General features: G+C 50.2%; 1 protein-coding gene across 4 annotated transcripts; it reads left to right on the top strand.

Annotated features, from left to right (window-relative positions):
- Window positions 1-18795: 18795 nt before the first annotated feature.
- On the top strand, window positions 18796-60257 carry STARD8 (StAR related lipid transfer domain containing 8). Of its 4 annotated transcripts, none has more exons than XM_058658544.1 (14): window positions 18796-19007; window positions 46794-46865; window positions 49465-49546; window positions 50554-50617; window positions 51839-53265; window positions 53843-53998; window positions 54854-55013; window positions 55507-55705; window positions 56076-56286; window positions 56540-56654; window positions 56883-57107; window positions 58097-58314; window positions 58403-58579; window positions 58734-60257. In XM_058658544.1, exons 1-14 carry the CDS (start codon window positions 18905-18907, stop codon window positions 58849-58851), a joined length of 3327 nt encoding a protein of 1108 aa, XP_058514527.1. In that variant the 5' UTR covers window positions 18796-18904; the 3' UTR covers window positions 58852-60257. The 4 variants fall into 4 exon arrangements, with proteins under 4 accessions (XP_058514527.1, XP_058514526.1, XP_058514529.1 ...); XM_058658543.1 differs by having other exon boundaries at window positions 53825-53998; XM_004595208.2 differs by lacking the exon at window positions 18796-19007 and adding an exon at window positions 26408-26556 and having other exon boundaries at window positions 53825-53998.
- Window positions 60258-70398: the final 10141 nt, after the last annotated feature.

Raw genomic sequence — 70398 nt, 5'->3', positions numbered from 1 at the left:
ACAGAGAGACAGAGAGACAGAGAGAGAGAGAGAGAGAGAGAAAGAGAGAGAGAGAGAGAAAGAGAGAGAGAGAGAGAGCTATGCTAGACAGGGTTATTAATGAAGGCCGTGAAGAGAGTGCGCAGGCGCAAGTGTGTGTAGGGCAGGATAGTGAGCACTCATTGGAGATGCAGCCTTGACTGTGATGCTCACGGTGCAATGCTCCAAAAAGGCTTTGCCTGTTTGAGCCTCAGCATTCCCATCTGTTCACTGAGCCTGCTGTGTTCACCAATGCCGTTCTGCTAAGCCACCAGAGCAGAACAGAACAGAACAGGAAAGGACCAGCCTGGGACTTTCAAGAGCTGGAAAAATGAAATACTGAGTTGAAGCAGAGAGGTGTCTACCATGTGTACGCACAATCTTCCTGCTATTAAGAGCTGTCAAAGAGTCTTCTGATACTCTGGTGCTTTGGTCCTGCTGTTCTCACTGACAGAGGAAACTTTGGCTGGGGTTTTCATAGCACCCCAAGCACTGACTTACGGGAGAGCATTGGGAGTGCCCAACTAGCTTGCATACATGTGGTGCTGCCCAGGCCCAAGAGGATGAACGGAAGGACCTTAGAAGGTTGCGCTTTCAAGATTCCAATGGTTCACAACTCTACCAGCACTGTGCTTCCCAAACTTCATTTATTTATGAGCCAGTTTTATAATTTTACTATAATGTATTTAGTTAATATAGTTACTTCAATCAACCCAGCTTTAAACAATGACCTCACTTTAACCCATAATATGTGTGACAGTAGGTTTTGAGGTATTAGTTATAGACTTCCTGCGAGGTTTACATTAAATATCTATTTCCATAATGATTCAAGGTACCAATATAGTCTCCAGGCTGTCCCATGCCAATATGCAGCTAATATTGGACAATACAGAACTAGTGGTAATGCTAACTACAGGTTAGAAGTAGGCTCTGGCCTTAGGGACTCCCTTCCAACTCACTCTGTGCTCCTTCTGTCACTTCTTGCTTCTCTCAAGTCCTCGTACCTTGTTCTTGAGTGTGAATTGCTCCCAAAAGGAATCACCTTTGTTCACATAAAACCTGCACTTGGAAAATGCCTCTTAGATTCCGCAGTGAGAGCACGTGCGGGAGGGCAGCTGGGAGCTCTGGACTCCAGCTTTGGCTCTGCCTTCTGCCAGCTGTGTGACCTTAGGCCTGTCCCTGTCCTTCTCTTCGCCTTAGTGTCCCCACACAGAATGGCCATTTTCTTGAAACGACCTCCAGCTATCTTTCTAGTCCTTTCTGCACTGAAATTCAGTGACTCCTTAACTTTCAGGTCCTACCGTTGCCCCAGCCTGCCAGCTTTCCTTCCTTGCAGCCTCCCGAGATGAGGGGGCTTCCGACCCTCCAGCCCATTAGCCTTGTACCAAAACCCCTCCCAGTGCACAAGGCTCCTTTTGTTGCCCAGAGGCATCTGCGGCTCCTCTGCAGGGTCCTGTTGAAATGACTCAAGGCGACCTGGAGGGTCGTAGTCTGCTTGTAACAAGAGCTCCCTGCTCCCAACGCAACTGGCTCCAGTCTGGCTACAGGCTTGGTATCCACCAGACTCCATCTATCAGCTGCCCCAGACCCCTCCCTCCAACCTTGAGGGGGAGGGAAGACCAATTTAAAAGGTTGAAAATAGAAACAAATACATTTATTTATTTATAGACATTTATTTAAGATGCTAACGGGTGCCACCACCAAAGCTCAGGAGGGCAGCAGACTAAAATACCAAGCATGCAAAAATTGTCTGCAGGACAATAATTCAATCTATTTCTTTTGTTTTGGAGTGACTGAATCTTCCTTTTAACTAACTTTTGACAAATCTGGTCATTTAACATTTAGCATTTTATGAAGACCATTTATTTGCAGGACATAGCTTATCTAATATTTGACAGATATTTTATCTAGTTACATGGAATAGCATAAAGATCTACTTCCTTAGTGGATATCTGGAATTGATTATCATTTGAGACAGGAATTTTTTTCAGCCATAAGCTACAGTGAATTCAGCCCAGGCAAAACAAAACAAAACAAAACAAAAAACACTGGGCTTTCAGTCGAAAGACCAAGCATCTAGTCCCATCTCTGCTGTCAACTCCTTCTGTGACTTTCAGCCAGTCTCCTCATCTCCTTGGACCTCAATTTCACTGTCCACACATTGAGAAGGCTGAGCTAGAAGGTCCCAAGGTCCTTTGTACTTTGACTGGGGGGTTGCCCCTGGCCCCTGCTAGAAGTCAGCCAAAAAGGAGGGGGAGGTACGGGTAGGGTCAGGGGAAAGGGCAATTTCAAGATGTTCTTTGGAATGGGGGAAGGGTTGGCAGGATTGTGGAGAAGTAGAGCAGCTTCCCTTTGAGACCAAAGAGGCTGGAAAGCCCAAGTTCCCAGTTCTTGTTTTCCAGCATGCAACAAGGAGTCAGGCCCAGGCTGATAGATGCAGGTCAGGCCAGTATCCCAGGACTCAGCCTAGGTAGCCCTTTTCAAAGCCTGAGCCAATGCTCAAGATAAGGGCTGGAGTGTGAATTGGAATTAGAAATGAAACGGGAGTTCTGAAAAGGATCTGGCAAGTGCTATTGGTCACTTTACACTAGAAGTGTCTGAACCTTCCAGCTCAGCTCTAAACATCCCAGTTCTTTAATGCATCACCAACTGCCCACTCAAGCAACAACCAGGAGAATCACCTGAACTCCAGTGACTTTCTATTTGCTGTAATTCAGTCACTAAAACATGTGCACAAGACCTCTTGGTAATGTTTTTTCAATATGCACTTCCTTCTCCCACACTACCATACCTCCGTCTAGGTCCATAGCAGCTCTGGTCTACATGGTTGCTCCTGCCTGCTCACTGATCTCCCAGCCACTATGCCTCCTTTTCTAGTTCACCTTCTGTACTGCTGCCAGAATTCTCCGAAAGAATCTGATCATCCTTCAAAACTTTCTGATACTTCCCTATCTTTGGTCAAGGACAACCTCTTTGCATGGGCATCCCCAACCATATGCCCACATTTTTGAGCCTCATGGGATGACTCACCCATTCCCTGAACACACAGTAAACCCTCATCCTGGACACTGTTGGGTTTACCAGGTCCCCTTCTTGGCCTGTTAAGTCATCCTGTGGACTCCCTTTCCATGTTGTCTGTTGGTCTCTCATCTTTCCTGGCTCTCTTAAAACACCATGAGATCAGGCCGAGCATGGTAACCTAGTGGCTAAAGCCCTCATTTTGCAAGCCTGGGATCCTATGTGGGTGCCAGTATGGGTCCCAGCTGTTCCACTTCCCTATTCAGCTCCCTGCTTGTGGTCTGGGAAAGCAGTAGAAGATGGCCCAAAGCCTTGGGCCCCTGCACTCATGTGAGAGACCTGGAAGAAGCTTCTAGTTCCTGCCAGTGTGGACACTTGGGGAGTAAACCAGCGGATGGAAAACCTTTCTCTCTGCATCTCCTCCTCTCTGTAAATCTGACTTTCCAATAAAAGATAACTCAATCTCTTTTTAAAAATACCAGGAGATCTCAGTGTAAGATGACTACGTTTGCCTGTCTCCTGTATTCCCAGAATTAAGCACAGGGCTTCACATAAACAATGAATCTGCCGAGGACTGTCTTTTATTTTTGATGGCACAGCAAAAAGGACTTCTGGTAACCACACTGGTGACTTCTTCCTCTCGGCAGACATTCTTCCTTATCAGTTTGACTCTGAATCAGCTATTGCAAATTGACTCAGAGCTTCACAGTCTCCAGCTGACAAAACAGTTTGGAGTTTGAGGGTCCACCAAAGCCCTGAAGCTCAGAGATTGCCCCATATAAGCTGAAGGCAGGAAGGGCACTTGAGGACAGCATTTGCAAACTGCAGGCTGCGGGCTGCAAAGTTCCTGAGTCCCCTGGGATTTCCTGGGGGACGTGAGAGGATGACAGTGGATGAACATCTCATTCTTGTTCCATTCACCCACATCCATTTGACCTCTGAGAAGTTCCATGAAAATTCCTTTTGTGGCCCAGAGCCTGCCACATAAAAGTCAATGGTGGTGATCCTAGCTGGAATCTAGTGTTCAGTTGTTAACTGGCTCCCTTTCACACTATTCCACTTGAGCTCTGATTTAACTCTCCAGGTAAGGTGCAGTTTCCTTTCATTCCCTACTTGTTTAAAAGTTCTTTCTCCCGTACAAGAAACTGCCTTGCCACAAATTCTACCCAGGGGTCCTGTTTTCATTCTTTGGCGTCTCAGTGTAGTACTGTTCTCTTTCTTCTCTAAGGCCAAGTTGGCTGGCATTTAGAATTTCTGGAGCAGGTTGGGGATGATCTTTCAGCTCATACATGTGGATGCTTCTTTCACCTGCACGCAGCTGGCAAATCCGAAGCTCAGAGAAAATAAGGGAGTCACACAACACATCGGTTGCAAACCTGAGACTGGGACCCATTGTGCCATTATTCTTACAACGTCTTCCGCAGACTGTGCTTCCCCAGAGCAAACCTCTCTGGCTCCTAAACTCATCTCTCATGGTCCTGATGACTCTTCTCCAAACTTATTCCCAATTGACAGTAAGCAATGGCTGAAGACCAGCTTGTGCAAGCTGCACAGTGCCCATGTACTGGGGTATGCAGGGGGGAAAGGTCAAGGCAAAGGTGAGCAAATTGGCGTCGCGAGCAGAAGCGATCCCTCACCATGGCCCGAGAGTCATTCCTCACATCTTCCTCTTCTTTCCATGGGACTTAATTCCATTCCATCAGCCCTCCTCACATGGCTGGGAAGCAAAAGCCAGCTTTCAGAGGCCCCTTCTGATCTGGTTATTATAGGGGGTCTTGCCATGTGACCTTCCACATCCCAAACCCAGGAACAGGAAGACCCAGTTTGGTTTGGATTTTGAGATGAAAACATAGGAAATGGGACTTTTTTGAGGCCAGAGACTTCTAACTTCTGTGTCCATTTGTCCCTGGAGCGGGATATTTCGGGGAATACATTCCACAGGAGAAGGGACTGGCCTTCCTTATTAGAAACAAAACACCAGGCTCTTCAAGGTTCAGACAGAGAAAAAGGCCAAAAGGAGACTCTACAGGAGGTGAAGGGCAGTCATTTTGGAATGTGTAGCCCTTCCCCGCCCCCATCCCCAGCTCTTTGGAGCTGTCATACTTTGATCTTGCTGCTGTTATCATCACATCTGGTCCCCAGAGATGTTCTGCTGCCTTTAACCTTTTAGCCTAAGAGAAAGTCCAAACCCTTTGTTTCCCCCCAGCCCCAAGGATCACCAAAGTAGGCTAGTACACTGAATCTTCCCTTTCAAACCAAGAAAAAACAGACATAAATTAACTACAGAACACACAAACAGAGGAACATTAGCTTCCCATGCTGCTTCTTGTAAGAAACTAAGCGAGAGCAGGAAAATGCTTTCTCATTCCCCAACTGTCTCACAGGATATTGAGTTCATCACCCCAACGGACTGTTTTACGTTTGTCTGGCTTTCTCCCCTCGCAGTTCGCTGTCTCTGTGAGGTGAAGGCCACCTGGTTTCCCTACCACTGTTACTTAAAAGGGCCAATGTAAAAGGTCTTTGACTGGGTGTGGGGAGTCTTCCACAGTCTGTAGGGGCCTGTAGGGGCCTATAGGGTCCTTTTCACTTCTGTTTTCTGGACTGACCAACATGGCTAGTTCATAGCTAGTTGGACAAGCAACTCTTCTTTGAGTAGCAGGAACTCAGCTGTGCCCATCTCTGGAGCTTCTACAGGTACACATGACCATGTGCCCCATGTGTGCCCACCCCACTCAATCGCTCTCTCTCCCCAAAATATCTTATTTTTGTGGACTAACAAGGCCACCACACAAAAACATGCAATGATCTTCATGAAATGGTCTGTTTTTCCTAAAGGATCTGGGTTCAAAACATCATTCTAGCACTAACAAAAAAAGGGGGGGCATAGAACAGTTGTGCAACAGAGTACAAAATTCACATTAATTTGTAAGAAATAAGTTGGAGGCTTCAAAGAGAGTTCTCATTAGTGGCTAATTGTGTGGGATTCTCCTTCAGTTCTTACTGGGCAGTACGGGGGATGGGGTGGGATGAATTCACTGTCTTCAGCCATTTGGGAGTACTTTGATGCCAGAGTCTGAGAAGTGCTACCTGAAATGGTTGGTCCTTTAAGGGGAGAAACTTGTATTTCATCTCTCTCTCTGTTACCTCACACCAAACACATAGCTAGCCAGAGAGAAAGAGAGAGGGAGGGGGGAGGGGAGAGAGAGACAGAGCTTGGAAACTATTTGCTTGGTCTTTCCATCCAACTACCCGCCCACCTACCATCCATCCATCATCCATCTATCTACACATCCTTGCCAAGAAATAAGAAAAAAAAAGTAGTCTTAGGGTAGGAGAAGGAACTTAGTTACTGGAGAATTCAGACAGTCTTAGGCTTGAGTTCTGACTCTGTGAGTCTTAGTTTTTTTTTTTTTCAGTTTTACAATGAGAGGCCAAATAGACAACCTCTGTGTTGTGTGGCCTAAGCATGTTAATGGGAATAAGAGTCCTCTATAACAACAGGCATGGGGAGCCTTTTTTTTTTCTGCCAAGGGCTATTTGGATATTTTTAGTATCATTTGGGGACCATATAAAGATCATCAACTTGAAAATTCGCCTGCTATAGATTTATTGAATATTGAGTCCCACCTGTGGCTGCTTTGGCAGGGCCAGACCAAATGATTTCATAGGCTTTATATGACCCACAGGCTGGATGTTCCCCATCCCCGTTAAGCTCCCAGGCAATAAGCAAATTCGAAATATTAAATGATTCTAAAATGATCAGCAGCCCAGGCAGTGGAGCGGGAAGAGGGGAGAGGTTTTTCTCCAGGCCCCAAGTCTGACTTGAGATGAAGAAAGCAGAAGGCGAGAGCTCAGGAGTGAGCCGCTGGGTTCCTGGGATGGGGAAGGCAGATGCCGGGTCCTGGCTCCAGGAGGCAGTGCGCAGGCCAGAAGGGGAACTTTGGAGCCCAGTGATGCAAGGATCAGATGTGCCTCATCCACCACAGGTCCCCGAGGACCAGGTGTGCTTTCCTTCTAGTAGCTGCCAAAGAGTCCCTTGGGTCATTCATCACGGGGCTAAAGTACAACCAGGTGTGACATGTGGACCTTGCGCAAGGCCCTGGCTGTTTCCTTATTAAAAGGATAGGATTGGATCGGATGATCCCTAAGGCCCTTCAAGCTCCTACACACTATGTTTCCACACCCCTTTATTGGAAGGCGATTTCAACCCCCCACCCCCCAAAAATGTGATCCAGCTGGTCACTTGATAGTTTTGCCCTGAATCCTGGATCCTGGTGACAAAGAGCGAAAAGCAGCTAGGGAGAGCAATGCCTGGCTGGGTACCCCTTCTGATTATATGGCTCTTCGCCCCGTGGCTGCTTCTGTCCTTGTCTGGTTGAAGCTGCCCAGCTGGACATCACTAACGCACGCTGAGATCAGTACCTGTGCGGGATGTGTGGATAAAGCAGATGTTTCCCAAGCCCTGGGCTCTGGCCCAGGTACCTCACAATATAAAATGAGGAAAGGGAAGAAAACAGGAAATCCTACCCACCATGCGCACCCAATTGTTCAGGAAAAATGCCTTCTAGACAGGCCAGTCGTCTCCAAAGGCAGCGACAGCTGCTACCTTGGAATGGCTGACTCCGGCAGTCTCTGGGATTCTCGGATTCCCTCCCCGCCCCTTCCCAGCCTGTTGAGACCTTTGCCATTCTTCGGAGCTCAGCTCAAATGTTGTCCCCTCTTTCTTTCCAATCCCCGACATACTGTGTCTCTGTCTGCCTTGTGCTGGAGCTATTTCCTTTCACATGTGGATTCAAAATAAAGTACGTGCGTCGAGTGAAAAAAAAATTCAACCTGCCTGTTTGGATGTAATCCCAAGAACCAAAGTCCCATTACACTTCACTCCCATTTTCCAGTGTTAACCACTGTTCAGAAGTTATTTTTGTAACTTTCCAGAAAACTTCCATGGCTCAAGCTGTTCAAATGCGAAGAGTGTGATGCTTTGGACAGAGCAGGGGCTCCGGCGTCTAGACACTTGGCGTTGTCTCAGCTCCCAATGTGCTGCATAGATCAGCTTGGGTGAATTTTATCTCCTCTTTGACCCTCAGTCCTCTGCTCTGTGAATGAGTTAAGTCATCAGGTTCCACTGTCCCCCACTTCCCCTCCACTCTTGCAATATATGGCACAAGTTGTGAATGAACATACCTTGGAACCTGCAGGGGGCACCCGATTTATCTCCAGGTTTGCCTCTGTCCCTCTTGACTGTAAGTGGCTTGAAACACGAACCTCAACCCATCTGGTGCTATGTCTCTATTGCTCCTAGCTCTGGTGGCTTGTCTAGGGCAGGCAGGTACTGATGTTGGGTGACAGGGTACTAACTCCCTAAGACTGCATGACACCTATGGGGTGATGATGCTCTGCTCCTGCCTGGCTTTGAGGCACTTGACTTCCTGACCTTTCTTTGAAGCCAGACCCAGCTGAGCAAACCATTTTTCTAAAGTTACTTGGCTTGCAAAATGCTGTTCCTCTACCAAGTGGGCATTGGCCCAGCCTCCTAGCCCCAGTGCTCTTTTGTTACTTTGAAAATTCTTCAACCCTCACTTCCACCCTTTAACCCCTCAATTCCTAACATACTTATTTTTTTGAAAGACTTATTTATTTATGTGTATTGGAAAGGCATATTTACAAAAAGAAGGGGATACGGAAAGATCTCCCATCCATTGGTTCACTCCCTAAGTGGCTGCAATAGCTGGAGCTGAGTTGATCTTAAGATAGAAGTCAAGAGTTTCTTCTGGGTCTCCCATAGGGGTGCAGGGTTCTAAGGCTTTAGAGGCATCTTGCATATCTTTCCCAGGCCACAATCAGGGAGCTGGATGGGAAGCGGAGCAGCCACGACACAAAGGAGTGCCCATATGAGATCCTGGTGCTTGCAAGGTGAGGATTTAGCTACTAAGCCATTGCACCAGGTCCCAAAATACACTTCTATATGAAGTGGAAAGAAATGGACAAGACAATTCTGTTTTCGAAATGGACCAGATAGAAAACAATTGTGATTTAGAGCATGAGGGCTCCCCAGATATCGTTCAGTTCCCTCCATTGCTGTTCCCTTTAACTTTGGACAGACATGGATACTGAGACCCAGAAAAACTTAGGGGCTTGCCCAAGGAATTTGTGGCTCTGCCAGTCAAAGAAAAGGCAGAAGGGGCAGGCTTATAGGCTGAGGGGGTTAATACTGAGGAAACTGGGTTGGGGCATGTGGGTGGGGCCCCAGAAGAGATGACCAAGGCCAGAGAAGGGAAGATCACTCAGGAGAAGCAGTTGGGACCAGCTGCAAAATTTCCCTAAAAAGTGGAAATGGAATAAATATGAGGGTTGTGGTTTAGCAAGCTATTATGAGTCTTGCTGAGCAAGGAGAGAGGAGTAAGGAAGAGAAAGATCCAGGGGGCCAAGAAAGGGAAGGATGGCCCCAAGTCTGTGGTGATCAAGACTGACTAGATCAGTAGAGGCTGATCCAGAGCAAATCAGAAGCATCTTATCCTGTGTGGAGCTTCCAACCACCTTAGAAGTTCCCCTGAGAGCTGCTGCCTGATGTTTTCTGGGCTCTGCATGCGAGGCAGTGCTGATCTTCCGAGCAAACCAGCGTTTTCACTGCACTCTGTTTTGAGAATACCATGCACCTTGCCCCAGCTGCCAGGGCATTCCTACATCACCTCCTTTACAGCCATGGTCTGACTTTGGTCACAGCCACATTATGAGGTAGACTGGGGACCATTTTACAGATCACAGGACATCAAATAACTTCCTATTGAAAACAACTACAACAGCCAAAGTATCTTCATGTTGAGAAGCAAGACAGGTACTGAAAGAATGAGTGCCCTGGAGTGCATATGACTGTGCTCAAACTCCAACTGCAGCCTTCCTTAGCTATAATGGTTTTGGATAAGTTGCTGAGCTTCTTCATTCTTCAGTGTTTTTATTAATGAATTATGGTTAATGACAGTGCCTTTCTGAGAAGGTTGTGAAGGATCAAACAAGTTGTTTCAAGTATTGTCTTTGAACAAGGCCTAGCACATGGTGTATAACAAATGGTTACTATTACTGTTATGATTATTATGTGCTGAGTGCTATTCTAGGTACTTGCTCTGTGCCAAGTGATGATCTGAAGGTAACAGAGTTTCAGGTACAAGATGAACATTTCTAGTTTATTGACTTTTTATATTTTTTTACTTTAATTAAAGATTTATTTTATTTTTACTACAAAGTCAGACATACTGAGAGGAGGAGAGACAGAGAGGAAGTGGAGCTGCCGGGATCAGAACCAGCAGCCACATGGGATCAAGGCGAGGACCCCAGCCACCAGGCCACACCGCCGAGCCCAGTTTATTGACTTTTAAAAGAATTCTCAGATGCAGGGCTCGGTGGTGTGGCCTGGTGGCTAAGGTCCTCGCCTTGATCCCATATGGCCGCTGGTTCTAATCCCGGCACCTCCACTTCCTCTCTATCTCTCCTCCTCTCAGTATATCTGACTTTGTAATAAAAATAAAATAAATCTTTAAAAAAAAAAAAAAAAGAATTCTCAGATGCAAACCCCAGCCCTCCCTCCCAAACAGGAATCCTGTATAAATCCCCAATGCATAAAACAAAAACAGGGGCTGGTGCAATTGCTCAACTAATTAATCTTCCATCTCCCAGCACTGGGATCCCATATGGGCATTGGTTCATGACCCAGCTGTTCCACTTCCCATCCAGCTCCCTGACTGTGGCCTGGAAAAGATGTGCAAGATGCCCCCAAAGCCTTAGAACCCTTCATCTACATGGAAGACCCGGAAGAAGCTCCTGACTCCTGGCTTTGGATCAGTTTAGCTCTGTCTGTTGCAGCCACTTGGGGAGTAAATCAGCAGATGGAAGATATTTCTGTCTCTCCTTCTCTTTGTAAAAAAAAAAAAATCTGCTTTTCTAATAAAAACAAATGTTAAAAAAAAAAACAATGATAGCATGGCACTGATTGAAATGAAGTAGACTAGGAAGAGTGGCCTGGAGTCTCCTGGCTCAGTTTCCCTTATTCTCCTTATTCCCTTATTCTCTGCTTCCCCAATATCCCTATGGTAGACCTGGAGGTTCTTTGCAGACCACTGATCTAGCCCAGGTAAAACTTGTGTACTTTGATGAAGATACTGCAATTAACATGTCCAAAGTTCCACAGCAAGTCAAAGGCAGAGAAGGGGATGAGTGGCACTGCCAGGCAGGGATGATGAGAGCTTGGTCAAAGAGAGCACAGAATGTCCAAGGCTTGGAACCCAAGTAAGCTAACAAAGGAGGGCGAGTGAGTGGAAAGGGAGCTCTGACTGAGCATGCACCCTTGCTAGGGCCACTCCAGACCACAAGACAAGGACTCATCCATTTCTCACTGCCCAGGAGTTGGGGGTTCTGTTGTAGCAAAGGATGTAGTATCATCTCCCTTAGGAGACAAGTGTGCAGACACAGCTGAGCTGGGGCACCGTGTCACCATCTAGGCCTTCTGAATGGGCTTGTGGCCTGAGCTGGCATTTTCACAATGCTCCTTGTTTCTCCTGCAGGGTTCTGGGGTGGCAGCATGCCATTGTTGTCAGGGAAGTATGGCAGTGGGGGGAAGCCTGGCACTCCGCCTTTATCACAGCTTGTATGTGCACATGACCCTCTCTCTCTCTTCAAGGGCCGTCATCACTGCCAATGCAGTTTATCTAAGAACCTGAGTATGGCTCAACTTTTCGTTTCTAGGACTTTAGCTTGGAGTACCTGGGTAAGCCACACTGAAAAGAAATTACAGGAGTAAGTTCCCCAAGAGAACTCTGCTGGGAATCTGCAGGGTTATCCAACTCACAGGCAGAACCTGGGTATATAGAGCCCTGACCTGCCTGCCGCTCTCTGGCTGAGCCTCAGGCTCTCTGGCTAGTCCATGACAGGTAGACCAGATGTTCCCCGAGAGCCCACCTGCTCTAGATTAATATTGTGTGGTGGTCTTGACCATTCAGTGCTCCCCCAACAAAATCCCAAGGGAGTATCCTGAGTGATGGATGCACCAAGGCCCTCCTAGCAAGATTGAGAACACAAGGAGTACAGGCTGCCAGATGCCCCTCTGATATGAAAGCTGCTTTTGCTCTTAGCAAGGCCAGTTGCTCAAGGTGGAACGCGGAGGATGTGCTGCTGTGTGTTGGGGATGGGAAAAGAACAATGGGTTTCCACAAGCTCGGGCTGGGGTGAAGTCAGGGAATGGGGTGGCGTGGCTATGCATGGGCATGGATTTCTCAGATCAAGGCAGACAGAATCAAGGTGGATTGGAACAGAGCAGCTTAGTTGCTGCAAGGACAGGAAGAAAACAAGGAGACCAGCTTGAGCAGTCGAGACCATTCCCCTGACACACCCACCTTACGGATGGACATGTGTGCATTTTCATTGACAACACACTTCAGGGACACAGCCTATCTTGCTTCCATTCAACAAGTAAGAGAGCTGAGTGCCACAGAAGTGACAGGGCACATCATCTAGAAAGTGTGCTGAAGCTGCTGCTTATACCCATAGCTGCTTGAGAGTTCTTAGTGCTCCATTCTCTGGAGTTGCACACATACGTAGGTACTTCTTAGTGTAAAGATGGAATTAAAAGATAAGTTTATAGCAGCTCAATTCACAATCTCTAAGATATGGAATCAACCTAGATGTCGACCAGTTGACAATTGGATAAAGAAAATGGGGTCTACATACATGACAGAATGTTGCTCAGCTGTAAAGAATGAAATCCTACCTTTTTTTTGGTCAAAGATAATCCACAGGGAGATAACAGAGGAAGGCTCTGAGACCAGAATTGTGGCCACACTCCCGGTAACTTTCCCTTGAAGAGCACTTGGCCAATAGACACAGAATACAGCGAACTCACTGAAGCCTGATGCAATTTACCTGACAATGGAAGGCAGTACATCCCCTCCCACGGACATCTCCTATCGCCTCCCTTTTGCACATGAATTTTGCAGAGGCAGTTCAGGGAGCCTCTGAAGGGGAAACAGTGGTTTCGGCTTTCCAGAACAGACCCCAGCGCTGCCGGATTTCCTGGCTAATCAGATACCTTGTCAGGCTGAATGGCTTTGCGGTCAGGGTGCCAGGTTTGGTCTAGCCACACGAATGACAGCATAGCAAGGGACTTCTCTCTCCTCACCTCTCCCCTTCGCATGGTGTTTGCCTTTTTCATGTTGTCATTGAGTCATTTTGATGGTCTTCCACCTTAGGGACATTGAGAAGAGAAATCCCCAAATCTCCCAGTGTTTGCTTAGGTCAAGATTGGGGGGCTTTTCATGCCCCCATGCACTTATGATTCACCCAATCTTTTAACTAGTATTGTCTAAGTACTGATTATGTACTAACCGCCTTGCCCAGCAATGGAAAGGCCATCAACTAACGACATACAATCCTTGTCCTCAAATCCTTATTGAACAAGTAGACATTCAGATAACTAAATTCATCATGGACTGATCACTGAGATGGCTGAGCTGTAGAATCATCCAGAAAGGCAATGACTTATGCTATTGATAGGGGATGCTATCAGGATATGTGGGACTTTGCAAAGTGCAGCAGAGAGGGCCATTAAAAGCTCTTTGTCTCACATTCTCATCTGTGCAATGGGATAATAGTACTTGTGAGATTTCTGCAAGGACTTTGAAAACATGGAAAGACCGTAGAATAGTACCAGTCACATCAAAAGCACCATATAGGTATTCATGAAAAAAAATTAAGGAGGAGCATTCCTGGGAGAAAGAGACTGCATGTAGCACACTTGGTGAGTATAGTATGTTGTGGGGATGCCAGCTGACTTAGCTGAGGGAGCTGGTGCAGCAGTCTGAAGGCTAACTTGGAAGCACCGACCTGTCCCTCCAAGGTGACTGACAGCCATTGCTGAAGCTGGATCTTGGCCACAGAGTGGCAGAGGACTCCTTGGTGAAATGTTAGTGCTCTGTCTATGAACCCAACCGATACAAGGTCTGTCACCAGTCGCCAGTCACAGGGGAAAAAAAAAAAAACAGCAATCAAATAAATTGGAGAACCAGCCTGTGCTAGCCCTGGGCTTAGCTTTGATCTGGGGTGGGGAGAAGAAACCCCTGTTCTCAGAAACTGCTTATCTAGTTGGAATAAGGCCTGCTGCTGCCTGGAGTCAAATCAATCATCCTAGAGCTAGGTAAGTAAGAAGAACTCTGATGTAGGCAGAGAGACAATATGTTCACTGCTTAGCAGCTGAGGCTGACAGTTCAAACTGTGCAGGCTGTGGCAGATCACTTCTCCGAGTGCAGTTCCCCATTTGGAAATGTAGGCAGTGGTACACTTCAACTTTCCTGGAGCTGGTGTTGTGTGGTGCAGTGGATTAAGCTACCACTTGCAGTGCCGACATCCCCCAGAAACACTGTTTTGAGTCTGGGTTATTTCACTTCAATCCAGCTCCCCCGCTAATGTACCTTGTCAAGGCAGCAGAAGATGGCCAAGTGTTTGGATTCCTGCCACCCACGCGGGAGATCCAGGTGGAGTTCCAGGCTCCTGACTTCATCTCGGCTCAGCACCAGCTATGTGCAAGCATTTGTAGAGCGAGCCAATGGCTAGAAAACTCTTTCTCCCTCCCATCCCTTCGCTGTCCCTGTTTCCCTGACCTCTGTAATTCTGCTTTTCAAATAAATAAATCCTAAAATAAAAAGAGACAGGGTAAGCAAATGTCTAATGACAGAACAGTACAGCTTGTAACAGATGCCCCAAGAACACTGTCCACAAAATATTAATAATAATGATAATTCAGCCTCCCCACAGAGTTCTTGTGGTGATTATATCTGAAGCACAAAGCGTCGAGAACACGGGTGTACGTGGTGAGGGCTCCGTGAACCTCAGCTCTTCTCAGTGGTTAAGGGCTGATCTTGTGCCAGGTATGTGGAACCCCTGGGGTACAAGGCAGTAGGTCCAGAGGGATCTAAATCCACAGAAACCCTTGTGACCTCCTGGAACCAACCGACACCTTTTCTCAAAGCCTTCAAGAAGAAGAAGGGCGATTTGTGGGGGGAATTTAAGTGGAATCTAAGATAAGAGCAGGGACTTCAAAGACATTCCCTGCTAACATAAGATGCTTCAGGTTACATCTTTGGCCTGCCCCCACCCCAGACCTTCCACACATTCTCCCCCCCCCCTCACATTCTTAAAGCCTCAGGATATTTGAATACAAATGTTACAGCAACACAGACCTGTGAACTCCTGGAGTCCTCAGGATCTCACAATCATTCTATGGGCAGAAAACCCAGGTTCAGGATTCAAATTCTACCACTGGCATCTTGGAGCTCTGTGAATTTAGCAAGTCATGTTATCTCAATTTGTCCACCTATAGAATCAGGTGTCAGGTGGAGGGAAGAGGTGTAATCATGAAGACCACAGTAAGAGGGAACTTCAAAAAGTTCAAAGACAATAAGTTAGTTTGGATGTCCCCCAGTTTGGAGAGCCATGTATGTATACAATGACAGGTGGTCAAGAAGTTCAGGAAAATGTGGATCATGAGAAAACTATGAGTAGATATCAAAAACATTTGACACTGGAGTGCCGTGGTACAGCAAGTTAAGCTGCTGCTTGGGGCGCTTGCATCCTGGATGGGGGTGATACTTTGAGTTCTGGCTACAGCTGCTTCTAATCCAGCTTCCTGCTAATGAATCTTGGCTGGGGTGGGATTAGGGAGGGGGTGGGGAGACAGGCATCAGATAATGGTTCAAGTGCTTGGAACTTTGAATCGCACAGTAAAAACCTTCCATTTGCTGGTTCACTCCCCAAATAGGGCAAACGAAGCTGGATCAAAAATGGAGCAGCTGGGACTCAAACCTGATCACCCAGATGGGATTCTGGCACGACAGGTGGCACCGGCTTTACCCTCTATGCCACAACACTGACCCTGACAAACCTATCCTTTTTTTTAAATGATTTTTATTTATGTTTATGGGAAAGTCAGAAGGAGAAACAGAGAAGAAAATCTTCTGTCTGCTGGTTCACTCCCCCAAGTGGCCCCAATGGCTGGAGCTGAGCTGATCCGAAGCCAGGAGTCTCTTCCAGGTCTTCCACATGGGTGCTGGGTCCCAGGGCTTTGAGCCGTCCTCGACTGCTTTCCCAGGCCACAAGCAGGGAATCAGACGGGAGGCAGAGCCACCAGGATTAGAACCAGCACCCATATGGGATCCTGGCGCATGCAAGGCGAGGACTTTAGCCACTAGGCTACCATGCTGGGTCCCACAAACTTATCTTTCAATTCCATTTCCCACTGGCTTTATCAAAAGCCCTCCTATGCTTGCTTTACAGGACTGTGAGAAATAAAATAATCCCTGAAAAGCACTTAGAACAAAGCTGGTCATGAAAACACATTCTCAATATACCTCCGATGTTACCAAATCCATTCTTGCATCTCCCAGGGCAACACTGTCAGCCGAGCGCCACCCTGTCCATTTCATGGGGCAGGCTCTTCAAAGCTACTAGAAGGTAGGGAAGGAAGATCCCTGCTCTTAGCTGACAGCAGGCATCCTTGCCCCAGGGAGACTGTGGGAATTAGTGACCTCTAAGATCCTTTCCAGCTCCCAGGTTCAGCTATTGAGGTTCACTCTTGGAGCCTTTTCATCTCACCCTCATGGCTGGGCCTGAAGCAGCAGAACTCAGGAAACAGGGGGAGGGATGGACCAAGGAGAGAGATGCCTTAGCAGGGTAGGAAACGGCTGCGGCCGCCCTTCCTTCTAAGCCACTGCCGCTAAGGGGCTGTGTCCTGCACTCCAGCCCCAGCAGAGAGCAAAAGGGAAACGCCTGGGCTCACAGGAAGCTGACTGGGGCCTCCTTTCCCTAAAGGGGGAACTCGCCCCGGCGGGGGTGGGGGGCGGGGGGCGGGACTCAGAAGCCCAAGGCTCAGCAGGACCAAACTGGTTATAGAGAGAGGCGGGATGGGGATGGGGAGGGGGGCGGGAGAGCATGCCTCCCAGGGGTTTTTTGAACCAGCTGGCTTCTTAGTCCAAAAGGGTGATTACTGCTCAGCCAGAAGGTGCTGGCAGCGGAGAAGGGACTCTCCTTGATTTACGATATTGGAGGAGGAAGATGGGAACAGAAAGAAGTCCATAAACTGGAGTGGCTCAGCAGAAAGAACAGCAGGGTCAGCTCTGTCTTGGTTTTGAAAGGAGTCACTGTGTGACTTTGGGTACAAACTCCTCCCCGTATATGAAGGCTTCGGGCAATAAACATGAAGGTTCATCCAAAAGTTCCTGGAAAATATCTGCTAATTAAAAAAAAAAAGTATGCAGTGATTTCAAAAATTTGCCCCCCCCCCAAATACACTTATCTTTGAATTCCATTTCCCACCAACCACTTGAAGTCCCCTCCTATTCTGTCAGTATTTACTATCGGGCAGTGTTGCCCTGGGGACATGGGGTGAAGGGCATGGAGATGAAAATATTAACTTGGAATTCCTTTCCAGCTCTGCTGTGGAGTTTATGGACCATGGGTGCAAATTGTATGTCAATAAGCACAAGGCAACTGCTAAAGTCTTTTCCTTCCCCTAGCTGATCCTTTCACAAACAGGATTGTGAACCGGAGCCCCAGATTAGTGGTATAAGGTGTGGAGGAGCCAGTGGGTAGGGAAAGACCCCATGAGAATACTGAAAGGGTTTTTTAAGCACTGCTTTGTTGGGACCCTTTTCTTGCTTATAACACATTCATTATTCCCACTGAATCCTGAGTAACTCCTTAATTCCAACTCAGGTAATGCAGAATCGCACTTCCTTTACAGCCATCAAAACAGGAGTGGAGCAGAAATGGCTGGGTCTGGGAGCAGGGAACTTTCAGCCTTCCCTCTACAGTAAGCAAACTTAACCAGACCCTCTCGCCATCCCCAGGGCTGCTGATCCAAGTTTGCTGATTGCAGGGGGGCAGGCAGAGGTTAAGAGAAAGGGTTTAGGTAGCTCAGGGCCCTCGGTGAGGACATTTTGAGGGAGGACATTTTGGGGGTGGTCGACCCCCAAGCCAATCTTCCTATATGGAGTCCATGCTCCATGGCACTACTACCCTTGGCCCTTCAGATCCTCACAACCATTCCCATTTAAGTGGCACCCAAATCCTCAGCGTTCTCAGGCCCCAGTTTTCTGTCTGTAATGTAAAGGGGTCTATAAGGACTATCGGCACTGCAGGAGGTTCTTGGCACTTGCGGGAATCCCAAGGTGCACTTGTCATCAGGTTCCAGCAGGTGCCATAGATCCTCCCAGTCAGGCAGGAAATGGGGTGTGGAAAATATGGAGAACAAAATAGTGGGGCCTATCATCCAGGGTGGCAGAGTCATGACCTCCTCTCCATGTGCCAACTCCACCACAGTGGAGATTTGAGGGCACACAGTGGGTAGACATGCTGTCTCCCCCCAACCTGTCCCGCGGTGGAGTGGAGGTAGATGAGTGATGAGGCATCTTTTGAATAAGGGGCAAGGAGGAAAATAGGCAAGAAGATGACTTACACTTGTAAGAGAAGACCCAATGGCGAAGCGGGAGGCAGAGTGCTGGGGCAGGTGACTTGAGGCCCAGTCAAGAAAGAAAGAGACAAACCTATGTTTTAATTTCAATTTTCCACTTTTTTTTTTTTTTTTTGAAAATTCTCTTATGCTACCAAAGGAGGGCTGTTGCTGGTGGAATTTTCTAGTCGTTACGGAGGGGGCGGGATTACTACACCCGTCATCCACGAAGCTCCTCCCTCAGCCCCCGGGTCCCGGCTTTCCTCTCTGTGGTTCAGTCCCAGAGCAACTACCCGAAGCTGGCGCGCTAGGCTGTTGGTCTGCGGGCCCGGGAGCCGCCTGGTGCGGCGCTGCCCTGCGCCTCTCCTGGACCCCGGACGCATGGCTGAGGGCTGGGGGCCTGCCTTGCGGCTTTCAAAGCCTCGGACATGGACGCCCTGGGGTGTGAAGGGCCCCCGCTGGGACCCGCTGCGCTGGAGACCAGGTGAATAGCGCCCTGCAGAGCAGGCTTGGCTGTCTGAGCTGGGCTGGCCCATCACCATCACCGGCCACTGGCCCCGCGAAGCTCCTGGTCCTGTCGCCTCTGCCTCTTTGGTTTCAAGTCTCCTTTTCATCTACAAACCCACCTTTGGCTGTAGCACCCCGTGGTTAAGCTTTGCACCCTGCAAGCCTGCTTTCTTGTGACTCCTCAGCAACGTGTGCTGCACCCCACAGGTGCCAGTTCTTGTGGCTTCATCCCCGCCCGCCTCTGCCTTCAATTTCAGCTCAAAAAGAACACCAAAGTGCTCATTAACACGTAGTAGGGGTTTACAAAACAGGAGGGGCTTCACCCAGGATTCTTCCGGAGTTTTCTTTGTCTCTGCCTCTGGCGTCTGTGTGTCCACGGTCCTGCCTGTCTTCCTGTCCCGCCGAGTGTCTGATCCTCCTAGTTTTCCATCATCATACGTTGTTTTTTTGTCCTTTAGAATCGTGTGGCTCTCTCTATCCTTGAGTCTTACCACCGAGAAAGTAGCTCCTTCCTGCCGCGGTCAGAGGGTCCCTCACCCTGTCATTGTGCATGCTAGTTATACAGACAGCTCAGTCACTCTGGAGAGAGTTCCAGGACAGCCCTCCCCGCCCCTCCCCCAGCCTCCAGGCCAAGGAGGGTGGGGTCCGCCAAAGGAGATCCCAAAGTGTTTGATCTTGGGTTTTTTTTTTAATTTAGAAAGATATATAACTCTATAGATAACTAACACAATTTCCACATAGGCACCACAACTTCTGTTCAGCAGTTCTTTCTTGATCGCATTCCAAAATAGTAAGGAGGAAGTAACAAAGTGCTTGGGTTTCTCACCATAGATTTGTCATGGAACTTGAACATACCAAGAGACAAGGTCCTATGGGATCCTCAGGTCAGACACTGATTCATATGGCAACAATGTGGGTCAGAGAGGGCAAGACTTCCAGCTAGCTCACACAGTACCTCAGCCTATAAACCTGGAGGCAACTCTGGGAGGAAGGGGGAGTGACAAGCGTCAGTAGTGTCAGTCCTGTACATCCTGGGAGTCTTCAGCTCCTCCACCCGGTCTTCCAGGACCTGCCCTGCCTGCCAGGGAATGGGCATTCTCAGCCTGGGGTTGTCATTCCCCTGCCCACAGCGCAGGAGCTAGAGGGAGACAGGGGCCCCAGCTGTAAGCCACTTTGCCATACTCTCCACCCCTCTCCCTCCCGGTGCCTGGCGCAGACAACGTATGCATAGCCATGTGATCTGCATGGCCCATGCACACATGCAGAAAGTCCCACACCTGGTTGAGGGTGGCATCAGCACGGGGGCAAGCGTACTTTGTGTGTGTGTGTGTGTGTGTGTGTGTGTGTGTGTGTGTGTGCATGCGTGTGCGTGCACAGGGTGTGGGAGGGAGACCGTGCTTGGGGAAGGACCCTTGGGGACAGGGTGCCCAGATCCCTTTGCTGAGAGCTCCCTGAGCCGCACCAGCTGCCAAGCATCAGGAGGCCTCTGAGGGCTGCCCTCAGGGGTAGGGCAAGTGGATGCCTCAGCGAATGAGCTGGGGTGGCCTGACTGGTGATTCCTCAGCCCTGAGCGCCCAGTCACAGGGCAGGGCTGCAGCGCCTGGGGGAGGGCCTGCAGCAGCCCCTCCCCTGCTCCGCAGCCTTCCCCACTGCTGGGCACCAGGTCTGCTTGTAGCACAGGTGCTGGGTACACAGTGCAGCCTGTGGGAGCGATGGAGGGGGAGCCCTTCCTTTGTCATCCTGGGACCTCTCATCAGCCAACGTCCCGGGATTTCTGCTGAGGAAGGCCCTGGGGAGAGGGATCAGGCTCCTGAGTTAGTTGGGACCTCTGGATGCCAGGTCCTCAGAGTAAAGGGCCAGCCTGGGGTCAGAGATCAGGCCTGCAGCCTTCTGGGCTGGCTTGGCCTCATGTCTTCCCCTTGCCTACCATTCCCCTCCCTTTCCTCCTTGTCTGCTCTCTCTGGGCCACCCCTGGCCCTGGCCCTCCTCCAAGAAGACCCTGTGCCTCCTCCAGACCCTTCCTCCGCAGAAGTCCCAGGCATGTTGTCCATCTAGGAGCCCCAAACCCACGGGAGGACACAGACGCAGAGAAGGTTCTAGAAAGAGTGGAGCCTAGGAATCAGGCCAGCCCTTTTGCTGCTGCTGAGGAACCTGGGCCTAGCCAGGCAGGGCTGGGTGGAGTGCTGAGCCTCAGGCTGGCAGAGGAGAGGGTGGGGGCTGCTGGGAGTGTCCTTGGATGGGTCGGCAGTAAGGGGGTGCAGGGTTAGGTCAGGGGGCAGTGTGGCGGGTGGCCTTGCCCTGCTCATCTGCCCCCTGTGAAAATGCCCCACCTTGGAAGGATGGAGATGGGTGGGTGGGATGTTAGGGTGGACAGCCTGCTCCTGGAGTCTGTACCAAGCCCCCAGGTGCTCTGCCGGGCTCACCCCACAGCCTGGTGTGGGCGGGCAGGCTCCTGAGGGGTGGTGGAGTGGGTGCTTCCCCAGTCCATGGCAGCATGCTCTGGCCCTAGGAGAACCAGCAGGAAAGCCAGAGTTGGGAGGGCCCTCCTGGGTGTGCCATGCCAACATCCTGGCCCAGAGCTTTGCTGCACAAGTGCCAGGCGCCATGTGCTGGGCTTCTCCAGCCTGGCCCCTGAGCCTGCCATTTGCTGGGTGGTTGGCAGGCCAGGTTGCAGGTTCTTGGGTGTGTGGGAAAGAGCCTGGCCTGGGGTGTCTGCCTTCAGCAGCCCAGACCCATGCTTGTGGACAGCCAGGGGCTGCCCAGTGCTGGCATCCGGGGGGAGGAACGGCCTCTTGAGGGTCCTGGCTTGGGGAGGGCAGCCTGGGGAGGCTGAGGGAACCCTGAGAGCCCCTGGCCTGGGCCTGGCCTGCCCAGGGCTCGAGCTTCCCTGCTGGGCAACCCAGCACCCAGCTTCTTCTAGGGGTGCCCTGGCCTGGCATGGGTGTAGTCTTTGTGCTCCTCCATGGACGAGCTGTGGCCCTAGTCCTATTCACAGTGAGATGCTGGTGTCCCCTCTCCATTGCAGGCCCCTGCCCCTTCCTCGAGGATTCCTTTTTTTTTTTTTTTAATGACTCATGAGCACCTCATGTTGTAGTAGCCTGATCAATTGCACTCTTTCCTTAGGCTGGGTCTCGGACTCCAGTTCCTAGTCAGCCAAACCTTCCCCTGGCCTGCTTTGTGAGCTTTGATGAGGCGTGCAAGAATGTGTAGACAAGTGTGTGGGTGTGCATGTGGGCATTGGTGGTCACGTGCTGGGTGGCACTCATCTGCATGGATGTCGTCTTTTGCCCTCTGAGCTTCTATTTCCTCTCTTCGCACCTCCCAACCGGGTTCCCTGAAATGGCTTGCTGTGGTTCCCTTGGAGAAGGGTGGATTCCACTTGGCTCTTTCATGACTTGAGACTCAGCCTTCCAGCATGGGGCTCCGGGGCTGGCTTGTGACTGGCTGTGCAGCGTTTGTTCTCAGGGAGGGAGGGACTGTAGGAACCACTGCGGGGACTCACATAGGCTCTTATTTGGACCCAAGTGTCTGAGAGCAAGGCTAAAGGCAAAAGCCTATGGAGTTGGCTCTGGCTCAGCCTAGAGGCGAGGGGCTGATTGGCCTTGAGTCGACATTGGGCCCAGCCGCACCTTCTGCCTCTGCAGGCCCCGCCTTTGGCTACTGTCTTTTTCCTGCCCACCAGGTCTCAGGTTCCAGTACCCACTTTATTGGTGATGAAATGGATGGTAGAGTCATTCTGAGTGACATAGCCTGAAAGTGGTAATCCTGGAAACCAGCAATTTTCTTCTTTGCGGTCTTGGGCTTTTTTTTCGCCATTTTTCAGTATCTGAGTCACTCTAGGTGGCACTTCTGAGTACTGACTGTGTGCTAGCCGCCCTTCTAAAGGTTTGTTCAGCCCAGTGGGTCTGCTTACCAGCCAGGTGAGGTCAGTGGTATGACTAGCAGCAGCAATTTCTACATGAGGAAACTGAGGCACAGACTCCCACGGCTGGGAATCCCTTCTGGCTTGAGAGTCCTTGACCCTCCCTCTTGTGTGTGACAACTGAACCTGTGCTGCAGGCCTTGAAGCTCCCCCTTCCACCTGCTGCCTCCCAATTCCCCCCTCCCAACACACACACAGATCCTGTTTTGTGGCCCCTCAGCCACATCTCATGCCGTACATTTCACTGCCTAATGGCAGAGCTTGCATCCAGGGCAGCAATGGCAATGGACAGCGGTATGACAGGACATTCAGACGGGAGTGGGAGTAGAGGCTGGTGGGAAGAGGGAAGCCAAAGAAGTAAAGGCTCAAGATGAGCCACTCTGGGTGCAACTCACCAAGAAGCCTGTAGGAAAGCAGCACTTCCTCATGCCTTCTCTGCATGATGTGCCATGCTGAGTATCTGTTTGCAAACAGGCTGAAATGGTAAGCCGCGCACGGGGGTGGGGGGGGGCTTGGCATACTGTGATGGATGAACTATCAGCCTTTCAGAAGTTCATGGGATAAGGGAGAGAGATGAACCCAAAGGGCGGGGGGAAACAAAGGTAGACCCAAAGAAATAGTTCTGACATGGTTTGGGCCATTTCAAAATGTTACAGTGTATACAGAAAATATTAGAGTTATAACTTTCTGTGATGGTTGGGTTTCCTCTGTCAGTCAACAGATGTTTTTAGTGAGCACATATTCCGTGCTGGGCACTGTGAAATGCTTATTGTGGTTTCCAAAAGTAGTTCCTTTTTTGTAGTTTTTGTGCTTCTGTTTTGATTTTTTTTTTAAATTTTAAAATTTATTCGAAAGGCAGATTTACTGAGAGAGGAGAGGTAGAGAGAGATCTTCCATGCATTGAGTCACTCTCCAGATGACCATAAGGGCAGAAGCTGAGCTGATCTCAAGCCAGGAGCCAGGAGCTTCTTCTGGGTCTCCCATGTGGGTGCAAGGTCCTAAGGATTTGGTCCATGCACTGCTGCTTTCCCAGGTGCATTAACATGGAGCTGGATTAGAAGTTCAGCAGCCAGGACTCATACCACTGTCATGTAGGATTTCTAGCGCTGCAGGTGACAGCTTTACTTGCTATGCCACTGCTCTGGCCACTGATTAAAAAAAAAATGGGTGTCTCAGAACCTATCATATCTTACTTAGCCAGATATATCTGGTAAAAGGTAAATTGAGTTTTCTTGTTATTCTTGTGATTGAAGCCTCTTTGTCTCATATATCTCTTTCTTTTTTTTTTTTTTTTTTTTTTTTAGATTTTTTATTATTATTGGAAAGCCGGATATACAGAGAGGAGGAGAGACAGAGAGGAAGATCTTCCGTCCGATGTTTCACTCCCCAATTGAGCCGCAATGGGCCGGTACGCGCCAATCCGATGCCGGGACCAGGAACCTCTTCCGGGTCTCCCACACGGGTGCAGGGTCCCAAGGTTGGGGCCGTCCTCAACTGCTTTCCCAGGCCACAAGCAGGGAGCTGGATGGGAAGTGGAGCGTCCGGGATTAGAACCAGCGCCCATATGGGATCCCGGGGCTTTCAAGGCGAGGACTTTAGCCGCTAGGCCACGCCGCCGGGCCCTCATAGATCTCTTTCAGCATGTGTTCATTATTTATTGGTAAAGCTTAAAACGTCACTAAAAAACAATTGTAGGCACTGTTCTTGATGTCATGGAGCGGAGGGAATCGACTCTGACATGATTTCTTGCCCTTTGGAAAATGATGGGATCGTTGTGAGAACCCCATTTTTATGTGCTCTCTCGTGTGTTGTACACAAGCCAAGGTGCATTTGGCTTCAATCTGGAGCCTTTAAGGCTGCTGGCGAGGATTGCAGCCGAGCCTCAGGCAGGCCGCAGTATCCCTTCCCCTCCACCACAAGGATTCCTGTGCCTGGTAGGAATTTATATCTGGGAATGAGTTTGTCCATGCAAGCCTTATCCACGTGCAAGACCCTCAGGGACCGTCCTCCCTTAAACAAAATGCCAGGGGTTCCAGGCTGGAGGCTTACAATTGAGAAGATGGGAAAGCTTCACCCTGACCTTAACTTTTGCCACTTGCTGCACTTCGCTTTCTCATGAGAGGGGTGGGGGACAGCCGGGGAATGAAGGGGGTGGAATTGCAATTTAGCCTCATAGACTGAAGGTCGGACAGAGGGTGTGGAGTGATGAGGGGAGCCTCCCGGAAGGTAGGCTCAGTCTGGTTTTTGTCATTGCCTTGAATAGCCCTGAGAGAGTTTGTATCGGGAATAACAGGTACTTTTGCTCTCTGGTGTGTTGGATACTCTGGCTTGTTAGCGAAGCCCCCTTCCTGCATTCTAGGAACGTCCCACTTAAGTCTCCCATTGGTTCCGTATGGAGAATGTGGCTGGTGTGCTGGTATTGTCAATGGCATGGATTTGTTGAGTGGGAGCTTTGCAAAGAAAGACAAGAGAGAGGTCAACTTGTAACACCGTGTCTTACTGAACTTGAACGCTTTCCTGCGTGCTTGCTATGAAAGCAACTGTTGGAAGTCCTCTCCTGAGGTGATTATTGCCGGTTCCCCATGGTATAATACAGATGTGGAGGGCAGGGAGGCAAAGAGCAAGGGGTCCTGGGGAAAGTTAAAGAATGGAGGGGAGCGGCTTTGGTAGCCTAGTGGCTAAAGTACTCGCCTTGCACATGCCGGGATCCCATATGGGCACTGATTCTAATCCTGGCGGCCCCACTTCCCATCCAGCTCCCTGCTTGTGGCCCGGGAAAGCAGTCGAAGATGGCCCAAAACCTTGGGACCCTGCACCCACGTGAGAGACCCGGAAGAGGCTCCTGGCTCTTGGCTTTGGATCAGCTTAGTTCCTGCCGTTGTGGCCGCTTGGGGATGGAAGATCTTCCTCTGCTCCTCTGTGTATATCTGAGTTTCAAAAAAAAAAAAAATTAAAAAGTTAAAAATCTTAAAGAATTCTGAGGCCTAAACAAGTGCAAAATGATCAGTCAGACTGTCTATCATTTATAGGTATGTGTCTTCTGGACTCACCATAAATTATCCTGAGTCCTTGAGCCATCTCACGCATTTGGTAAATGGCACATGGTAAATGTATTTAAAGTCCCCGCAAGGTGCCAGACACATTCGAAACTCAATAAATATTACTAGTTCCTTCGCCCTCAGACATTGGTTTTGGTCTGGAGCTCCTCCCTTCCAGCAGCGTGACCTGAGGCAAAGGCAGCCCGCCGGGTGGGGAGGGTGACTGGAGGAGTTGGCAGGCAGAGCCCCACCCACTCCGACTCGGGCGGGTTTTTGGGGAGGCCAGTGGGCCGGACTGAGCCCTCATTGGCCGAGAGTCCTGTAGATGGGCGGGGCATCCTTACAGCCCAGCTTGTAGATGTTCCCTCCCCACCTGCCCGGCGAGCGGAGTCGGATTGACAACGGCTAAGCAGCAGCGGCAGCTGCTCTTCTAGCTGGCACCACTACCCTCGTCCGACCTCAGGCTCCGCGCGTGTCGCGGGCGGAGCAGTTCCGTCTGTGCTCGCCACCCTCTTGCTTGGTGCTCTGTCGTGGGCCGAACCCAAACGGGTGGACGCGGCCTCCAGGTAAGAGTTGTCGCAACAGCAAACGGAGATCCGAACGAACCAGGTTCCTGGGCTCCCTGGTCCCGTTTCGGCTCAGGCACACTCCGACCCGGCCCCTCTTGTAGCAGTTCCGCTGGGGCGACGGACTCAGGAGACTAAAAGGAAGCGATGCGGAGGCACCTGCGTCGCTCCAGAGCGCTGGCTGCATTTCTTACAGCGACACGCTTTGAGTGGGATGGTGGAAGACAGCGGGGGCAGGGGGGAGGTTTCGGGCTCTGTGGCCGGGTCACGCTGCTTCTCTTACCTCTCCTCCTTCCTGTGCTTTCGAAGGCATTTTCAGGAAGCCCCGTTCGGGTTGTCTGGGCTTTCCCGTTGGCCACTGACTGGCTCACTGCCTTACTGTCTTCCGTTCTGAGAAATGTCTATGACTTTCCTGGTAGTGAGGTACCTGTGGATTGAGGTACGATCGAAAATCTCCGAAGTCGCGAAGTTCAAGGGTTCCGTTTCCACATGAAGTCCAGTATGGGTTTCCGTTACAGAACCTCAGAAAAGAGGACTGGCCGGTGGGATTTTGCAGTTAGACGTTCTGGGGTGATCTCTTTGTCTCTTGCAACACTTGAGAGTGCCGCATTACAGCTTAGGGAACTGGGGTTCAGCCAGTTCATGTGTCCTGCAGTGGGTGGTACTAGTGTGCGCCACACTTCGTAATCGCAATGCATCGGGGTGCTAGCATTGCGTATCTGAAAGATCCTGTAGAATTCTTCTGCTCTACCATCTGGAGCCTTAGTGCCCCAGGGCAAGCTTCCTAACTGGCAGATAAAGGGTTGTCTCTGTGTGCCTTGGGGCGACAGGAGGAGGGTGTTGTGGTGATTATGCAGCTAAACCAGCTGGAAAACCAGTGTGTGGGGGTTTGGGGGATGGGGCGGACAAGACAGCGGCCAGACTGAAGGTGAGAAATTTTTTTTTTTAAGAGCCTGGGGCCCCCACAGATTGGAAACTCTAGACATTGGGCTGGCTTGGAACCCTGGCTCACCAAAGATCCTGGAATACTGCCTTGTTTGAGTCCCTCTCAGAGCACCCAAATGCTGACAGGGAAGAGACGGGGAGTGTGCGTGTGGGGGGTGATGAATCACACTCAGGGCTATTTTCAAACCCTGACTCTTCCTGGGCCACCAACTGGCACCCCCACTTGAGGGGCTGTTGTGCTCCCACCCCCACTCCCAGACTCTATCCTTACTGCTTTTCTTCTTCTTCTTCTTCTTTTTTTTTTTTTTTTTCGCAGTGAATGTAGGCCAACTCTTTGGGGCCAAGAGGATGTCCAAGGGCAGAGAGAAGGTGGTTCCCAGGTGGCTGGTGGAGTTGCAGGAGTGTGACGGAGTGTTTATCTGGACTGGGTCTTTCTGGTCCTTGTTGCAGAGATCTGGCCATTTGTCTGTGTTCTGGGTTTCTCTTGTGGAATTTCCGCTCCTTGAGCCTCCCTAGCTAGGGCTAGGAAACACCACAGTGGACAGAATCTGGCCTCGCCTGTTCTCCTGTCATCTTTCCACACCCTAAGCAACTCATGGAGAAGCATGCTGAACGTCTATATGCAGCTACAACTCCCCTCCCGCTTCTGGAGAGAGGAAACTGCCAGGAGATAATACCTGGGGGTGTTTAGACCCAGAAGAGGGATTAAAGGTGTGATGAGGGGCTGTGTGCCCAGTGTAAGTTGGGGGTTGATGGGGGAGTTGAGATAATGACAGGTGCAAGAAGGATAGGCAGTCTTCCTTATTAAAACCCCGGAGTTGGAACAGAGGAATGTAACTGACCAATTAGCACCAAGAGACCTGAACTTTGACCTATTTTGACCCGAAATGTTAAAATGCAGTTCCTAGTACTATGGATTGGACAGCAGGAGCAACCTGGGGCTAGGTATGAAATAAACAACAGGGACGCAGAAGCAGGAAGGTCACAGAGAGAAGAGAATGATTGCATCTAACTGGGATGCTGTTTCGGCAAGATCGTTTCTTCTAGGAGACTTCTGGCTCTCATTTTCCCAGCCATGGACAGTGTAGGTTCAGCACATAGCAGGTATCACAAAGGTAGGTTGTATGTTTGCCTCTTTGGAAAAGCTGGCGCAAGAGGACTCCAGCTGACGGAAGACCTGCCCTTGGCTGCAGCAGAAGAGAGAGAACCTTCTTGAATTCCCAGACTGGATAAGAGTCCAAGAGTCATAGCCCTTAGTCCTGGGAAGATTTTCCAGTCCATAAAACAAGGATTGGGGATGCAACGTCTGTAGCATGGGGCATTTGGGGTTTCAGTGAGTTTTCTCTTCTCTCCTCACCCCACAATTTTAAAGGGGGTAGACGATCACTGGGTTGCGAGCAAAGTTAGTAGAAAGTATCTGTTAAGGCTCTCATCATCTGTGACTCATGATGGTGGCATGTCTTTGTGTGTGTGTGTGCACCCATGAATACCTGTGCGTATTTACCGCAGGGAGTCCTAGTAGATCGAAATCACTGGATGGGAAGCTCTATAGTGCGATGTGTGGAGGTTAAGCTTCCTTTCGCCCATGGTTGGGAACTTGCATGTGGGACAGTTGTTGTTCCTGCTTACCACAACGACACGCAGGTATTGTAGGACAGTATGCTAAGACCCTCAGTGGCCCAGAGTGATGTGGAGCAAAAAGCAAGGCATTGGGAAGACCAGGTGGAGGTGTAAATTCTTGCTCTTACTGTGCTCAGTCTCTCAGACCTCGAGCTCCTCCCTGTCTCTTCCAATTCACTGGATTGAACAAGGGAGTTGACAACTAAGTATAAACTACCAGTTAGTGCAAAGTGTTAGTTACTATGGTAAAGTTTTAAGGCTGTGGAGGATTCAGAGTTAGAGCCATCACCTACAAGGACTCAACCACCTGGTTTGGAGGTTAGTGGTAGGAATTGTACACAACACAGCTTGATTCTACCACAGGGAGCGCTTTTAGAAAAAAAAAAAAAAAAGGAAGACTTTTGGACATACGTAAAACTACAGGTGTATTGTAGCCATCTCCCAACATCAGTAAGCATGAGCTCTTGGTCAATCCTGTCTTACCCAGGCTCCCAGGCACACTTTACCTGCTTTCTTGCTATTTTGAAACCAATCCCAGACACCTTATTAATTTACCAGTATATCTCTCTAAAGGATATCGATTTAAACAAGAACAACAACAACAAAATAGGCACACTACCGTTATCCTGCCTAAAACAGTCCTTTGATGTCATAAAATATCTGATCTCTGTCCATATTTCAAGTTGCTTCCCTGGGAATCCAGACCAGGGAGTGATTGCTTTAGATTGAGGGGAAGGTGACTGACTGTGGCGGTGACATTTGAGCTGAACCTTGGAAGAGAGTCCCACAAAAGGGATCCTTGCTAAAGGGATCATGGCACGCTAGTTCCTCCTTTCACAAATATTGTACTGCTAGCACAAGCCCCTCAACAACCAATATTAGCGCCTCTGGGTCCCTGAGATCCCAAGGCTGACAGGTTGGGGCGACCCTGTTGCCGAGATGCTGTGTCTTGGTTTCTTTTGGTGATAAATAAGAGCTCTCACTCGCTCCCTACCCCAACCCAGTTCCAGGGCCACCCAGGAGCTTGAGGTCAACAGGCCTGGTAGAACTCCTGGGAGGCCGCTCTCCACCCAGGCCCTTCCCGTGCCCCTGGCCCCTGAGGCCAGTTGGGAACAAAACAGGATGCATTCAGGATGAGCGTCTTTCCCAGCTTGTCATCTAATCACCACGGCCCAGCTTGGAGCTTCCTCTCTCATTCATGATAAAAACCCTCACTGTATCTTTTTTCCCTCCCTCGCCAATAAGGGTGTGCTGACTTCCTCCATTTCCGGGCCAGCCATCCTCCACCCCCCACCACCCCGCTGCATTGCCTCCCCCCCCCATGGGGCTGAGAGAGAGCTGCTCTGGGCACAGATATGTGCCCCCACCCATCCACCCCACTATAGCCAGTTGGAGAGGGGCGAAGGAGAGAGAGAAAGATCTCCCAGGAATGCTCTTCCTGGCTGCAACCTTCTGCTCTTGGGAGGTCGTTGGGACCAAGTGGCCCCTTTCCAACAAGCTTGGGGTCCTGCCACTGCTTGGTTAATGATTGAGTCACATAATAACCACTTGGGAAGGTCACCTCTAAGGGATGGTCATTAACTAGCTCCCTGTCCACCCCAGGTCTTAAAGGGACCCCAGCCTGAACCCTCACCTTTCCCCCACGGAACACTGACAAACATTCAGTCACGGCAACTGGAGCCAATTAAAATTCTGCCCCTCTGTCCTTTGCTTGGGCAAACAGAAGTGGTTACTCACCTTGTTTGAAGGACACACATTCAGCCTGCATGGTGTTGCAAAGGGCAGGGGAATTGAGTTGATAGGGATTTGGGTAAGCCTGGAGGTGAGGGTTTTGTTTTCAAGGCCTCAGAGTCTGGAAAGGGGATATGAGAATGTTTGACCATATCACCTCCGCCACCACTGAGAGGATGACCCTCTGATCACGATTTCAAAAGTTGCGAAGAATAACAAATGGACCAGCGAAAGAGGCTGCTGGGGTTGGGGGTGGCACGAGGTTGTGTGATTGTTAAGTGTCTGTTTGCAGCAGTTACTCTTCATCTTAGACTCTGCAGAGGGACAGAGGCTTGGTGAGGTGCGTGGCTGCAGCATGTGGCTCAGGGCCTCTGTAGTGCAGGCCGGCGCCATGTTCAGAGAGCTTGTACTGGAAAAGCAGTGCTGGGGCTGGGGGTGGGGACGGTGTGGAGAAGTGGGGGTGGGGAGGAAGCAAGCCAGGACCCAAACCCAGGTCCAATTTAGAATGCCGTAGACCACAAGCAGTTTTCTGAAGTTTCAGTGGGAAGAGAAGGAACTGACATTTGCTGAATCCTGTGAGGCCCCACTATAGGGTCAAGGAAGTGGCTCTTGGTTCTTTTGCCTTTCTGCGAGTAGTTTTACAAAAGACACTTATTTTTCTCTAAGTCTCCATTTCCATGGTTCTAAAGTGGGCAGAGGACTCTGGATTGCCCTCCAGCTGTGCAAGTAGGCAATTCCACTTTAGACCTTTTCCTTCTCCCTAAGGCAATGGAAAGCTGATTTCACACTCAGGCGCAGTTACTGGATTCGCTCAGATGCCTGGGTTGGTTTGGACTGGCTGAGTCCCGAACGCCCCACCATCTCGGTTCTTCTTGGGCATGGTTCACTTTCCCCTCTAACCTTCTCTCCTCATGCTTGCCTCTGTCCCCAGAGGCCACCCTCTGGCCCATTCAGCCACAAGTTAATGAGTGACCTGCTCCCTCTGTGTTGTACTAATGAAAGGTGCTCCTGAAATCCCATGCTAGTGTGGGAAAGAGTGAAGCACCTAGCTGGCGCTGCAGTGGCCTTTCTGTTCTCACCCTTGGTGAGTGTGCAGACAGCCCAGAGGAGAGGGGCCTGTCCAGGACACTAACCGAAGTCTACTTCTGAAGCTAGGGTCGTCTGGTCGGGGATTTGTGCAATTCCTGCTCACTAATTGTCAGTACCTGGGATCACATGTTTTGGGCAGTAGCTTTCATCCATGGCATGGATGAGAGCGTTATCTCATGTTGAATTTTCCTGTGTTTCTTCAGGGTCCCAGCTCTGCTTCCTGTAACCACCTAGACCCTGTCTGCTCTGTCTGGCCTTCAGAGGTCTGATAATGCAACCTGAGTGCATCTGTGTCTTCTGCAGGCCAAACAGCCTCAGATCCTGCAAGTGTTCCCCCTAAGACTTTGGATAACTCCCTTTCCAGCCTCATCCCTGTGCTCTCTATGGACTACTGTTTGTGGCCCCCTTAATGTGTGGGACAAGGAAATGGGGCAGTGGAAGCCCCTTATCCTTCTGATTATTGCTTGTCCAAACTTCTGCAAATATTTTCCATAATCCTTTTCTGATAACCATAGCAGATAGGTTCTGAACACCCAGGATCTTGGGTCCAGACACCTCACACAGGTCTCTGGGTCCAGCCAGTTTTTGTTGATTGGAAGGGAGGGTTGGCTCTTAGCAGACAGAACCTTCTTATGGCTGCCTCTGTGGCAGAGGCCAAGCCTGGTGAGCAGAGGCACTCACCTTGCCTAGCTGGCACAATGTAGTGTGTCGGCACTTCTGGTGGCTCCTGCTTTCCCCGGCCACTGGTGTTCATCTGTGGTGTCAGTACTTGGGGGAGGGGGATGGAGACAAGCAGATATTTAGGGAGTACTGAAGCCGGAAATGAGTATGAGCCATGCCCACAGGGAGGCCTATAAGAGTGAATCAGACAGGGGGAAACACCAGCTCAGCAAGTCCTTCCCCTGGCAGTTCATGACGAAGACAACAAGTTCCACCCATTTCTTTCATTTCCAAGGCACTTTCACTTCCATGCTCCCCATTCTGTTCGCAGGGCCACTCAGTAAAGTGAACAGTGGATGTCTATTTCCACAGCGATCTTTGCTCATCCAAGGCTGAGGTCCAGGGTAGGGAAGGCAACAGGCTTCACAGAGGGAGAATTTGGAGCTTGGGTCTCCTGGCGGCCACCCTTCCCCATATTTCCCACAATCATCTACGGCTCCCATATGTCCTCCTTCCACTACGGCTCCCCTCACCTCCTCTTCCTTCCCATCCCCTAAGAGGATGCCCCACCATGGGGGCTCTGTTCCCATGGTGGAGGGAGTGACTCCAGGTGTGGTGATCTAGAATTTCCTGCCCTTTATCTGGACTGGCCAAAGGCTGGCCTGTTGGAGGTGTGACCAACAGGCACCTGCAAGCAACTTTTCTGGCAGGCTGAGGCAGGGACAGGGAGCTTGGAGGAAAAAACCTCAAATATCTGGCCAGAGCAGCATCACTCCCCCTCTAGCCCTCTCTCCCCGCTCCCAACCCAACAGGGGTTTCTGAATGGGAAAAGCAAGGAGTAGAGTGTGGAGGAGTGGCCAGAGTTGCACCCAGGAGGTCTGGGACGGATGGGTGTCGTGGTGAAGGTCATGACTGGTCTACACAGCACCACTGGGTGACTTTGGGCAAATGATTTGATCTCTCTGAGCCTTCATTTTATCAGCTGTAAAATGGAGATGCATACCTACCTCCTAGGTTTGCTGAGTATTAAATTCAATAATAGAAAAAAAAATGCTGCCATTGCTGCTTACTGGTGTTTGTTGCAACCTGGTCACTTTGCTGTTTTTCACTGACCCAGGAATGTACAGTTCTCAAATCTGCCACCTTCTGAGCATTGGCTCTGGACTTCTGCCATTTCAGATTCCACCTCATCCAGAAAAGCTGTCCCTGGCCACGCCCACCTAGAGGCACCCCTCTTGATTTCTTTAGTGGCAGCTTTGACAGTGCAACAATGATAGCACCTATACTAATGCAAACTCTTTGGAATTCCTTGTTAAACACATTTCTTTATGCGTTTGGAAGGCAGAGTTAGGGAAAGCAAAGCAGGGAAACATTCAGAGACAGAGAGGTATTTTCCTTTCGCCGATTCACTCTCTAAATGCCTGCAGTAGCCAAGGCTAAGCTAAGCTGAAGCCAGGAACCTGAAACACCATACGGGTCTCCCACATGGTTGGCAGGGGCACCAAACACTTGGGCCACCTTCCATTGGTTTCTCAGGTGCATTAACAAGGCACTGAATTGGAAGCCAGGACCTGAACCGGAGCTCAAATGGGATGCTGGCATCACAGGCACATGTTTTACTCGCTGTGCAGGGATACCAGTCCTCTGAATTCCTGTTGTACTTTCATTTTCTTAGGCTGCTTTGTAAGGTACCTATTGGTGTCATCATCCACCACCTACCTCCGTTTTACCTGTAAAAGACACTGAAGAACTTGCCCAAATTCGCAATCTGGGAGTGATGGAGTGAGGAACCTAATGCTACTCCCTGTTTCTTTAATGGCTGGACCATCTCTCTCTCTCTCTCTCTCTCTCTCTCTCTCTCTCTCTCTCTCTCTCTCTCTCTCTCTCTCCAGCTGCCAGGCTAGGAGGCAAGAGGCAGGTTTGCGTCTCTGTCCGCCCCCATGTAGCCAGAAGGAATGCTCATTGCACCCACCAGTGGTCCATCACTCGCGTTCCTTGCCTGCCTCCTCTGTTCCCTCTCCACCAGTCAGGTAGACAGAAGGGAGGAAGGAGAGCATCACAGCGTGGGTAGGGATGCTTTAGAGCACAGCTCCTTAAGGTGGTGGGAAGGCATTCAGGAGGGATTTAGGGGGAGGAGGATGGTTGTGACATCAGTACCATGCCTACCTGATTAGCACTTTTCAGTGCTGGGGGTGGAGAGCTGGGGATCTGGGTGGTATGAGGGAAGAAAAGAGATGTTACTGTGCTGTCTTGACAACGAGGTTGCATTATTTAGAAGATGTGGGTGGATAGGGGCAGGCAAGAGGCTGGCAGGAGTAACTCGTGATAGCTCCAGCTCATGTGGCTCATGTGAGAACTGGATGTGGGTGGGTGGCTGGGTGGGAGGCTGTCCAGAAGAAGACCTTCCCAACAATGTCGCCATCTCAAGATCCTCAGGCTCTTCAAGCTTCCTTCCTTCCCACAGGCCGTACCAGCTGCCAGTTCCATGGTTTTGGAGTTGATTTTTTTTTTTTTTTTTTTTTTTTGCTATTTGACTTCAAAACGATTTCCAGGGGCTGTCCATCTTAGCCTCTGCGTCCCCGAGAAGGACAGACCTGGTGGCAACTCCAGTCAATCATCCTTAGCAGAGTTTTTAGCTTTGGTTCTGTTTCCAGACCTTGTTCCTGGCATAGGTCATGGTAGGTGCTTCGGTACTGTTAGGTGAATAAATACCCAGCTGATGGGGAGTGGGTTTGGAGGGGACAGTCTAGAAAAAGGATGAGATGGGATGAGCAGAAGTTGGGGGAAGACAGATCCCATGGGCATTTAGGCAGGTTCCTGTCCCCATCTGTAGTTTACCAGAAACCATTTGCCATTTCATAACCTCAATTTCCCCATGTGTGCAGTAGGTATTGCCTACCTGCTCTAGAAAGGATTGAGGAGAGCATATGAGATGTGATTATATGCAAGTGTTTTTCCCTCCTGATAGAAGAGGACGTCAGACTAAGGGCTCAGACAGCAAAAACCCCGTTAGATGTGCTTTGTCTCTGCTCGGACATTTCTGTGAATGAGGATGATTCTCTCTTGGGAGCTCTGACTGGAGCCAGGGGGCCTCGATTTGTATTTCGGCCCAGCACTTTCTAGCTGCTGACCTTGAGCAGGTTACTCGATATCTCCGTATCTCAGTTTCCTCATCTCTGAAATAAAGATATGGTTGGAATATACACCTCCCAGGGTGATTGTAATGATTCTACAATAGAAGCCTTAGGAAAAGTGCCCCAAACAGTCAATGCCCAGGATGGCCTCAGATTCTTGAACTGTGATGCTTGACTAATTGTATCCTTGCAGAAACCTCTTTGGGTTTCGTACCACGCTACTATCTCAGTTTTATAGATGATGACATTGAGGTATGCACAAGATCCAGGGCCTGGCACATTCTAAGGACTCCATAATTATTAGTATCTACTAGTAATTATTACTAATAGTGACATTCTGTCTCTAGAGAGTGTTGTCATTCATGACTGCAACCTTGGTGCAGAAAGTGTCCAGGGACTGAAAGCCACATCACCAGGTTGCTGGGCTGTCATCATCCGCTTGTGCCTAGGACCTCTGCGTGCCTAGGCCCATACGCAGCAGCTATGCCACCATTGGAATTTCTCCCTTCTTTGACCCTGCCATGACCAAGGCTTTGGACTTCGTGTCAGAGGCGGGGTTGCGTCTGTCTGCTTCCCGAGCAGGTCACTTCTCTCAGGCCTTTTTCCTTTCGGTCAGAGACAATTCTTTTTTTCTGGATCTCAGGGTGGGGCCAGTCTCCTCAAGGCATTTCCTGCCCAGGAGTTTATATTTGGCCTCAGCAAAAGGAAAGGGAAGTAACCAAGAGGGGTGGGACACAGAGCTTGTGGCACAGGGTCAGAAGAGTACCCAGACTTGGCAGACTGGGAGCGGGGCATGGTTTATACATACCCCTTGTCACAGGTGCACTTGGGTATGCTTGTTGTGACAAAGCTCAGTGTTCCTTCCGGGCACATATTTCTGCCCTCAAAGCAGACCTCATTTTCTGGCCTCACACCTCCGAGTCTTGTTCTTTGGGCTTGTTGCTGCCAGCTACCAGATCCAGTTTGAGTTGGAGGGGTGGGTGTGTGTGTGTGTGTGTGTCCGTGCTGGGTCTGTGTGATGTGATGCTACCAGATGAAGGGGGGTGGAGTCAGGCCTATTCACTGTTTACTTGGAAAGCAGAGCTTCCTGACTGTGTGTTCCCAGAATATGTCGTTGTCCTTACCGTACTACAGTGGGGAACTGACATCAGTAGGATCCATTGCACTTCAGTTCCTGTTGGAAGGAGGAGACAGGATTGTATTGTGGTGTACCACGTAAAGTTGCAGTCTGCAGCACTGGCAAAGCATGTACATTGGATGCTGGTTCGATTCCCCTGGCTGCTCCGCTTCTGAGCCTGCTCCCTGATAATGGCCTGGATAAAGCAGTGAGGGATAGCCACCCTCGTAGGAGACCCAGGCTTTGCCCTGGCCTAGTGCTGGTTCTTGTAGCCATTGGGCAGTGAACCCAGCAGATAGAAGATCTGTCCCTCTCTGTAACATGAACTTTCAAGTAAATAAATATTAATAAGAAAAAAAAGAAGAAAATAAATGGAACAGAATCATGTGCTGCTGGGAAAGTAATGGAACTATGTAGAGCCCACTTACATTGAACTGAGCCATGGGTGGTAGTGGGGCTGGTGACAGGGTAGGGGAGTGGCTTTGTGGGAGAGGGTGACCTATCTCCTGCCCAATAGATAGCAGTTTACAGTTTCAAGTCAAACTAAGTTGAGGAAGTGCAGGGCCTGGAGTGCCAGCTACCAAGCAGTGTGATAACTGCCTCCAGGCTGTGGCCAATAAGGAGCCTGGTTTGTGGCAGAGTAGGAGAGTGGCCAGGTAGAAGCTAGGCTCTTGGAAGAAGAGGCTGGCAGCCTGGCCCCTTGGCAGGAGAGACTAGAGGCTGGGAACTTGGAGGCCTGAAGAACCCTAGGCATGGGAAGCTAGAGTGCAGTTGCACGTGGGAAACCCTGACCGTTTGATGGAAAAGTTGATAGAACAAACGTAGTGACTCAATACATGTGGGGAGAGGGGAAACGAGCTTGAGTTGCGGTGTAAGACAAGGCAAGTTCCTGTGCCTTTGGGAACAGGAACTTCAGGAGAGCTAGTTGGCGAGGCACCATGAATTTGGTCTTGATGCCCTCTGAGGACGTCCCTTTGGGTCTTCGGGAGGAGGATGTGAATCCGACGGATCGCTGCCTATACTGGGACAACCACGGCTCCTCACACTGGCCTGCACTCTGGTTCTAGATTTTAGCAAGTGGTCATTAGAGGACGGGGAACTGAGGCTCAGTCAGGCAGTGATCTGCGTAAGGTTACGTAATAAGTGGCTAGTGAAGCTAAAGCCAGAATGTAGTTCCCCTGACCTTTGGTACTTTCTACTGGTACCACGGCGGAGAGCAGTTCCTGCCTGTGTAATGTCTGCCCCAGACCGGTTTGGCTGGCATCTCTTGCCTCCAGGCTGGGAGTCTGGAGGTGGTGGAATAGCACGTGGCTTATTAAAAACACCTGTCTTTCCTTGTCACCATGACCTTGTCAGAACACCTGGGAGTGGATTGGGGGCTGCAGCCCCTGGGGCAGGAACACTAACAGAGAACTGCGGCAGAGCAGGTGGCAGCTTTGACCTTCACTGTCACAGGAAAGCCCTGGACCGAGCAGGAATGTCAGCTGTCTGCTTTGGCCCTGCTGTGTTCAGCACTAGCCTAGGAGACCACAGGCCAGGCTCTGTCGGGACTCAAAATTCTGAAGCAGCCCAGGGAGGCAGAGACGTCTGCTTTAACCTCCAGAGCCATGTGACTCACTGTCATTTACAGTTATATACAGGAACTCTGGCCACAGCTTCATGAGCTAAGGACAGGGTGAGGTGGGGAGGGAGTAGTGGGGAACCACAGTTGAGAGATTCTTGTGTAATCTGCATTATGGACCAAATCTCCAAAGCAGAACTGTAACTCTGGTTAGCCCTGCAGAGTGCTGGCAGTATGTGAAGATCAGGGACTACCATCCCTGGTATGCCCTAGAATGCCACCTCTCTCTCCCCAGGGCAGTCCCAAGGTGGCATAGGACTGCTTACAGGTGCCTGAATCTCCCTGCCCCTCCCCCTATCCCGGTAAGACAAAGGCTGATCCACAGACTCTCCCACTTGAGATCTGAAGTCAATCTTTCCTCATTGTGGGGGTTGCCTGGGGGGTATTTTAGGATCTTTGGCAGCTACTTTGGCTTCTACTCAATAGAATATTTTCAGATATTGCCAAATGTCCTCTGCAGGGCTGGAGGAATGGTCCCTGGTTGAAAATCCCCATGGGAGGACCAGAAGCCTTGCTCTGTTCTTATGGAGAGGAATGTATAGAGCTGACACATGCGAATCTGCCACAACAGGTTGGCAAAAACAATTAAGTGGTTTGCTATTGCTGCCACACAACCCATGCAGTGTTCCATGGGATCTTTGTTATGGTGGTGCCTGGTTTGCGATGGGGAGACTCCAGAAGCACTGCTCTCACTTGGCACCCTGTTGGAGCTCTGGTTGAGGCTGAGGGTGGCATCTGAACAGGTGCAGCAGAGCCCCACGCTCTGCCCGGTGACCTAATAAGCCGGAGGCCAGCCAGTGTCTAACCCTGCCAAGCCAGGCCAGTTGAAATGCAGCGGCCCTTGCTATGGTGCCCCTCCAGCGAGGTTTGGAATGTGGGATGAGAGCTATTTTGGTCCTGTCTTCCTTTCTGCCTGCACCTCCCTCCCCTGTAAGCGTGGAGCTGGAGCTGTGATTCCAGCTAAAAGCAGAAGGAGCACAGGGAGGCACTGAAGGTGGACAGTTATTGCAGATCCCCCTAAACATCCGCTGCAAGGTTGGGAGGGGTTGTGAAGTCTTCAGCAAGATTCAGGACAAGTCCTCCTGGGTATCTCTGTCCCCTTTGTGCCCTCTGTGTCCCAGATAAGAGGTGGCAGAGCCAGCCAGTCACTTGTTTCAGCATCTCTGCAGGGTCCCTGCTAGTCCCGAGGGCATCCTGTTGGCCAAAGCTTCTTAGTGTGTTCTTAGGAGATGGTGAGAGCAGCCAGTTGAACGTAATTGGGGAGCCCAGCATGGTAACCCAGTGGCTAAAGTTCTCGCCTTGCATGTGCTGGAACCCCGTATGGGTGCCAGTTCACAACCCAGTTGTCCCACTTCCCATCCAGCTCCCTGCTTGTAGCCTGGGAAAGCAGCTGAGGACGGCCCAAGGTCTTGGGCCCTTGCACCCATATGGGAGACCCAGAAGAAGCTCCTGGCACCTGGCTTTGGATCAGCTCAGTTCCAGCCATTGTGGCCACTTGAGTGAATCAGTGGGCAGAAGATCTCTCTGTCTCTCCTTTCTGTAAATCTGACTTTCCAATAAGAATAATTCTTTTTTTAAAAAAGTAATTGCAATGAATCCTTTTTTAAAAAGCCAGTGTTCCTTCTATTTTTTAATGACTGACTTTTTTTTTTTACTTGAGTTACAGAGAGAGTGAGAGAGGGAGAGACAGCGAGATCTTCCATCTGCTGATTCACTCCCCAAGTGGCTGCAACAGGTGGAGCTGGGCCAGTCAGAAACCAGGAGCCAGGAGCCTCCTGGCTATGTGGGTGCATGGTTCTAAGGACTTGAACCATCTTCCACTGCTTTCCCAGGCCATGAGTGGGAGCTGGATTGGAAGTGGAGCAGCTGAGACTCAAAATGGCACCCATAGGTGATGCTAGTGCCTCAGGTGGAAGCTTAGCTTGCTGTGCTACCATACCAGCCCCTAGTGTCCCCTGTTGAAGGTCGCCTCTCTGAGTGTGGGAAACGATCAAAGGAAAGGGCACTTGCTAGGGTCTCAACAGTGCACTCCAGCTTTCCCTCAGGGTGCCAGCTGTCTCCCGCAGTCTGCCCCACCCGAGGACTTGGGCGGTTGCACAGAGAGTGGCATCCTCAATGTTTCTCCACCTCTTAGGACGTGGACGTGGACATGGGCTTTTTCTCTCATGCTCAGGGAAGATGGGAGAAGATATTGCCCATGTCAGCCCTGTTTAGGAGGCATCCATAGTGCAGTGAGGGTTATGGAAGAGCTAACAGAGGCTCTCAGAATTGCCTTTTGGAGCAGGTGAACTAATAGTTTGAATCAATCACTTTCATAAACCTCCCCGGGCCGACCTGCTCCCCTACCTGCCCCGATCACATGTATCCGTGTTAGTGCATATTGCTCTCTGCTGTGTTCACACTCATGCCTCGAGAGAACACGGGTCAGTATTGACAACAGTCTGGAGTATGGCTTTCGGTGTGATTTGCCAGCAGCCCATGCCCAGGACTTTCTAGCTGTCCATGTCTGGTGAGGGCTGTTGTTCTCTATCTTGGCCGTATTTGAGAATTACCTGGCGAATTCTCAAAAACAGCCCCCAAACGAACCCTAGCCCTAGAGACTCTAATTGAATTTGCCGTGGCCAGGGCCCAGGCACTGACATTTTTAAAAGTTCCCCAGGAGATGTTGCTATGTGGCTAGAGTTGAGAGGTGGAGGATGTGAGGTGGGGGAGGGTGTTGCAACAGGACACCCAAAGAGCTTTAGCCACAACAAACGTTCAGCTGGGTCCCCGTGACATCCAGCCATTTCTTGTCCTTGTTTTTTTTTTTTTTTTTTCTTTTAAAAAAGTTATTTATCTGAAAAAGCAGAATGAGTGAGAGAGGGAGATATCTCTCCCACCTGCTGGGTCACTCCCCAAATTGCTGCAGCAGCTAGGAGCCCGGAGCTCATTTTAGGACATTCATATAAATGGCAGGGACCCAAAAACTTGAGCCATCACCTGCTGCTTGGTCAAATCCCCAGCAAAGCTTCCAGAACAAAGCCAGTTGCCTAAAATGGCTTAAACTGCAAACAGGGAAGCCATCTTGAGTGGGAAAAGCTTTGTTCCCCCCAGCTTAGTTATCTTTGGGCATGATTGCCTTTCCTTAGTGGGAAATGTTACTACTCCCCTCCACCCCCATGCACAAAGCCTTGCCTTGTTCTTGCAGCATTTCTCAGGGACAGAAGCCCTGTTTTTCTCCTCGTTCCATCTCCTGTGAACAGATGAATGCTCCGTGCTAAGAGGCTGTGTGAATGTAGGCGCAGTTATTGTTGTGATCTCTGAAACCACGTGCGGCAGCTCAGTCATTCCTTCTTTGACACTCCCTCCAGGAGACCTGTGCTTATACTGTGAGGTCTGGTTTGACTCCGGTATTTTCCAGAAAGTATGCCCTCTCTCCACTGACTCTGAAGGCTGAGGTCAACTGGGCCCCTTCCCCAGGGGAAAGAGTATGGCCTTATATCTCAGTGGAATCTACTTTGTGCCAGCTAATTGTTGTTACTGTCCTGTCCTGGCACATCACCCTAGCTCTCACCAGAGCACGGCCTGCCGTAGTATAGCAGTTCAAACTGCAGGCAGCCATCTCTTGGAATCTGCACATCTGGACACTGAACTAGGGCCAGGGGCCACAGACATTCCTACCTCACTCGTCTCAGCCTGCCCAATGTCACTCTCCCCCGCCAGGCACAGAAGCCAATCCTTAATCTGGGCTGCCTGGACTCACCTGTAGCTCCAGGTGAATTGACTCCCCTGCAGGTGGGGTAGGTCACTTCTGGCCACAGCCTGGGCAGGCCAGGACGAGTGAGCAGGATGACGGCACAAACACCTCGGTGGAGTCCTTAATCACCAAGACATATGTGCCTGGCTGCTGCTTGGAGGAGGGAACCTCAGGTCCTCCCAGCCCACCATGAGATGGTGTATTGTCGGGAGCCAATGTCCCTGACATCCTGCTTGTTAATAACCCATTACATTCCCTAGATTCCTACTGTGGAGGCTGCTGGGGAATTCAGACGATAGCCCTGCTTCCAACTCTTGTGCTCCATTTGTCTTGGAGCAATTGTAGCCTCTGCGAAACATCTGCCTACTAACCTCACTGTCTTGAGCCATGTGACTCTGATTCTGACCGTGAGTCTATGCAGACTCAGAAGGAGACACCGGTGGGGCCTCCTTCCCCAATTTTCTTTTCCTTTGTGACCCTTCAGAGTCAGTGTTGGGAGGGAACACCATGTTGAGTGGTAGGAGCTTTTATTTTTGTCGCAGTATTGAAGTTAATGCTCTCTGAAGTGGTAAGAAGTGGATGCTAAGATTCCCGGTTTACAGAGGAGACTGAAGTCTAGGGAGGTTGTCTGACTTGCCCAAGGTCAAGGAGTTATGGACTGACGACATAGGGTTTGGACTCAGTCTTATGACTCTGCTGGACCAGAAGAAACAGTGGCCTGGAGTTGGTTCATTCTGAGTCAGAGCTCAATGCCTGTCAGGCAGGTGAGAGCAGGTGGCAGTTACGCAATAGAAAAGCACACTGAATGTTGAATGAGAAGATCAGGGTTGAGGTGGACATTGTACTGTAGTAGGTTAAACCTCTGCTTCAGACACAAACATCTCATATCAAAGTGCCAGTTCTTGTCCTTCCTACTCTACACTTACAATCCAGTTTCCTGCTAGTGTACCTGGGAAGACAGAACAAGTTGGCTCAAGAATGTACATCCCTGTCACCCACATGGGAGACCTGGATAGAAGTGCTGTCCCAACCCTGGCTATTTCAGGCTTCTGCTGAGTGAATCAGCAGATAAAAGCTCTCTCTCTCTCTCTCTTTCTTGATCAGATTTGTAGTCTCAGTTGGGACACTTAGTTCTGTGTGACTATGGGCCTCACTCTGCCGGGTACTGTACTGTAGCTTTTAGAGGACACCCGTATGGAGAGTACCCGCCCCCCAGGATTTCACCCCGCCTTTTGGGGATGGAGCCTCAGGTGTGTAGGTTGACTCCAGCAGGCATCCTGGGGTGAGAATCACTGAGCTCCCTCATTTCTCTTTGCACATCACAAGCTTTAAGTGTGCAAATCACCTGAGAATCTTGCTGAATGTAGCTTCTGATTGGGTGGTCTGGGGCTCAGCCTAGGACTCTATTCCTAACAAGCTCTCTGATGACGTTGATGCTGCTGATTCAGAACCACACTTGAGAGCTTGGCTAAAGTAGCCCAGTGGCTAAACTCTTCGCCTTGAAAGCCCCGGGATCCCATATGGGCGCCGGTTCTAATCCCGGCAGCTCCACTTCCTATCCAGCTTCTTGCTTGTGGCTGGGAAAGCAGCAGAGGACGGCCCAAAGCCTTGGGACCCTGTACCCATGTGGGAGGCTCCAGGCTTCTGGCTTCCGATTGGCTCAGCTCCAGCCTTTGCGGCCACTTGGGGAGTGAGCCAGTGGATGGAAGATCTTTCTCTCTGTCTCTCCTTCACTCTGTGAATCTGACTTCCCAATAAAATAATTATATATATACTTAATTATCATTTATTTATATATATATATAAAACAAACTACACTTGAGGCAGCAAGGGAGCTGGAGGGCATCTAGTGGGGATGAAAGAACTTGGCACCTGCCCCTGTGAGCTGCTTCCCTTTCCGCCAGCCCTGGCCAAGACGGCTATCAAGCCTCAGGGTAGGGGAGCAGGCAGCCTGTCACACTGCTGTGGGTTTTGTGGCTTGGGCAGATGGCAGAGACGTGTTGGCCTCAGGACTTTTCAGGCTGTACTCTCCCAGCAGCTTCAAGTGGAGAGAGGAGACCAAGAACAAAAGAGGATAAAGTGTATCTCGCCTTTTCCTCTCTTCCTCATTGTCTTAACTCCTTCCATGAGTGGCTGAGGGCTATAATGAAATTTCCAGGGTGTGTTCCCAGCATGCAGACCTGTATCTAGGGGGTTGGTTTTCCTGATTGGAGTGGCCAACCCAGATGTGCAACTCTTCTTTTTTTTTTTTTAAGGTTTATTTTATTACAAAGTCAGATATACAGAGAGGAGGAGAGACAGAGGGGAATATCTCCCATCTGATGATTTACTCCCCAAGTGAACACAATGGCCAGTGCTGTGCTGACCACACGGGTGCAGGGTCCCAAAGCATTGGGCTGTCCTCGACTGCTTTCCCAGGCCACAAGCAGGGAGCTGGATGGGAAGTGGAGCTGCCGGGAATAGAACCGGTGCCCATATAGGTTCCAGGCACGTTCAGTGTGAGGACTTTAGCTGCTAGGCCATGCAACTCTTTGAGGGTCGCCAACACTCTCCACGGTCACTGCTGTGGAAACTCTGACCTAGTCCATTTTGGGGGTACCTGCTTTTGGTCGGGACGCAAAAGCAGAGCTGGCTGCTGGGAAGGGCACTGAGAACTGGGAAAGAGCTCCTACCAGGAGTGTGGCAGGAACAGGGGACAGGGAAGTAACCATGCAGGCCTGTCAGCTGCCTTGGCAGCAGAAACCCTGTGTGAGGTGCTCCCAGGGGGCCTCTGTGCAGGTTCTTTCCCGGCTAGTCTCACCAGCCAGGCCACTGTTGACCTGGAGAGCTGGCACCATTCTCAGGCCTGCATCGCCCCCTGCCAGACAAACTAGGGTACTACTAGCAGAGCTCACATACCACAGGGCCTCTGCTGCTTATTCCGAAATCTCTTTCCTAAGGAAGTTATAACATCACTCTCTTCCCCCCTCCTCCCCGCCCTTACTCACACACACATGAGCACGCAGATGCCTGTAGAGACTAATCCTCATAGATCGGGCACTTGAGCCAACTTGGCTACAGCTACATTACACTAGCCATGCTAGGGTAGACCCCGACCTTGTGCATGAGCTCATGGAATTGCACAGCTGTCCATCCCTGCCGTATCTTCAAAGCCCTCAGCGGCTCCAGGGGCTCCAGAACCTTCTCTTCTTCCCTTCAGAGCCTCATCAAGGCATGAGGCTTCAACAGCCTATTCCTTCTGCCTGATTCCCACCTCCCCACCACTCTCCTTTCCCTTGTCTATTTAGCCAGCATCACATCCTTTGTCATATCAGTCCTGGCTGCCAGCATCTTAGACTGGATCTTTTTATGGATGAGCACCAGGAAGGGAAGGCTCTTTTTGTCTTGAAAAATCATGTCATTCTCTTTGGATGTCTCTGGTTAGGAGGGCCAAGTGGGACGAATGGCCACAGATGCAGAGGAAATGGAGGAAACATTGGGAGCGGGACTCCATGGCCCGAGCAGCTCGGCTGAGGCCACCTGCCATCCCTTGCCAACCCTGAAATGCCAGAGCCTGTGGTCCTAATTCCATTGATCCTCAGCTCCATCTGGCCACCTGGCCAGTCCTAGGATTTTGCCATTGATAGCTTACTCTGGCCAGCAGAATCTTCTGTGTGGCTTTAGTCCAGCTATACTTTGCCACACTGAGGTTGGTGGCAGTGCCCAGCTCTGCGCTAGGCACTTTCAGAGCAGATGCAGCAGACTGACCCAGCCTTTGCCCTCCAAGACTCCCACAAGCCAACACTGTGTTAGCATAATATTCAGCACTGAATTATGCCACCAATTGGCCGATCCACCCAAGGAGAATTGGGACAGCTCTGGGGAGGAGGGGGGGTCTCTCTGGGGAGGGAAGCCTGGATTTTGAACAGTCAAAGGGGAACCAGAGTCCTGGAAAAGCTGTGCCCAAAGAAGAAGAAATCCCAAGTAGAGTAGGACTGAGATTACACTCCGAACTTCAGCTGCTGCTTAGGTCAACTGCCGGACTGGACAAATCATCTTCTTTCTGAGCCTATTTGTGTGTTTGTACAATGGGGCACGTGCAGACTGCTTTGCAGGTTTATTGTGCGTGTTAAAGGAGATTTGGCCATCTAAGTGTGGCGTAATATAAGGTGTGAAGATGGCAAGAGAATAACAATAAACTTTGCTAAACACCTCACATCTCTTGACTGCTCAAGGATGGGTTTGCTCAGTTTCCCCATGGGAGGCTGAGGGTGGAGGTCCAGCCCATGCGTTCCAATGGCAGTGGTACTCCTTATTCCTGGGAATGGCCCCTAGTGATGGATTTCATCCCCAGGGAAAGGGCGGAAGAGTGGGAAAGGCTTAGCATAGGTAGGGAGTGAGACTTCAGAAAGCTGTTGGCCAGGACAGACTTGGGCTTGGGAAGCAAGCGGGGCACATGTGCCAGGCCCTTCAGTACCACTCTTGCCATTTCTGGATCCTTTGAAGTAGAGGCTGTCCGCTGTTGGAAGGCAGCATGTTCCCCCAGTGGGGCTTGGTGCCAGCAACCTGCTAACCCCACATTTCTTTCCCTTTGTTCTGTTTCAGAAACTGAGGCCAAAAGAGCATGTGAATGGCTTCGCGCCACAGGATTCCCTCAGTATGCTCAGCTTTTTGAAGGTAAGGCCGCTCTATCATGGGCCCTCTCGGATCCTGAAGCTTTCTGATCCTTCAGGTTCACATCTCTAAAGCAAGGCAGCATCCGATCCCATCTCCAGTTGACACAAGAAACTGTGCATCCTGGCCCTCACTTTCAGGAGCTTAACTCCTACAGCCATCACCCTCCCTCTAATGGCAGATTCCCAACAACCTTGGGTGTTACCTCTGGCTCGGAGTACCTTGACTCTATCCTGGCGTGAGCATTCAGCCAGAGCTCCTGAGCATACAATGTGGATGGTGCCCCTTGGTGTCGTGCACATAGGTGGCCCTACCCTGATACTGCTTGACAGCTTATTGCTCTATCATCCTTCCTTTCTCTTCCTTGTTCTTTTCTTGAGCATCATGCTAGGTGTTTCTGCTTTGTCCTCTGCGCCCCACATCCCCACTGCACCTTGGCCTCACCCTTGCTTCAGCTTATCAAGCCCACCAGTGACCTCCATGTGGTCCAATTCTGAGGTCACTTCCAAGTCCTCATCTTGCTGCACCTCTCAGAGGCATGACGTTCGTCACTCTTTCAGCTTCTAGAGCACCCCCTCCTCTCCTGGATGCCTCTCTGGCTGCTGGCTTGGTCTCCTTAACACCCTGTAGTATGTAAATGAACTTAGGGGTCCCCATGTTCAACCTGGGCCCTCTTGTCTCTCAGCACTTCCTTCCCATGAGGTTCTTGTCTAAGCATATCTACATTCTGAGGATCCACAAATGCCTCCTTCCAGACCTCCTTCCCAAACTCCCGATTCACCTCTTCAGCTCCCAATTCAGTATCACTAGTCAGATGTCTGATAGCCAGAATCTATGAGAGCTCACAAGTGTAAAACCACATTCCTGACGGAGGGCCCCAGTATGTATCCGTTTATGTCAAGCCCTGTATCCAAGAATCTTCTTAAATTTAACTTTTCCCTTGTCCCCTAAATCTAACCCTCAGCAAGTCCTTTCTCTTTCCAGAATGTGTGTGCATGTGCGTGTGTGTGTATGTAAATGTTTTGTTTTGACTTATTTGAAATTCAGAGTTAGAGAAAGAGAGAGAGAGAGGCTGATTTTCTATCTGCTGGTTCACCCCCGAGGTGGCCACAATAGCCAGGGCTGGGCCAGGCTGAAGTGAGGAGCCAGGAGCTTCTTCCAGGTCTCCCATTTGAATACAAGGGCCCAAGCACTTGGGCCACCTTCTGCTGCATTTTCCAGGCCACAAGCAGGGAGCTGGATGGGAAGTGCAGCAGCCAGGACACGAACAAGTGCCCATATGGGCTGCTGGTGCTGCAGGCAGTAGCTTTAGCCTTAGCCATTACGTCATGATGCTGACTAGATCTACTTCCTATTGCCTCCATCACCACCTGTGGTGTGGCCCTGTTTGCCTGGGCTTAGTGCACCAGCTGCCTGATCTTTCACTTTTGCCCTCCCGTAATGTTGTCTCCATGCTACAGCTGGAGAGCTCCTGTGCTCATAGATCAGCCTGTGACTATGTCCCTCCACTGCTCCAAACATTCTCATGGCTTCCCAGCATGCTCGAACGCAATATGTGCAAGTGCAGTGGCTCAGCAGACCACGTGACCCAACCTCTGCTCATTACTCTCCCCTTTGCTCACCTCCCTCTGAGACACCTGTCTATTTGCTTACACTATCTTTGCCCTCCTTAGAGCAAAGATACCGGTGGGCCTGCTGCCTATAAGTCACTTGTGTCTTTGCCCATTTTGGGGGATCCAGCTCAGAAGGCCCAGAAAGATCTTTGCTAACCACGACCCCACCTCTCCAGCTTCTCTCTATCCCATCCCATCCCATCCTCCTGTGCCATTGCCCTGGCTGATGTCTTTGATGGCATCTAGAACTGCATTGTCTTTGTTTCATGTGTTGTTTTTTGTCTGTTTCCTGTAAGAATGTAGACTCCGTGAAAGGAGGAACCATTCTTGACTTCACTATTGCGTGTCTGATGCAATCACCTGGCACAAAGTAGGTGCTCATTTAATATTCCTTGTGTGAATACGTGAGGAATGGGTTCGTTTTGCAGTAAGGTAGAGAGCTGTGAGACTGCTTAGAGTCTCTCTTCCCTTCCTCTGACTCCTTTCTCTTTCTTTTTTCCCACCAGGGAGTGGGCTCTTCTTGCTGCTCCGGGCAATGGGAGGAAGTAGTGAGGTGTTACTTGGCTTTCCTGTTACTCTTTGTTACTGTCTCTTCTATGCTTGCTCCTTCCCTACTGCTACCAGTTCTCCTTAGGGTTGAGGGAAGGTGTCTGAACATCCCAGGTCTCAGGTGCACTATTTGAATCCAGGTTGGCTCCTGGTTGCCATCCAGGATGGTGGGCCTCCTGTCCTTCATGAACCTGCCTCACTGACTGTTGGGGACCTCTGGCTCAGCTCAACTTTCCAGGCCTTCCCAGCCTCTCCTGACACCTCCCCTGAGCTTCCAGGTTCCCCTTCTTTACTCCTGGGTTTCTGCTTCTGCTTTGGTTCATTGTCTTCCTGCATCGTCTCTCCCTTAGTTTTTCCCCTCTACCTTGCAGCTCAGGTTGCTGGGGCTGAGTTTCTGATCTACCACTGGGCTCATCTCTGTTTCTCTCTCTGCCACACAGAAGGTTCATTTCCCCTGGATATTGACTCTGTGAAGAAGGACCACGGTTTTCTGGACGAGGACTCTTTGGGGGCCCTGTGCAGGTAGGGTGGGGGCTGGGGACCAGGCCTAGGAAACCAAGAGCCCAGCTTGGGACCTCCTCATGGGAAAACCCATCCCTGTACTGTCAAAGAGCGAAGGAGGCCAGCTGACTCATGAGGCTCATTTTCTGAATTCATATGCCCATTCCAGTTTTTTTTTTTTTTTTTTGGTCTGTGACACCCTCACCCATTCACTCTGAAAGCCAAGATCTAGCCTTCATTCTTCTTTTAAGTGATATCCCCATATATTCCTCTGATTCTGTCTTTCTCTGCTTAAACTGGCTCAAGCCTTGTTGACGCCAAACCATGACTTCTCAGATCTATTAAAGTAGCTTTCTAACCGGTTTTGATCTCTGTATTCCACACTCCCCTCCCCGCCAACCCGACACATCTCTGGATCCTTTCTATCTACAGCCTCCAGAATCAGCCTGGTAAAGCTCCCAGTGGTGTGTGCTCCTTTGCCACTGGCTACAGGAGTAAAGGGCAAGCTTTCTTAGCCTGACCCCTGAGGCCCTGTGCAGTGTGGCTTTTGACATGCCTGTCAGCCTTAGACCCACCCTCTTACGCCCACATGCCTCTGTTTACTGCTTCCCTCTCTGTCGTGTCTGGTAGCAATTGGGACAAAACTCCCTGTTTCTATCACCCTCAGACTATCAGTTCCATCCTCTGGAAAGCCTTCTCTGATTGGCCTCTCCTCCCTTCGTGAAAGTTCTTTGCTTCATGAAAGTTCTTTGCCTCCTGCTGTGTGTGTCTGCCATCCATGCCTTTTTCTACTCTGTTTTCAGACTGTCCCATTTTTGTAGTGGGTTATTCCCATATCTCCAGCCTCCTGGGGGACACAGGCCCTAATCTTCCCAGCATCATTTGTGGCACTAAGACGTTCATGCACACTGGAGCATTGGCAGGGGACGGGCGCTTGACAGAGGTTTTGATGGCACAGGCCTAAGAAGTGGTGGATAGCACCTTGGGAGTGTCTTGGTAGGCTATGCCAGGTTTTGATTTTGTTGCAGGAGGCTGATGACCTTGAACAATTGTGCCTCGATGAAACTGGAGGTCCATTTTCAATGCAAGCAGGTGAGTCACAGCAAGTAGTGGCACCGGTCGGGGGGGGGGAGAGGTGGGAAGCTCAGGACATACATCAAACTCTCATGAAACCAGCTCCAGCATCAGTGTCACAGTTATTGGCAGTGTCCAGAGCAGCGCCTTGCACCAACCTGCGCATGAGGGCAAGAGGGGACCCCCTACATTGTAGACTCATGGCTTTTGATCTACAGGTTAGCATGTGAGGGCGAGTGCATGGGGGGGGAGCTTATCACTGTCTCCTCCACCCTGTGATATACCACACAACACACACACACACGCGCGCACACATACACATATATACACACACTCACACACTCCCTCTCCTGGGTTGACCAATAATTTTGCCTGTTGATGACCTGTCATCAGAGAAATCCGTCTTTCTCCAGTGCTTGCTATGTGCCAGCTGAAGTTCCTTGTATAGGAAGCAGAGACAGAATGATATGATGATCTTGAAAGTCAGGATCCCAGCCTCACCCCCTGGGAGGGCCCACCTCCTCCGAATCTCATTTCCTCATCTCTACAAGGAATTGGGAGGGGACTGAACTAACGGCCTCCAAAGGTCCTGTATCTCTGCCCTTCGGAGAAGACTGTGCAAACCATGAGGACTCTTGGTCTTTGTATGTTCTTGGAAATGCAGGCCCAGCCACCCCGTCCTTTCCCGGGAATAACCTTTGTTGCTTTTCTCTGGAGTTTTCTATACCAGAGAGATTAGCAGTCAGATAGGGCAGCCCAAGTGATCATAGCCCTGGCCTGGGAGACAGAAAACGCACAGGGTTTGGTTTCACTGTGTTCTTGGCTGCTGAGTGACCTCAGGCAAGCTTCTGCCTCTCTTTGGGCCTCAGCTACCCCATGTAGCAAAGGAGGAGATGAATTAGAGAATCTCAAGTCCCCTCCAGCCTTGACATCCTATGATTGCAATCTCAGATTGTAGCCTAGAGATCCCAGATGCTTTCTCACTGACTTAACTGCCACTGTATGTCCTTGGGTAGGTGACTTCTTATTTGCAGGTTTCAGTGTCCCTCTTTGTGAAATGAGAATGAGCTACATTATTAGTTGGCCCTTACCTTACATCTGGGCTCTGTGACTCCTGGCTTAAAGTCAGCTCCCTCTCAGGTCTCTTCAAAAGCGTCCCAAGTGTTAGGGGTGGAGTGGAGCACAGGCAGGAACTTAGGGGATGGGCCTCTCTGACTGACCCCCTGGTGCCCTCTCCAGAATGAAGACTCTGAAGAGGAGGAGCAGTGTACCATCAGCAACCATTGGACCTTCCAGCGTGAAAGCAAGCGCTGGTCTCGCGTAGGCTCCTCTGACCTTCTGGCCCCACCAAGCCCCAGCCTGCCTGTCACCTCCAGCTGTGAGAGTGTTCTCACTGAGCTGAGTGCCAACTCTCTGCCAGTCATCACCGTGAGCCTACCGCCTGAGCCAGGAGAGCTGCCCTCACTGGGCCATGCCTCCAGTGCAAGTGACCAGCCCCTCTTGAGCATTAGCCATGGCCATGAGGGGTCCCAGGACAAAGTCAAGAAACACCGTTCCCGGAGTTTCCTTAAGCACCTGAAGAGAAAGGACAAGGGTGGCGGGCAGCAAGCAGAGCCCGAACGCAGCCTGGCCATGCCTGAGAAGACCTCCAAAACCTCATCTTTCCGAAGTGGCCGTGGCTTCCTGTCAGGTGGATTTTACAAGGCCAAGGACCGAGCAGCTAGTTCTGCCGGCCGCAGTGGTGCTGAGACTCGGAGGGCCTGGGACATCTGGCCTGTGGCCACACTGCGGCATCCTCAGCGCAGACGTTGGGGTGACTGCCTGGTACATGTACCCAGGGACCATAAACCAGGGACATTCCCTCGCTCCCTGTCCATTGAAAGTCTGTGTCTTGAGGATGGGCACCACCTGGCAGATTGGCAGCCAGGTAGGTGCTGGGGTTATGAAGGGCGCCGGGGCTCCTGTGGCTCAACGGGCAGCCATGCCAGCACCTATGACAATTTACCCGAGCTATATCCACCAGAGCCTGTGTCAGCTGCGGCTGAGACTGAAGATGAAGACACTGAAGGAAGTTATGCCCACCTAGATGACATCCTCCAGCATGTGTGGGGGCTACAGCAACGGGTGGAGCTCTGGTCTCAGGCCATGTACCCAGATATGCGGCCTGCAGAGAAGGAAGAGGAAGATGATGAGGAAGAAGAGGAAGAGGCCAGTTCACCAGTGGAAATAGCCACCGCTGCAGCTGAAGGCCAGGCTGAGGCTGTGGCCCAGGGAGGCTCCTCAGCGTGGATCCAGAGTGAAGTCCAGCTAGTAGTACCAGCTCAGATCCAGACTCCAGCTGAAGCAGAACCATTGGCACAGGCAGAGGCCGAGGCCCCAGTCTCGGCTCCAGTCTTGGCCCCAGCCCCGACCCCGGCCTCTGCCGTGATCCCAGTCGAGAACAATGAACAAGAAGCAAATTCAGGTGGGGAGCCCACCTCTGCCTCCAGCCTCTCTGTGGAAGGACATTCCATTTCTGACACTGTGGCCTCCTCCAGTGAACTTGACAGTAGCAGAAACTCTGTGAGTGAGGCTGAGGCCTCTGGATCCCTTGCTGGACTACAGGCCTCAGCACCTCGTGAACGGCGTGATTCCGGCGTGGGGGCCTCTCTGACCAGACCCTGCAGGTAGGAGCTCTGCATAGGGGTGGGTAGTGGGGATCTCTGTCTGGCTCTCTCTCTTTCTGAATCTGAATTCTTAGTAATGAGACCCAGACTTAGTAATGAGGCCCAGCTTCCTGGGCCTCCCTGGTGGTCACCTTCAGGCAGCCACTCCCAGGAAAGAAGTACAAAGAATATAGAACTTGGGCGACCAGGATATATTAAGAAAATAATAGCTCTTGGGCTTTGATTTCTACATCAAATTAAATAAGAGTATTACAGGAAGTGGCCTTTGACTGCCCCCCTAATCTTCACCTACCCCACAGCTTTGAGGTCAAGGTTTCCCGGAGCAGGTGGGGAGTAGGTGCTGCTTGTGGCCACTGGATGGAACTGAGCTCTGTGCCTCCCTCCCAGAGAGCTTCTTGGCCCCTGAGCAGACCTGGATACTAAGGCTAAACTTTGCCATCTCGGGGTTCAGTCAAGGCACTGAAAGTAGTAGTCTCTTCTAGCAACCAAACTATAGTTTTTCCTAAGGCTTAGCCAAACCTACTCCTCTGGCCCTCCCCCCCTTCCCCATTCCAACCAGAAAGCTCCGTTGGCACAGCTTCCAGAACTCCCACCGGCCCAGCCTTAACTCAGAGTCTCTGGAGATCAACCGGCAGTTTGCGGGTCAGATCAACCTGCTGCACAAAGGCTCCCTGCTGCGGCTCACTGCCTTCATGGAGAAGTACACCGTGCCCCACAAGCATGGCTGGGTCTGGTAAGTGTCCCTCTTGGCCCCTGAGGGGTGAGGGTGGTGGTACAGAGCTGTTCCCTGAAATCCCAGGCCCGCAGGGAGATGGGCCCTGAAGGTGGGTGCAGGCAAGCAGAGCCTGATAGGTCAGTGCACTGGTATGATATGCCAAGAGGCTGGAGTGGGTGTGTCAGGGGCATTGGGTGGGGAACCTCTGTGATGCAGCTGTGCCTCCTCCATGCCAGCCTTACCAATCAGATTGACCTACATGCAGCTTTGGTTGTCGTTGTCCTGTTGAGCACCCTCCTGTGGCTCCGCATGGTGCAGAACCTGTCCCTTCATGATCCCTTCATATTCTGGTCTTGCTTTCCCTTTCTGGTTCCCAAGCCACTGACTGCAAAGCAATGCCAGTCCCTGGCCAAAGGAACCAAGTCCCCTTTGCTGTGGCTGAGCTGTGCTTTACCCTGCTTCTTTGCCTGTGTTCAGTCTACTGAACTTGACCTGCCTGCAGTGCCTTTTGTCCATTTCTTTTTCCTGTCCTCTGGGACCCTGCTGACTTCCAGCCTCCTCCCTGAAGCCTTCCCTCAGCTGCTAGGTACTGTTCTTACCTGCCACTGACCTTGCCCTGTATTCCTGGCCTGCTACTGTCCATGAATGGTCAGTGTCATTGGCATAGTTAGCTCCTTGACCACCCTGAGAGCTCTCCAAGGTTTTCTGTGTCTTCTAGGACTGGGCCCAGAGCTGGCGCTCAGTGAGTGTTGACCTTGGGGATAGGATGTGTTCTTTCCCCCCAGCACCCTCACCCCCACCATGAGACCCGAGATAGTCTCCACACTCTGTCCCCTGTCCCTGATTGCTTATCACCACCACTGTCCAAAACAGGTCAGTTCCAAAGTTCATGAAAAGGAACAAGACCCCAGACTACCGGGGACAGCATGTATTTGGGGTGCCACCGCTCATCCATGTGCAGCGCACGGGCCAGCCACTGCCACAGAGCATTCAGCAAGCCATGCGCTACTTGCGCAGCCAGTGCCTGGACCAGGTGAGCGCTCCCTGGGGGAGCTTGTGCAGAGGTAGTGCTGGAGGGAGGGTAGTCCAAGGCCAAGGAGCTGGGGAGGGAGACTGCTATGGCCTCCCTACTAGGCTAGGGCATTTCACCAGAGACCTTTCCTGTTCTTAACAAGTGTGGCAAGATGAAATCAATACTCCCTTCTCCTTAGGACTAGAGCTTTCCACCCAGCATCCTTCTGGCCCAGACTCTGCTGTTCCAATCTTCTAGGAGCCTGCCCTAGTCAAGGACCAAATTTTCCTAGTTATCGCCACAAAAGCCGTCTTTCTCTTGGGCCTCAAAGCTATAGAAGTCATTGTTTTTGACTTTGCCATTTGTTTCCTACCTTGTCCAACAGGACGCATGGCAGGTTTTGAAAGTCTCTGGGATCACCTACATTCCTGATGCTTAATCCAATACTGGCCTCATGGTCTCCCTTCTTTCCCCCAACCCCACCAAATCCCTCTCCCTCTCCTGTCTGGACCAGGTGGGCATCTTCCGCAAGTCTGGGGTCAAGTCTAGGATCCAGAACCTGCGCCAAATGAATGAGACTTCCCCTGACAATGTCTGCTATGATGGCCAGTCAGCCTATGACGTGGCTGACCTGCTGAAGCAGTACTTCCGGGACCTACCTGAGCCCATCTTCACCAGCAAGCTCACCACCACTTTTTTGCACATCTACCAGCGTGAGTCACCTACACATACCTCCCTCCAACACCTGCCTCTTTCTCATCCTCCCTGAATACCAGGGGTTGGGGGTTGGGGAACTTTTAAACTTGGTGCTAGTCACTGTATCTGGTCTCATACACTTGCTGGAACATTTATTGTCTGGAGTTGGAAATACTCTTAAAGACTGTATTCTACTTCCAAATTCCATTTTATGGAAGCTACACTTACCTAAGTCCACACTGCATGATAATGGCAGAAGTCAATCAAGGTCTCTGTCTTGTGGTTTTCTGCCTTGTGTTTTCTGCCTTCTTGGAAGACAAGGAACTTACTTGCCAAAGGACCTGCAACAGTAAGCACAGCCTTGTGCTTGCCCTTTGTTGCTCGTAGTGCTCCCCAAGGATCAGTGGCTGGCAGCTGCACAAGCCGCTACCTTGCTGCTCCCCGATGAGAACCGAGAGGTGTTGCAGACCCTGCTCTACTTCCTAAGTGACATTGCTTCAGCTGAGGAAAACCAGATGACGGCTGGCAACCTGGCAGTGTGCCTGGCACCCTCCATCTTCCACCTCAATGTCTCCAAAAAGGATAGCCCCTCACCCAGGTGAAATGCGACAGGACGTGGCAGGGATTGGGCCCTGAGGCTTTGGACCCAATGAGATTCTTTTGATTTCCGATGGTGGGCACTTATGGAGGGATTAGTCTGATCCAGAGGCCTGGGGTTGATTGGATGTTGGGGAGCCAGGTCTTCCACGAGGCAGCAGGCTATTTCATTGTCAGCTTCCCAGGAAACAAACCTGTCAGCCATCTTATCTTACTCTCTTGTGCCATCCTCCCCTGTTGCCTTCTGCCTTTAGAATCAGGAGCAAACGCAGCCTGGTTGGCCGGCCAGGCCCTAGGGATCTGAGTGATAACATGGCTGCCACCCAGGGCCTATCACACATGATCAGTGACTGCAAGAAACTTTTCCAGGTGAGCTACCCCATGGGAAGCTCCATGACCTCCATACACCAAGTCAGGGGTAGAGTGCAACTTGACACAGATCCTTTAACCTCCTCATTCCCATCCCCACCCCATGCCAACCTTGACATATCCTTACCATACATCCCAGCAGCTCCTAGAGGTCTCTTGCTCTGCCAGAGTCCTAAACCAGTGTGTGTGTGTGTGTGTGTGTGTGTGTGTGTGTGTGTGCTCTTGTAGGTGCCCCAAGACATGGTGCTGCAACTGTGCAGCTCCTACAATGCGGCTGAACTCAGCCCTCCTGGCCCAGCGCTGGCTGAGCTGCGGCGGGCCCAAGCTGCTGGGGTGAGCCTCAGCCTCTACATGGAGGAGAGCGTTCAGGAGCTGCTGCGTGATGCCGCAGAGCGCTTCAAGGGCTGGATGAGTGTGCCAGGGCCTCAGCAGACAGAACTGGCATGCAGAAAGGTGGGTACCACGCCACTCACGGATTTTTTTCATGGGGTTGGGAAAGGGCATGGTGTAGGCAAGAGAGCCCAAAGAAAGGAGCCACCCAGCCAGTCTTGCCAGTCCTGAGCTTGAGGGCCTGGAGAAGGTCAGCCAGCTGGGCAAGTGCCTGAAGGAGTCAAGAGCCAAGTGAACCCCAAGGGATCTTTCTCAGGAACCACCTGGCCAAATGCCCCCTCCAGATTTCTCACCACTTCCCTAGCCTCCATTCCCATATTCCTACTCAGCAGTTTGCAAGCTGAACTTACTTTTTGTTTGTATTCATGCTTTCCTATTAGCTGGCCTGCCCTATTCCCAAGCATGACATTTCTTTCCCAAGCCACCTGAGCTCCATGGTAATGTGCCCCCGCCTGTGTTCAGGGCTTTCTGTCACACCCCAGGCTCCAGGGGATTCCTGTGGCCCCCCTCCTTGGCTCTGGCCATCTCTCTCATGGCTGCCAGTTGTCAGTCAGATGGCAAGTGTGCAGCGTCATATGTATAAAAGTGCCACAACCAAACCTCCCCTCCAGCATCAACGCATAGGTAAGGGAGTGGGAAGATGGAGGAACCTGCCTAGTGCCTAAACTCTATGAATGACGGATTTTGTGTCACTTCTCTTGCAAGTTGGCCAGTTTCTTAAGGATGTTTACCATCTTCCCTTCTAGAAACTCCACTCTCTTGCAGAAATTCCAAAAACACCATGCCCAGGGAATTGGTAGGGCCCAAAAGGCCTCGGAGGATAGAAGCCTGTTATCTCTTTTTGCTCTCAAGCAGGCTGAGAGGAAGACAGCCAGTAGGAGGCTGGGGAGTAAGGAGTGTGAGGCTAGCAGAAGAGTCCGGCAGCTTTCCCCGCTCAGGCACTGCCTTGAGGGGAGTCCCAGGCCCTGCAATTGGAGTTCTGGACTGAGGACGTGGATCTGGAGTTCTCCAGCCCTGACACTTCCCCCTGTTCCTACCCCTGTGGCTTGCAGGCACCAGACGGGCACCCTCTGCGTATGTGGAAGGCATCCACAGAGGTGGCTGCCCCCCCAGCTGTGGTGTTACATCGCGTCCTGCGGGAGCGGGCCCTTTGGGATGAGGACCTGCTGCGAGCCCAGGTGCTGGAAGCCTTGATGCCAGGGGTGGAGCTGTACCACTACGTCACCGATAGCATGGCACCGCATCCCTGCCGCGACTTTGTGGTGCTCCGGTGAGGGGCTGCTGGGGTGGTGGGCCAGGGAGCTGGGATGGGACCCACCGCTCAGAATCTGAATGTGTGTGTCTTTTGCACCCACCAGGATGTGGCGCTCTGACCTGCCTCGTGGTGGTTGCCTGCTTGTCTCGCAGTCCCTGGATCCTGAACAACCCGTGCCGGAGTCAGGAGTGCGAGCCCTCATGCTCACTTCCCAGTATCTCATGGAGCCTTGTGGCCTGGGCCGCTCGCGCCTCACTCACATCTGTCGCGCCGACCTCAGGTATCAAGGCTGGCCTGCCCCACCTGCTGTGATGGTGACCCTTCTCGCTGTCCCTGCGTCACTGTCCTCTGGGATTGGGAGTGAGTCATTTCTTCTCCTTACTTGAGAGCCCTAGGGAGAAATGTGTTACTCACGTCTGGTTTCTACTCCCCAGGGGCCGTTCTCCTGACTGGTACAACAAAGTCTTCGGGCACTTATGTGCCATGGAAGTGGCAAAGATCCGGGACTCCTTCCCTACTCTGCAGGCGGCTGGCCCTGAGACAAAGCTGTGAGCTTTGCACTGGAAACCATACAGGTCCCTGGCACCAAGAGAGTGACAGGGAGTAAGAGCAGGTGTCTCCCCCTTTGTTCCGAAGGTTCCTCTACATGCACAAGGGAGGCAAGGACAATGTAGGTGTCTTACCTCCACTCCACCTTCATCCCCAGCCAGCACTGTATGCTACGCTACTCTCCTGAGAGTGGAGAGCCCTGTTGATAGCAAGAATACCACTGCTGCCTGCCACCTGCCCCTGAAGTCACCTCACAAACTGAACAATCAACCCTGCCCACCATACACAGGGAGGAGGAGGAAGAGGAGAGGAGAGGGAGGAGAGTAAAGGAGAGGAGAGGAGGAGGTGGAGGAGGGGAGAGGAGAGAACAGGAGAGGAGAGGACAGGAGAGGAACAAGGCAGCTCTACTCGCTCCTAGACTGACAGGCCAAGCCATTCTCTTTGGTGCTAGGGTCCTCTTGAAGTTGGATCGGGAAGGTTCTGGTCCTTCCTTTGGGGCCTGCATTGGTCCTGAAGTGCTTTTCCAGAGAAAATGGATTCGAGTCCATGGGCACATGGTGGAGCACAGAGCAGCCCCAACCACAACCATCTGTTTTGTTTGTGCATAAATACGATGCTGATTTTTATGAGGCTGATGTAGAGGGGATAGTAGCTGGCCCCTGGTAGGTGACATGACGATTTGGGACAGCTTGGGATTGAAGAATGGGAACTATCATTTCTCAAGTCTCAAGAAACCCATGAACCAGTCTCCCCCTGGCTTGAGCTCCACGTTTTATCTGTCACTCTCTAGGGTCCCTGGTAGCGTTTGGCCACCCACTACCATGTGTGAAGAACAAACAGGCTCATCCCTACCACACACAGTATAGGCAAAAGCTAGTAGTGGCGAGGAGGCAAGTGTCTTAAGATCTCACCTCTTTGGCACATGATAGTAGGTTCACATAGCAGCCCCATCATTAATCAGTGACCTGGCTTCTGGGCCAGCCAGAGAGGAGGATCTGTCTTAACCAGCTGGGGCTTGATCCAAGCCTGATCTGTCTCATGCACATATGCTGCTGCCATCTTTGTTCATATCACAGTTTAAATGGCATTCAAAGGGCAACCAGTTTTTTTGTCTTTCTGCCAAATAAACTCTATCGGATTGGGTCTTAGCCACCACTGTATTTTTAAGCCAATTTTATGTGTACCTATAAATATTGTACAGTAAGAATGTGTATTTGCACGTGTTTATGGACATATATACACACACATACATACGGGGATGTAGTCTCGTGTGAGTGTATTATAATCTCTGGGTGGGAGTGCGGGTCTGGAAGGTCGCAGAGGGCATGGCACTTTCTACAAGAGGAGAGATGGAGAGCAGGTTACAGCAAGAACCTTTCACAGAATAATAAAGCATTACTAAAGATGCACTCTGGCTGTGTGATTGTCTTTCTGTTGGGACAAGAAGCTGCTGACTGCAGACAGGCGTTGCAACTTGGTGTCACGGGTCACAGGCTGGAGCATTCTCATTGCCGTTTCTCGAGTCCCAGCTTATTGGTGCTAGGATCTGGAGTGAGGCCATGAGAGGAGTGGGAGAATTCAACTCTGCTTTCTGGGAAGTGATCAGGGGGCTGGGGGAAGACAAATTGGTGAAACCAGGGCTTGGGCAGAAACCATCAAGTCCAGCCTGCGATCTGAGCAGGGTCCACAGGCTGAGCCTCCCTAACATGATGAGCCCAGGTGTCCCAACAGTGGCCAGAGCTAAGCTTCTTCCTTTCCCTTCAACCCTTGGCTCTTGGTAAGAATGAGGAGTGGAGAGCCAACCTCAGGAGGCTTGGAGGCACCGTTCTCCCCATAAGCCAACTCCAGAGAGGTTCCAGCACCTTGAGGCAACCTCAGGTCTGGCTGCATAGACTAGTGAGACCCAGGGTACTGCACATGCTCCATCACCTTGACTTCCTCAAGAGAAAGGTCCCTCCTTTTCCGTTTTGCTGTGAACATAACATTTCCAGGCTCCAGCTGGAGAAAAAAATCATAGACTTTGGATTCTTCCCTGCCTTCACGTCAGGTGAAGTGCTGTCAGTAGCCTGAGCCTGTGAGTCCTGCTCGCTGAACCCCAGCTGCATCCTAGGCCAGTCATCCCTGGCTCAGAAAGTATTCCCAGTGGCCCAACCCAGTCTACAGGCCACCTAGTCAAAGCACATTGGGGCACCTATCACATATATATTTAAGATTTGTTTTTCTTTGAAAGATTTACAGAGAGAAGGCAGGACAGACAGAGATCTGCCATCTGCTGGGTCACTTCCCAAATGGTCACTTTGGCCAGAGATGAGCTGATTTGAAGCCAGGATCCAGGAGCTTACTCTGGGTCTCCCATATGGGGAAAGGACCCAAAGACTTGGGCCATCTTGTGGTGCTTTTCCAGGCCATAATCAGGAAGCTGGATCAGAACTGGAGCAGTTGAGACTCGAACTGGCAGCCCGACAGCAGGCTGGCTCCAGAGGTCATGGCTTGGCCTCAAAGTCTTCTGTTATCACCTCCTTCCAGTCTTTGTTTCATTGGTCCCATTGTGCCATTGACCTTTCCTCTCTGTGCCTCCAAGAGGCCTTGGCTAGCCCTGGAAGGGAGCTTGGAACAGGGGACCAGTCATCTCTGCCTGGGGGAAAGCTAAATGGTGGCCATCACATATGGATATGAGGGTGGAGAGAATGATACGAGCAGCGCTGTGCTTCAAGGACAGCAATGTGAAGCTCTGACCAGGAGTTTTCAAGGAAGGCTTCACAGAACCATGTGGCACAGCCACTGTCCCCTCCTGTCCTGGAAAGAGGCTGTGGTAAGCAGTACACAGGCTGCAATATAGCCCGCTGTTAATGGGTGGTATGAAAATGACCATGCAGAGGTGAAGGTCACTAGGAGTCAAGAGCAACAGTGGGGGAGTTCGGGAATTCTCCTTTTACTTCCGGATGCTGCTGCCCCTGACCAGCTGTTAGGAATGAGGAAACCCAAGATCTTAATCACTAGTCTGTGCTCACAGGTGGCCTCACAGCCACAACTCACAGCTAGTTCCCCAGCACTGCCTCATGTCAAATTATATGCTCTTCCCTACAGGCCCCAGACTTCAATGAACATCCACATCAACCCCAGAGGCCTGCTGGGCTCCTCCACATTCTGGAGTGGAACCTGGGAATTTACACTTTGCTAAAATTCCGAAGGGATGCTGATGCTGCTGGCTCAGTGTCACACCGCAAAAATCCACTAACCTGTATGGGGAGGAGGCCACAGATGATAATCACACAAGTCTTACTCAACTGAATCCAGATCAGATGCGGTTTGAACTTGCCCCCTCAATGCCATGTTCAATCACCCTCCCTAAACCTCAGTTCTCTTATCTTTATGAGCAGTCATCTTTATTGTGTCTAGCTTGTGGTGAGTATTTACTCATCTGCAGGTTGCCATAGTGCTGTGTATCTTATTAATTATAATACGTCACAACTTCCTTTGTGACACAGGGCACAGCTTAGTACTATATTTGGACAGAAATGAGTTCAGGAAGGAGAATCTGTAAAAGAGAAAGGAAGAGGAGTGCCTGACCCAAGATACCCTCCTTGGACCTCAACGCTGTCACTCTTTGGGCACTGACTTGAAGGAACTTGAAGGAATCACTTACTCTGTCTCTGGAGACTCCTTCCAAGGTCACTCTCTGCTCAGACCTTGATGGCTTGTGCTTCATTTGCATAAGGCTACCCTTCTTCCTAGGAAACTTGAACTGAAATTCCACCAGCAGCCAGGCAGGTAGCACAAACAAGCCAAGCATGCTGGGTACAGAGCAGGGTGACTGGGCAGCACATGCCCCATCTGAAAAGCGCAGCTGTGGGAGCCAGGAACCAGAAAACTACATCTTCTAGAAAATCTAGAAGTCTAGACATTTATGTGAGATCTACTCATTTTTCAATATTGGTGATTCATAAGGGAAAAAAAAGCTTAACACACAGTAGGCCCAACATGTCAGCATGATTAGTTCAACTGTTGGCAGCCTCTTCTCTAGAAACATTTGGAAAATGATGTGGTTCCTTGTCCAGATTCATAATCAGGCAGGCATCTTGTCCCTTTTGGGCCAAGTCCCTGGTGGGGCCAGGATTCACCCAGTGCTACCCTTCAGTAAAAGCATCTGATGAGCACGGCATGTAGCCTGGACTTGGGCACAAAGCTGACTGCATACACACCATCAAAAGTGTGCTTGGGTAGGAGGCATGCGTGATAACACAGGCACAGAGGTGAAAGAGCAGGTTCTGGAAGGCAGAGACGCTATTGGTGTTGGCCTTGTGTGGCAAACCCAGAAGGGACAGTTGAGATAAAGCAAACCTGTGTGCCGTGTGAGGCCGGCGGGGTGGAGGGGGCATGCCCTAAGACAGCAGAGTCCACAAGAGGTCACTGCTGTTCTGTGTGGGTACAAGGGGCACACAAGACAGGAAGCTGCTGGGGCTCAAACCCGGTCTGTATCCCACCACTCAAATGTTCTTAGCATCCACTGACATCTGCCTTTTTATCTTCATATGGTCCTGTAGACTTTTGTCCCCTCTGGCCACTCCAGCTCTTGTCCCTCTCCATGTTAGAGCCCCTAAATGTTTGCCCCTCTCTTTCTATATCCCATTGATTCCTCGGGGCTAGAAAACTTCTCTCCAAGTTCAGAGGGGGGAACAAACATCATAACAAACATAATAATCAGTGGTACAGCATGTTGCAAAGTGAATGGTGCTTTGGAAATAAAATAAGGCAAGGAAGGGGAATTATGAGTGCTGGGGTGGAAGAAGGCAGACATTTTAAATTATCCCTTAAAAAAAAAAGATTTATTTTAACTGGAAAGGCAGATTTACAGAGAGAAAGAACTTCCCTTGGTCTTTTTGAAGAACAGTGAGCGTGGCTGGAGCAGGGAGCAAGTGGATGAGTTAGTTAGATGCAGTTGGCAAGGCCTTGATGAGAAAATTTCCACCTCCACAGCATCTCCTATAGCTGCTGTCTGCTCTCAGTGGGTGAGGCCGCGTAGTTCGTGTTTCATTCCTTTCTACTTTGATTTCAGGCACAGTCCCTTTGTCGCTTGGCCCACACCTTTCCATCTAGACTGGTGCCAGGCATAACTTCCTAAAGTCCTACATCTTTCTGGCTCTGGACTCATTGTTTTTCTCACCTTTTCTCAACAAACTACAAAACTTTGGCATTCAATGCACCGCTCCCCGTCCCCCAGTGTGGTCTTGACTTGTTTATCAACTTTCTCTTCCCCTTCACATCCCTTCTGCAGTCACCAACTAGGAATGTACCCATAGTTCTTTCTACTGGAAATAGAGGTAAGACTGCTCTTGAATTCAGAGATTCCAAGTGTAAGAGTCAGTATGCCAGCTCTTAGCTGTGGAGCTGAGGGAAACAATTTCACTTTGACTGGTGGCATTAGTTTTCCTGTACCTAAAAGGAGGTTCAGAGAGACATATAATGCTAAGTAATCACTTAGCAATGTTTTTGTTTATTGTAAATAGTTATCATGCTACCCAGGCAACATTAAGGCTTCCTCAAATAAATTGAATGGCTTCCTCAAATCTCATTAGAAATACTCAAATATGTCTATACCATGAAACTATCCCTGACATTTCCAGCAAGATCTAATCTCTCTCCTCTGAGTTGTCATCACCTTTTATTTTCTTTTCATTTGAAAGGCAGAGTTACAGAAAAAAAGAGAATGAATGAGAGCGAGAGAAAAATCCCCTATCTACTGGTTCACTTCCCAAATGGCTGCAATGGCCAGTGCTGAATTGATCCAAAGCCAGGAGCTTCTTCCAGTCTCCCATGTGGGAGCAGACCCCCAAGAATCTGAGTCATCAAAACTGCTGTTTTCCCAGGCCATTAGCTGGGAGCTGGATCAGAAGTGGAGCAGCTGGGACTCCAACTCCAAGTAGTGTCCATATGAGAAGCAGCACATAGGCGGAAACTTAGACTACCATGCCATGACATCAGCCCATCATTGTCTTCTTTTTTATATTATTATTTTTATTGAAAAGGTGGATATACAGAGAGGAGGAAATACAGAGAGGAAGATCTTCCGTCCAATGGTTCACTCCCCAAATGAGCGCAATGGCTGGAGCTGAGCCAATCTGAAGCCAGGAGCCAGGAGCTCTTTTGGGTCTCCCACACGGGTGCAGGGTCCCAAGGCTTTGGGCCATCCTTGACTGCTTTCCCAGGCTACAAGCAGGGAGCTGGACGGGAAGCAGGGCCACCGGGATTAGAAGCGATGACCATATGGAATCCCGGTGTGCAAGGAGAGGACTTTAACCACTAGGCTATCACGTCGGGTCCCCATCATTGTCTTCTGTTTCCCTTTCAAGGCCACTACCTTCTTGCTGTCTCTTCTCGAATTTCTCTAGATTCTCATCACATGACCAGATTTTCTGTAAGCCTGCGAACATCTGGGGTTAGGGTCTTCAAACACTGTTCTCCGGGTCATTTATGATGCCAAGTTCAAGGAGGTAGAGAGATCCAGTGAAAAGCACTAGGAGCCAGACAGAGTAAAGTTAAAAATTCAGAGTCCACCACTTCTTAGCGGTGGAGTCTTCAGTAAACCATGCTTCTCTTGGAATCTCACTTTTTCCATCTATAAAATGGATTCAGGAGTGCCTGTCCCAGTACGGTATTGCGAAGGTCTCATAAAAATGTGTATGATTTATTTGGCATATCCCCAGAACAGTTGTGGGCACAAAGTGGGCATTTATCCCATTTTTGCTGTGTTGGCTTATTTATCCAGATTCTTGTTTTGTAAGTTTTGCATACCCCCCTTTGCCCTCCCTAGGGTTCATACTCTTCAAGTCTCAGTCAAGTTTTCCTAAGCAGCCAAACTCTGAACTCTTGAAACACTTTTTAAAGTTTTTTTTTTTTTTTTTTTTTTTTTTTTTACTTGAACGACAAAGGGAGAGAAAGATAGTGAGAGCTCTTTCATCCACTGATTCAGCCAAGAACCTAGAATTCCATCTTGGTCTCCCATGTGAGTGGTTTAGACTCACATATAAAGGCCATTCTCTGCTGATTTTCAAGGTGCATCAGCCGGGAGCTGGATCAGAGTGAACCAACTGGGACTTGACCCACTTCCCCATGGGATGCTGGTATCATAACCACAGCTAAGCCACTGTGCAACCTTGACCCCAAACCAATTTTAAAGTGGACAAGCTAACTCAAGTGTACAAATGGACTTTGTAGCCTAAGTTGTGACATTAAAGACAGGTATGTGGACCCGGCATTATGGCTCAATGGCTAAATCCTCACCTTGCAAACTCCAGGATTCCTTGTGGGTGCTGGTTCATGTCCTGGCTGCTCCACTTCCCATCCAGCTCTCTTCTCCTGGCCTGGGAAAGCAGAAGAGGACCTGTGTGGGAGAGTCAGAAGAAGCTCCTGGTTTCTGGCTTCACACTGGGTCAGCTCCAGCTGTTACAGCCACTTGGGGAGTGAACCAGCAGATGGAAGATCTTTCTGTCTCTTCTTCTCTCTGTCAATCTGATCAGCATTTCCAATAAAAATAAAATAAATCCGAAAAAAAAAAAAAAAAAAAAACGCCAGGGATGTATGGCAGCCATGTCTCAGTATTGAGAAAAGCCAGTACTCAAGAGCTGAAGGAGCTTGGGGAATGCTGCTGAGTGCATTGAAGGATTTGTGGTCATTAATATGGAGGGGAACAGGAGAGGACATATGACATGGTCTGCGGGGGATGCAAGAGGATGCCGGAGCTCAAAGGACACCTGAGAACAGGTGAGTAAAGATAGCAGTCTGGGAGAAGATGCTCAGCTACTGAGTGACTATTGTATACCAGCCATCATGTCATTTACTGTTGTACACAGGAGGTTCTTTCAAGCTTCCAAATCTTCGTGGATGGAGATCAGAGGGTGATCAGAGATTCAGAGAGGCTGCGGAACTGAGACTTCAACCCAAACTCTTCTGCTTCTTCTTCTTTTTAAAATACTTATTTGTTTTTCATTGGAAAGACAGATTAACAGAGAAAATGAGTTATACAGAGAGAAAGATCTTTCATCCACTAATTCACTCCCCCAAAGGGTTGCAAATGATCAGAGCTGAGCCAATCTGAAGCCAGAAGCCAGGAGTCTCTTCTAAGTCTCTCACATGAATACAGGGTCCCAAGGCTTTGGACCATCCTCCATTGCTTTCCCAGGCCATAAACAGGGAGCTGAATCAGAAGTGGAGCAGCTGGGACACAAAGCAGTGCCCATATGGGATGCTGGCACTGCAAGGCAGAGGATTAGCCAGTTGAGCCATCACGCCAGCCATCAACACAGACTCTTCAGTCTGTGTTCTTTCCAGTGCAGTTCCATGCAAAGGGAGAGGAGACTCATCTGCTGCTGCTATTTTTAGGGTGTGTGTGTGTGTGTGTGTGTGTGTGTGTGTGTTGGGAGGTTGATGGAAGGGAGGGAACTGAGAATGATAAGTATGAGAACTGTTGAACAGAAATAAGAAATGCATTAGAAGGAAAGTGCTGAAGAAGACCAGTGGAAGAGAAATGAGACCAGGATGGAGGCAAAGGAGGCAGGACTGCCAGGATGTGTGCAATTTGTCCATACAGGCCTCCTCGCCCTGTAACCGCACTCCATCCCTGCAAGCCTGCCAGAGCTGACCGTCTCTGCCCTACCTCTCAGATTCCCATCATAGTCAAGAAGTGCCCGAGGTACTTCTGGGATACTGCAGCCCTTTTTCGTAAAACACAGCTAGTAATAGACTTGGCGTTGAGTGGAGGCCGGAGCTGCATCTAAACTGTCACAACCTCTAGGTATTTTTCACCTTCATGCGCCCTGCCTTCATAGATCATATTGAATGTTTTCTTGTTCGACTGCTTTGTTACCAAGACAAGTGTTGTGCAGCCTGTACTAATCGTTATCTGTGGCATCTTACATTCGTTTTTCTTCTGATGTGAAAACAAATGGAAATGGAAACATTTTCATAACCCTAAGTTCCAGGCCTACTCTGCTGAAGGCAAAGTCTGCTCCAGCCAAGACCAGCTCAGAGAATGTAAAGGAGTATAAGTGTTGACCTTGGACCAGCTCCTCCTAGTCAAAAGACAACAGTTTATGGCCTAGGGTTCCTAAAGGAAAAGGGATGGAGCAAGACCCAAGGCAGTTCTAGTGAGATCCCCAGGGTTCCTATCCCCCTTTCTTGGAGGAGAAGGGAGAAGCACAAGGCCCAGCATGTGGTTGACCTCCTTCCAGCCAGTGCCCCTGGGTGGTGGGACACAGCTGCATCAGTGGCTCCAGCTTGTCCATGGAGTAGGACACGTTGCCCAGATCACAGAAAAACACCAGCATAAACAAGCACTGCTTGTAGAGGCACAGGAAATAGCCTTGTCCTGACCCGTGACATTTTTATGAAGAGGGGAAGCAGAGGGGAATGGAGGAGGATGAGGTGGGTGCAAGAGGGCAGGGTGCTAAGAAGGGAGGTAGGTCTCAGGGTCCGGGGGGGAGAAAGAAAAAGAAAACGGAAGCAAACAACCCTGTCTTAGTGTTGTTGACCCACCTGTTTTATCATTCGATATTCACTAAACATGCTCAGTGGCTATCTTTTTAAATCCCTATTTCACAGGTATAGAAATGGGCTCAGAAAGCTGAAGGAGCTTGTCCAAAGTTGTACTCACCAAGTTAGTGGTGAAGGTACCTTTGAACCGATGAAATCTGTGTGGTTTGAATGCTGTGTGGCTTAAAAAGACCAGTCAGGTGGTGGTAGCAAGGTGAGGGATGAGTGAGACAGGAGTAGCTTTTCTTTCAAGAGGTTCCACCCAGCTTGGGAGCCTGGTAATTCTCTGCAACATGTCCAAGAAAGAACCCTTGATTTGTTTCCAAAAGATTCTGAGGTGGGAATAAGTAGAGCAGCTCACATTTAACACCGACCATATTCCAAGCACTGCTTCCTTGGCCATGGCTTGCTTTATTCTAACATTGATTATAACACTGGTCGTGCCAGACATTGTGATGAATGTCCCTTATATATTGACTCATGTACTTTCCTCAACAATCATACTCAGATTAGTAATAGTAATTTCATTTTGATGCAAAAAAAAAAAAAAAACTTGAAACCTAAGCCGTAAAGAGACCTACCTGAGATCAAGTTAAAGGGAATGAAGGATTCTGAATTAGAAGTTTAGTTCAGCAGGCTGCAAAGATCAAAGAAATGCTGAGATTGGGCAGGATGATGGGCATTTGAAACAATAGAATAAGATCAGAAGTTGGGGGTGATAAAAATGGAGCCTAATCAGAGATGAAGCAATAAATGATGAAGCCTAGTCTTCACCCAGAGGCTGGTTGGAAGTGGCTCTCCATGCCTATAGGGAGCAACAGGGTAAGTTAGAATTGAGCTTGGGAAGAATCTCACAGTCTATGGATCACTCAAGTACTCTCTTATGTGGTAGTATCTTACATGGAAGGCAAGACTGCCAGAAATGATTTCCAGGAAACCTGTAAATAGAGGCAGGATTGGAGGAAGTGATGCAAGGACTCAAACTTCCTGGCAGATAGCAGCCCACACGCTGCCTCTAAGGATCAGCCTATATGCCTAGGTAAAGAAGAAAAGCAAAATAGAAGCCTGAGTGCCAAGCACTGGATTTCATTTCCCATCTACTTTCTTCCCGGTCCTTGGATGTGTATTTTCTACGTATACCTAAGTAGAAGATGTACTACTCCCTAAGGAGCTTAGAGGCCCATTCTAGGAAGGCTTTGTTCTTCCTAGTCTCCCAGAAAAAAAAGATGAGAGTCTGGAGGACAGAATTACAGAGTTATGCACCTTCCCAACTGAAGACTTGTGTGTGAAGACTGGCAGTAAGAGCCAGGACCACAGGAGACCCATGTCAAACATCTTTATGTGGGATGGAGTTCTTTGAGCTGCATCTCCCAGAAATTACATGTACCGGGGGCTTATACTCCAGACTCAGATGTTGCTAAAAAGCAAGAGGAAACACAGGGGATGTGCCAAGTGGCAGAGGGGCTCGGAGGGGGCATAAGATTTATTTCTAATGCACTGGGACTGATGAAGCATCAATTTTAGCTTAGTGCTGAAGAAGGAACTCAAAGAGTGAATACAACTGCAAAAGAAAGGGCCAGTATGGGAAAGGAAGAAGAGAAGAATATGAGCTAAGGTTGGGAGTTGGGAGAGCACAGGTTTTACTTGGTGAACCTCAGGAACTGGGTTTGCAAAACTCAGTCGGGGCATGGAGAGGAAAATGATTCTGGGGCAGAAATTTGATTCTGCAGGGCCAAAGGGAGACTTGGACATTAATTCTTTAGAATGTAGGCCTTCGGGACACACTGAAAACAGAGCAGGGTAGGTATAAAATTGTAACTTCAGTAAATGAAGAAAATATATATCCAACAGCTGACCCTAAAGAAATAGAGATCTAAGAATATCTTCCACAAAAATGTCAAAATAATCATCTGAAAGAAGTTCACTGTGTTCCATGAGAACACAATAGGCAACTAACTAAATCACAAAAATGAACATGAATAGAATGAGAACATCAAGAAAAAAGATAAAAATCATTAAAAT

The sequence above is a fragment of the Ochotona princeps genome, chromosome X, assembly GCF_030435755.1.
Source record: "Ochotona princeps isolate mOchPri1 chromosome X, mOchPri1.hap1, whole genome shotgun sequence".
NCBI classification, from domain to species: Eukaryota; Metazoa; Chordata; class Mammalia; order Lagomorpha; family Ochotonidae; genus Ochotona; species Ochotona princeps.
Note: the sequence above shows the minus strand (reverse complement) of the source record. Positions and strands in the feature narration are given on the sequence as shown.

Bases quoted from the DNA above. Each gene is read 5' to 3' on its own strand.
- STARD8 (XM_058658543.1), top strand. From the start codon at position 18,905: ATGGCTGAGGGCTGGGGGCCTGCCTTGCGGCTTTCAAAGCCTCGGACA. The intron at 57,108-58,096 runs GTGGGTACCACG...TGTGGCTTGCAG, and splicing joins CAGAACTGGCATGCAGAAAG to GCACCAGACGGGCACCCTCT. The intron at 58,580-58,733 runs GTATCAAGGCTG...TCTACTCCCCAG, and splicing joins ATCTGTCGCGCCGACCTCAG to GGGCCGTTCTCCTGACTGGT.